At 47.9% G+C, this 68,102-nt stretch overlaps 2 protein-coding genes, 1 long non-coding RNA gene and 1 pseudogene across 11 annotated transcripts; 2 read left to right on the forward strand and 2 right to left on the reverse strand.

Moving 5' to 3' along the window:
* Positions 1-79: 79 nt before the first annotated feature.
* LOC309868385 lies at positions 80-3,649 on the reverse strand. Its single transcript, XR_014313673.1, has 2 exons — positions 3,360-3,649; positions 80-1,032 (listed from the first exon to the last, which is right to left on the reverse strand). It is a non-coding gene; the product is annotated as an uncharacterized lncRNA (long non-coding RNA).
* Positions 3,650-20,493: 16,844 nt separating this feature from the next.
* Positions 20,494-22,273, forward strand: LOC309868386 (large ribosomal subunit protein eL8 pseudogene; annotated as a pseudogene). The gene has a single exon. The product of its transcript is annotated as a large ribosomal subunit protein eL8 pseudogene (transcript).
* A 3,493-nt stretch (positions 22,274-25,766) lies between these two features.
* IL17RA (interleukin 17 receptor A) lies at positions 25,767-49,025 on the forward strand. 8 transcript variants are annotated; one of them, XM_082738154.1, is made up of 13 exons: positions 25,767-25,912; positions 36,196-36,220; positions 36,932-37,078; positions 38,005-38,117; positions 39,417-39,543; positions 41,051-41,098; positions 41,198-41,361; positions 41,992-42,075; positions 42,320-42,544; positions 43,245-43,256; positions 43,513-43,614; positions 45,765-45,806; positions 46,434-49,025. In XM_082738154.1, the coding sequence occupies exons 6-13, from the start codon at positions 41,085-41,087 to the stop codon at positions 47,933-47,935; spliced, it is 2,145 nt and encodes a 714-aa protein (XP_082594280.1). In that variant the 5' UTR covers positions 25,767-25,912; positions 36,196-36,220; positions 36,932-37,078; positions 38,005-38,117; positions 39,417-39,543; positions 41,051-41,084; the 3' UTR covers positions 47,936-49,025. The 8 variants fall into 8 exon arrangements, with proteins under 8 accessions (XP_082594280.1, XP_082594279.1, XP_082594282.1 ...); XM_082738153.1 differs by lacking the exon at positions 25,767-25,912 and adding an exon at positions 26,008-26,394; XM_082738151.1 differs by lacking the exon at positions 25,767-25,912 and adding an exon at positions 26,012-26,394 and having other exon boundaries at positions 36,196-36,411; positions 42,460-42,544.
* Positions 49,026-55,664: 6,639 nt separating this feature from the next.
* On the reverse strand, positions 55,665-59,814 carry TMEM121B (transmembrane protein 121B). Its single transcript, XM_082738157.1, has one exon. The coding sequence runs from the start codon at positions 58,573-58,575 to the stop codon at positions 56,818-56,820; it is 1,758 nt and encodes a 585-aa protein (XP_082594283.1). The 5' UTR covers positions 58,576-59,814; the 3' UTR covers positions 55,665-56,817.
* Positions 59,815-68,102: the final 8,288 nt, after the last annotated feature.

A 68,102-nucleotide genomic window follows, 5' to 3' on the forward strand; every position in this document is an offset into this window, starting at 1 on the left:
AGATAACACATTTGAGAAAACTCTGAAATGTTATCAAGTGTGTACCACCCACTCCACAGTTAGACAATCTGAGCCTGGCTGTAGAAGAAGGAAACAGAACATCCAAGGTTTATTTCATGAAGGACTAAAGCAAAGAAAGTTAGCAGGAGGAAGCCCTGCCCCAGACACAATATTTAAAGGAATACGAAGCTCCTAGTGCAAGGGAGGAAAGACTCACAATAAAACCTTCCAAAATTAGTCAAGCCAAAACTTTGCACTGGCAATGCCTTTTAACAGGTAATGATGGATGCTGTATATGAAGAAACCTGAGCAGAAGAGGATGATCATGAAGGACAAGGTGACGAGGGTGTAGATGGACATTCGCTTCTCCATAGTACCCCTGATCAGGCAGAAATAGGGCCCGGGGCAGCTGTCGGTGCTGCAGTGAATGATGGCTTGACTCACCAAGGGCAGGTGTTGGAACATGAGAAGGAAAGAAAACACGCACTGTGCACCAACCTGCAGGAGGAAATAAAGAAGGTACAAAAGCAAAAGCATCTTCTCCTGGTGGAAGTTCAGGATGGACTTCTTCGGGGAAGGGACATGTTCCTGGATCCCCACCATGGAGCCTTCCTCCATTTCACTTGCCACGGACTCCACTAATTTGACTTTGATCTGCTTGTGCCGAATCTGAGCCAAGAAGAATTCCATGAGGAAGAAAAGGGCCAAAAAAATAAAGAAAAAGAAGTACCAAATTCCCACTACAGGACTTCTAAAACGTTTTTCAAAACACTCAATCAAACAAGGATTGGTGATGTTGCCGTGGCACCAGAAATCTTCATGGACGGAGGCCCACGGCATGCGCACCACGTATACCACCACTCCATAAACCGCAATGAAGCCAAACCACAGCTGCCGCCCAATGTAGTAGCTGGATTTGTCACCAGCCACCGAGTGTAGCACAGGGATCAGTCCAGCTACCGCTGCTGCAGCCATCTCTTCAGACCCTCAACAGATCACGGAATCCGAGACCAGGAGAACTCTCCACGGCACCTCAGGAAAGGCAAAAACAGAAAGAACACAATGTTAGAACGTGGGAGCGGGTGCCAAGAACCCTGAGGACATCCAAGGGACTGATTGGCTCAAGTTCAGATCTGCCACAGCAGTTAGTTTCACATATTTACACATGGGTAGTATTTGTACCCCTATACTGTGGTTATTCCTCTCTCCATGTTTCAGCCTCTGAGAAAGGATGTGCACTCAGGACATGTCCAAATGCACTACAATTACATATCCCATCTCTCCTACTAGACTATCAGCTTCCGGAGGTAAGGAATCAAACTTTATTACATGTACAACAGCCATATCATCCAGTATGAATGATTACATCTAAGGACCTAATTAAACTTGATAAATGAACAAAGGAAGGGTGGAAGGAATTGGTGAATTTAACAATTCAGGTGTGTCTGGTTGTTCTAGAAGCCCTATGGCAATCTCTATACTTTGTATCTTTCCCAGGAGATGCCCTAGGACTACAGAGGAAAAGAATAGTAAGCGCATTTCCTTTCTTTCTTGCCCATGATTCTGTTCCATCCACAACTCTTCAGAGGTGCCTAGCACAATACATTATTTATAATAATTATAATAATAATAAACAATAATGACATAAATAATAAATAATACAAACAATAATAGCAGTAACAATGATTAAAAAAACCACCGGCTACTTATTGACAACCTATATATGGCAAACCCTGTGCCATTGGATTAAATACATTACAGAAGAGTAAAATGTGGTAAATATCGTTATTAGTTTGATTTTGTTAATTGTCAGTGCTTGTCCTCTCTTAAATATGTTCTTGCACATGACAGTGATCAATCATAACTTAAGGTTTAGAGTATGAGTATTTAACAAATTTCTTTGTGTTATTTTTTGTGTGTGATGAAATATACATTAACATAAAATCTACCATTATGACCATTTTTAAGCATAAGCTTCTGTGGCATTAGGCACATGTACACTGCATCCACCCCCAGAACACTTTCATCTTCCTAAATTGAAGCTCTGCCCCAAAACAGTAACTCCCCTTTGCCCCCCACCCTCTCCCACTCCCTGGAAATTACCACTCTACTTTCTGTCCCTATGAGTTTGAATACTCTGGGAACCTCCTCTAAGAGAAACCATACCATATTTATCCTTTGTGTCTGGCTTATTTCACTTAGCATAATTTCTTTGTTTCATCCATGTTGTAGCAAGTGTCAAGTTGTCCTTCCTTTTGATGGCTGAATAATATTCTACCGTATCACTCATTGATAGACATTTGGGTTATTTCCCTTTTTGGCTGTTGTGTATAAAGCGACTAGATGGGTGTACAAATACATTTGAGTTTCTACAATCACTTCTCGCGACTATATAATGAGAAGCGGAATTCCTGGATACCATGGTAAATCTATGTTTAACTTTTCTGAGGAATGACCACGATGCTTATCTCAGCTGTTGTGCCATCTGCATTCCTACCAGCAATACATAAGTGTTCCAGGCTCCCCACATCCTTACCAACACTTATTTTCTGAGGGTTTTTAAAATGCCTTAGGGGGCACATGGGTGATTCAGTCCATTAAGTGTCCAGCTCTTGATTTCTGCTCAGGTCCATGATCTCAGGATCGTGAGATCCAGCAGGGTGTCAGGCTCTGCACTGGGGGCAGAGCCTGCTTGGGATTCTCTCTCTCCCTTTCCTTTTGCCCCTCTCCCACACTCCCTCACTCTCTTCTCTCTCTCAATCAATAAATAAAAAATTTTAAGATGCTTAGGACTTTTATTGAAAAATTGTCACGGTTAGTGCTGAAAAGTCTCCTTCAAAAGTGCCTGAGACTCAGCAAAATTTCTAAATTACTCCCAAGTATCAGGTCACATCATTCATTCAATATCCTTCAAACAGCCCATACACAGGCATCATGAGAGGCAGACTCCAGAGTAAGCTGATGGATGCAGGACTACCTGTTCAGCCTACTAAGGGCAGTGGGTGATCAAGGAAAAGAGCCAAAGGGGTAGACGGGACAATGGGAAAACATACTCTGGGCACTTATTATCTGCTAGACACTCCACTATAAGTAGACAGTTATAAGTAGACAGGTTCATTATCTCATTTATTCTTTAGAACAACTTTATGAGATAAGTATTCTCAGTTTCCAGAGAAGAAAACTGAGATTTAGAATGCTTAAGAAACTCCTCCATGATTATTATACTGCCAAGCACATGGAGCTGCCAGGATTAGAAACCAGGCAGCCTGAACTTTGGACTTCACCTGCTTCACAAGGGCATGGCCCAGAGGTGACAGGGAAGAAAGGAGGAGGGCCACGGTGGGCCCCTGAACTCTCACCTGCCAACTCTTGCGGGAAATAAAGCAGTTGGTGTCCAGGCCCACATATCTTCGCTTTTCTTCCTTCAGAGACAACTTAGTAGCCAAATCCCAGTCAACTCAAATTAAAGCATCAAATCTCCAGTAACGTGTGTTGATTAGGGACTAAACTCGCAGGCAACTGGAAGAGTGGAGCCTGTCTGTCCAGGAGGTTTGTTCCTGCTTCTGCTGCCACAGCTCTGAAGCCCTGTCTCTTCTGTCCTTTCCCATGTAAAACCGGGCGCTCAACGGGTTGAAACCTCTCCTTCCTCCCCAACTGCTCCACTCCTTAGAATCTCCCAGCTAGCTGCCCCATTGGTTCTGCCACCTGCCTATCTTCACAGCCTCGACGAATCATCACTCTCAGAAAAGCAGATGTAGAAGAACCTTCAGATCAAGTCCCCTACCTTGTATAGGGAAGAGTTTGTATGGGGTCAAGAGCCAGGGCCCTGGTGATATTTGTGTCATGATCTGTCCTTTGCCTTCTGTCTGTTCCTGGATTCAGATCCTCAGTAGTCTATCAGCAGATTCAACAAGGAATACCTGATACCTTTCCCACTCTCCTCAAACCCTCAACCCCACTCTCCTAAACTCTCATCTAATTTAAATTGAAAAAAACTTATTTAAATTGAAAAACAAAAAGAAATTGCCATCCAAGAAACGCCCTCATTTTCCACATGAGTCCCAGACCTTCTGAGAGACCCTACCCGTGAGTCAGACCCTGTCTTCCCTGAATCCTCGATTTCTGCCTCTCTACAGAATCTTCCCACCAACATCCCATTTCCCCTACCTAGCTTCAACACTCTCTACTCTTCCTCCCAGCCAAGTTCCTGGGAGGGCTGGCCCTCCTCTACCTATGCTGTCTTCAGCCCCTCCTGGGTAGGGAAGTCAGGATCTCCGTCCCCATTAGAAGAATGATGAGCTTGCTTTAAGTCAAGCAATGAGAATGACTGCTTCACTGTTCTTTTTTTGCCTTGCCTGAAATCTCAGAACTACATGTTCAATTACAGTAATTCTATTTGACTAGGTTCATGGCATATTTATTTTCCTTCCTTGATAATTTTAATTTTATGGTTTGATACTATAGGTCATATTGTAAATTAACACATATTCTTCAAAGCTAAAATTATAAATAGACAAGAAAAGAAACACCTGGATTAATTTGGGTTTGATTTAAAGAGCAATTTCACAGGAATTATTACGTAAATTATTTAAAATATGGAAAAACTAGTATGTAGTCATTTAGCTCTAAATTCTCAGTGGCTGACATAAAGCAGATCTCAGTAAATGCTTGTTGAATATGTGAATGAAAAATGCAATGCTAAGAGAGGGGAAAACTGCAAAATGTTATGTGCTCAATAAACACAACATTGTTTAGCTATGTATGCCTATATTAAACTAATGAACAATGTACAGATAAGTGGAAATAGAGAAAGCATTGGCATGGTGGATTTGTGGGTGGATTTCTTTCTTTTTTATTTATTTTAATATTTTTAACAGTGAATACAAACTGAGTGGAGGTATAGAATGCTCTGTAATACAATTATAGGTTCTCGTTTTTAATTTGGTAGAAGATGGGGTTTGGGTTGTCTCTTGAGACAAATCAAACCATTTCAAAATTCAGTAACCTAAAACAGCAATGGCTTATTTATTTCTAAAAATTCTGGGGTCATATATCTGGGCAGGGCCTGGTTGGCTGGTTCTTCCGTTCCAAAAGTGGTGTCCATGAAGTTGTGGTCTAATGGTGGCAAGCTTGACCTGGAAAGTCCAAGAAGCTTCACTCACCTAACACATGTTCAGCTCCCCAACATGGCCTCTCTCACTGCACATGCTGGCAACCTCATCACTCAGTATTTTATCTCTAGCTTCTTTATTGCATGGCAGTTAGCTCTTCCAGAGAGCAAAAAAGCAGAAACAACACTGCATCTTAGAGGCTAGCCTCAGAACCACACAGTGTCATCTTCTGCCATCTTGGATTCAAGAACACAGAAATAGACGCCCCTCCTGACAAGAAGGTGTCATTGCAGAAAGAATGCAAGATGGGATATACAGTTGTGGTCATCTTTGGAGAACAATCTGCCACTGAGTGCTTGAATAATGTTTTATTCTCAAAGTTGCAAAGAAACATCTTTTAAGGTCCCCTGCCTTGTGGAATAGACTCTAAGGACAGTGGTATATAAAACCTCAAGTGTTCATGTCAATCATCTCAGCTGAAATGAACAAAGAAATGAGCAGCAGCAGTCTTGAGCAGGCCAGAGGGTAACTTGAGGCACATCCAGAGACCATGAGGCTGGCTATGCAAGGACACTTTACGAGGGCTGTAAACCTGGTCTGCCCACTATGGGTTCCTGAATCTTGACCACAGTTCCCCAGCATGAGCCCCTAATTCATTCTCTCTTTCTCACTCTCTCTCCAACATTACCTGGAGGTTTTATTTTTCTCATCTGAAGTTTTATAAAAGTGATTTTTAGCATAGTTTTTTTACTGTAGCAAAATACACATAACATAAAATGTACCATCTTGACCATTTTTAAGCGTGCAGTTTAATGTCATTAAATACATTTACATGCTATTTATAAAACCATCACCACCATCCATCTCCAGAACTTTTTTATCTTCCCAGACTGAAACTCGGTATCCATTTGACACTAACTCCCCTTTCCTCTTCCCCTGAGTCCTTGGCAACTACCATTCTACTTTTTGTCTCTATAAATTTGATGACTCTAGGGACCTCATATAAGAGAATCATACTGTATTTGTCCTTTTGTTCCTGGCTTACTTCACTTAGCATAATGTCCTTAAGGTTCATCCATGTTGTAGTATGTGTCAGAATTTCTTTCTTTTCTTAAGGCTGAATAATATTCCATTGTATGGCTATACACGTTTTACTTATCCATTCAACCGTCAGTGAACAGTGGGGTTGTTCTACCTTTTGGTTTTTGTGAATAATACTGCTATAAACATAGGTATTCAAATATCAAAAATGGTTTTTAAAAGATAATTAGTTAAGTCAACTAGTATTTATTGAGCATCTACTATGTGCCAGATGCTGTGCTAGATGCTGGGACTACAATAATAAATAAGACCATCTAAATGTTCGGCCACCTCCTTGAAGCTTGAAGAGAGAGAGAGATAACTAAGGAGATTTCAACATGGGGAGACAGCTATTAGGACAGAAAGAATGTGAGCCCATGGGCTAGGTACCCCACCTAATCTTCTAATAAAGGCTTTCTGGATGGTATCACTTTGCACTTGAGATCTGAAAAATGGTATAAGGGTGTGGGTAGCAGACAAGTGTGAACAGGCAGAGCAGCTTAGGCAGTAACCCAGAGGCATCTGAGTCAGAGAAGAAGGTAGGGTTGGTAGACAATGGGGCTAGAGAGCCAGGTAAGAGCAGAAGATACAATGAAGGCCCTTGGGAGCCTGGCAAAAGTTTGGATTTATCCTAAAAAGAATAGGAAGTCATTGGGGTGCCTGGGTGGCTCAGTGGGTAAAGCCTCTACCTTCAGCTCAGGTCGTGATCTCAAGGTCCTGGGATCAAGCCCCACGTTGGGCCCTCTGCTCAGCAGGGAGCCAGCTTCCCCCTCTCTGTCTGCCTGCCTCCACTTGTGATCTCTTTCAAATAAAATTTAAATAAAATCTTTAAAAAATATTTTAAAAAGAATAAAATCTTTAAAAAAGAATAATAGAAAGTCATCAAAATATTTTGAGTAGAGAAGTGTCATGATCTACTATTCACTTTACACTAATATCCTATCTGGGTGTGAAAGTGGGTGGTGCAGAATAGCAGCAAAAGAACAGAGGAAGAACACTGTAAGTGGCCAGCAGATCCCATGCAGCAGATATTGGCAGGATTTTGTCTGAAAGACCTGTGGTTCAAGACACAAACAAGGTAAGTTCAAGGTGAGCAAAAGGTCCCACACCATGTTACCTTTTCAGACCCTCAGCTGTGGGCTCTGTAGGGATGTACCACTGTGGGCTGGACTGGACCCCAAGTCTTAGATGGACTGGATTTTCAGGGGCAGGGAGGGGCTGCGGTTCAAGTCAGTCTTTCCTGGGTGCTGCTTGCTGATTCAGAGCAGGAGCAGAGCGAGGTGCAGGGCTCTCAACGTGGGTACTCTTCACATTCGGGGTGAGGCTACCATGAATCGGTCAGTTGGCTAGCATCCCTGGCCCGGGTGAACTAATTGCAAGTAGCACTCTCTGTGCATCGGGACAACCTGCAAGCCCAGGGCTGGGAGCTGAAGGCAGCTTCTGGAGCCCATGGCCTCTCAATTTAAAAGGGATTTTTCCCGTGGAACGGCCCCGCCCTCTCTAAATCCAATCTTTAACCAGATGCCACCTACCTAGCTTTGACACATGAGGGAAGAGGGACAGGTGAGCTTGGAAGGAATTTACGAGGGAAATGCAAGGAATGGGGAGTTTTCAGCCCAACTCTAGCAAAAGGGCCTGTTCAGTAGTGAAACTGATGATGAGCAGGAGGAAATGGAGGCTGAGTCAAACCCAACACCTGCAGCCAATGCAACAACATGTTTTTTATGAAAAAAAGAAAGCTGAGAGGGGTCCCTCTGCAACCCAAGGGCCCCCAACAAGACTAGCAAAAGCACAGAGATGTGTGTGCTGCTAGGGGTAAGGCCCGAGCCCCAGGACAGCCAGGAGATGGGAAGTCCACGTCAAGGTACTCATAAAGTGGGCTGAGTTTGGAAACAATGTCCCCTGAGCTCCATGGATGAGAATTCAGGTGTTCCAGGTGACATCCATCATCTCAGGAACAGGTCTTTGATCAGAGTAAGGACATCAGGACACCCCCTCACTCCCTCCTTTCAGGGTCAGAGTGCATGAGTCTGAGCAAAGCAAGGAGTCACTGCCACAGAAGCAGAGCAGTTGAAAGAGACAGAGCTGAACAGTGTTGGAAACTGAGGGAGGTACAGAGGCCCACCCTGTGTGCGGTGCAGAAACTGCCCTGGAAACCCTTGGTGGCCCCACCCATCAGAAGTGGTTAACACCCTTCAAACCACCTCATCAAAGACAAAAAGGAACAAGAGGTTTGTGACACTGGTTTACATTAGGACTTGGTTCTTTTCTCTGTGGCACCCCTAGGGCCTGAAGGAGCTGAATAAGTAAGTAATTAAGTAATAACCCACTTGGGCGAAGAGAGGTGTTTAAGATGATGTATTCCACACTGCCTTAGCTTGAATTAAATAAAATCATGCCACACATTGCCCCAGAAATAAACGAGGTGATCAAGACCTAGGACTATGATAGGAGTGTGTACTCTCACAAATGGAGAGCCCAGACAATAAGCCCCGTGGTTTCTGAAACAGCAGCCAGGAGGAGGTCATCACCCAAATAGCTACAGAAATTCCAAGGCTGTCACAATGGGGATGCCAGAGTGCTCAGGAGCCAAGAAGACTCATCCCTGAGCTTTTGCAAGTCTTGCAGGGGGCCCTTGGGTTGCAGAGGGACCCCTCTCAGCTTTCTCTTTTTCATAAAAAACATGTTGTTGCAGTGGCTGCAGGTGTTGGGTTTGACCCAGTCTCTATTTCCTCCTGCCCATCATCAGTTTCACTACTGAACAGTCCCTTTTGCTACAGTTGGGCTGAAAACTCCCCATTCCTTGCATTTCCCTCAAGATCATCAAGGGGAATTCCTTGTCTGGTAGGAGCTGTGGGGAAACCAAAGAGCAAACTGATACCTCCTATTTAAGAGCAGGTCTGCATCTGTCTAACAAGGACACCACTGAGCCCCCGAAATATGCAGGCAGATCATATCACCTGGAGAACTTATAGTTCATAAGGCATCTGGACACTGAAGGCATGTTGCCATGCAGCTCTGGGCATGAGATCATGATCCAGCATCGAAAGATGAAGCCGTGACAGCGTGAGGATGCATCTTGACTGCTGTTCTTCTCCTTGTGATGCTCCCTCAAGGTCAGGACCCAAAGAGGTCTTCATCTGACCCATGAATAATGCACCAGTCTGATAGCTACATAGCAGGTGTGAGCCCATCGTACTAGAACGGTGTGGTATATATACAAGCAATGTACCTGAACCAGAAGCGACCATAATCATGGCATGGCATGTTTGAATGGCAACTGCTGCTGCACGATGAGGGTCCTTGCCAACAACCAAGTGCTGGCATATGGGAGAACCGCAGCTATTACTCTGACGAAGGAACTTACGTCACTGCCCTTGGCTTGATGAGTGAGGTTGACACTCCTTCAGGACACAGTCCAGACTTTCTTTCCATCATAGCATCTATAGGAGGCAAGGGAAGTAAATAAAAGATGGCATAGACCGCCAGAGGAGCAAATATACACCACACCCACAATCTAACCAGAGGACATGCTTTCTATCAAAACAGGAACATACAAGAACCATCAACAGGAAGAAGGGAGCATCCTCAACTCAACCTCTGACTCGGAATGGAGGGGTGGGTGCAGGGACGGATGGAGACGCTGCTCCAGCAGCAGTGCCTATGGGATCTGTGAAGCTAGGGTCCAGTGCCCTAAGGGAATGGTGGACTCTGGACAGAATACAAGCATCCCATAATCTCAGAGTCACCTTCCCTGTAGCATGGGTTTGGGCCAGTCTGAACTCCGGCCACACAGCAGCACGTGATAGGAGGAAACTCCTGCAGACAATCAGGAGCAGGTGGGAGGTTTGCTTCACCACTTCCCGCAGCCTTGTCCTATGGAACCAGAGGTCCTGAGAGCCCAGCCCATGTGTGGCAGGTACTGCCGTCCCACTCTTCTCTCATAGGACTAGAATTGTGAGCTGGGTACACAGCTTCCCTTAATAAGACTGCATTTCCCAACCTCTCCTGCTGTCAGAAACACTCCGGTCAACGGGATGTGAGCAGGGGAGGTGGCAACTTCCGGAACCTCCTTCCCTCTCCTTTTCCCCATTCTCACTCGCTGAAATGCTGTCCCCAGATGCAGAGAAGGGCCTTCCCCCAGGAACAGAAGCATAGAAGGAGTCTGGCCTCCTGAAGACTTCCAAAACAGAGTCTCCATACCCGTTTGAACTTCTACAGGCAACAGAAATACAGTGTCTAAGTCAGCATTCTTCTGGATGTCTCTGCCCCAGCCGAACTAACATCCAACTAATATCTGACCCAAGAATAGGTGGAATCAGGTAATTTCAGAGAACCGAGAGAATGTACAACGAGTGGCTGAGAAAGGTCAAGGACAATATGAGGTGGAAAAAAAAAATCATACAATTGCTGCAGGGGGAGCGGTCTGTGAACCCTTAGCGGCCACTACCAACTATGGCTCCAGAAGACCAAATGCTAGGGAGGGAGGTAGAAGATCACGCCCGGGCCTGTGCTGCTCCTGGTGCTCCTGCCAAAGTGTCCTGAGGTGGGCGTCGATTTTCACAGGTGGCTCGGGACCTGTAAGGGCATGCCCTTGGGAGTCCCCCTCCATGAGGGCTGAGGAGGAACACTCCAAGAAATGCACAGAAACAGAAAAAGTCATGCTCAGGTTCCTGCAAGGAAACTGCCAGGCAAACAGCCGTCCCCTGATCAACTGTGGATGGGGCAAAATGCATCTCCGGTTCCCACCTTCTGGAGAGCAGAAGGATGGCTAGGCCATCCCAGCCCCCACACATGAACTCACCTGGGATTTGTACAAAACAGGAGGTTCTGGGTTCTCGGGGTTTGGTAGCCTAAAAACAGTGTAGGAAGCAGGCCTATGTTCCTCCCACCCCTAGCCTGGAAGATTCCTCATTCTCTGTTGACTGCTGAGAATAATGAACTTCAGGTGTGACTCCACCGGGAACAAGGAGGCACCACTTCGCTGGGTCTAATCACACCGACTGTAACCTTGATCTCACACGTGTCCTTGCTGTTTCCTCACGAAAAAAGGAAACAGAAAAAGGAAGAATGGGAGGAAGGGTGGGATGGAGAAACCTTAGCTGGGACCTCGCTTACAGGTTCTTATGCTGTGCACTGCACAACATCAGGGGGTGCCGTTCACCGAGATTCTAGTACTGATAGTGTTTCCTCGAACTGGGCATTGTGCAACCATGACCCCGGGTGAATCCAATGCTCGCTGTCGAGGTCCCCAACCCAGCTCCGTAGAGATGCCTGGCTCAGTGCTCAGAGTCCTAGCGACCGCCTTGGAGTTCAGACTGGGTAGAGAAGGGGAGACCATTGGGCTGGGAGGCTGGGAGACAGGAGGACTCAAGGACTCAAGGCCCCAGGAGGCAGTGAGGCATGGAGAGCATGCTTCAAAACTGATATACTCAATTCATGTGCCCCCCAAAACCCTGCTATGTGACCTTGGGTAGATTAGCAATTTCTCAAGGCACCTGGATGGCTCAGTCGGTGAAGTGTCTGATTCTTGATTTCGGCTCAGCTCATGATCTCAGGGCTGTGAGGTGGAGCCCTAGGTCTGGCTCCTCAGCATGGACCCTGCTTGTGATTCTTTCTCTCTCTATCTCTCTCTCTCCCCCATCTGTCCCTTACCTGACCCCATTCTCATATGCTCTCTCTCTCTTTTAAAAAAGAAAGCAAAAAATTAGTAATCTCTCCCAACTTGTTAGCTCTTCTATGACATGCCCACCTCACAGGGTGCTATAAGGATTATAAGGATTAAATGACACAACTGGGGGAAGCCAGGCCCCGGCCTGGCACTTGGTCTGCACTCGGCAAACTCCATTTACAGTCCCATCTGCTCCTACCCAGCCTTTGGGTTTCCTGAACTTGTCTGTTTGTATAGCTGCTCTATACAAACCTGGAACTACAGTCGATGAGCAGTGGGCCAGAGCGTACAGACACACGGGTCTATGGCAGGTGGAGGAAAGGGGTGGCAGCCACCCCAAGTTCCACTCAGCATGGTACCCCTTCAAGCCACCTCCCAAGTCTTTGCTTTCCTGTGATTTTAAGACCTCGTAAATTAAGTCTGCCCTGTGGGAGCTCCACAGCACCAGCACCCACATTCTTCTTGGGATCTGACTTCTGTCCCCACAACCCACCCCGCGTCTGTATTCTCCAAGGTCACGGGGAACCCCTTGAACTCTCAGTCAGTTGGCCTTCCTGAGTCTAGTGCTCCATGTGGAGTTTGACTCACAGAGCTCAAGAAATCTTTGTAAATTCAGATGTCTCTCTTTCCTGAATATCACCACTTCAACCAGGTGGCCACGCTTAGCATTGGTAATGGGAACAGTTATGCAGCCCTGGGACAACGGAGAAGCACAAACTGTACACTTTAGATAGGGGATTGTACGGTCTGTGAATGCCTTAATAAAGCAATGAAAAAGTAAATAAAAGTCAAAAAATAAAGTAAATAATAGTGGGAACAACCTGACCTTATTGGGTTTCCCAATGCAGTATCATATAAAACATCCAGCCTTGCCTGGGGGTTATTCTGACCAAAAAGATTTAACCTAAATAAAATCAAGCCTTTTGGACTCACTTCCAGTTTACAGGAAGTGTGAGGAATAGAACAAATCATGCAGGGTACCTTGGTGACTGTCTGTTAAGCGTCTGCCTTCAGCTCAGGTCATGATCCCAGGATCCTAGGATTGAGTACCATGTCAGACTCGCTGCCCATCGAAGAGTTTGCTTCTCTCTCCCCCTCTGCCACCCACCACACACCCTTGTGCTCTCTCTCTTTCTCAAATAAATAAATCAAAATAAGTAAATAAATAAATATCATGCTAAGAGACACTACAAGGAAGTTGTAAGACAAATATAAAAATGTGGAATATTCTGCAGCTCCTGCGTGACTCAGCCGGTTAAGCAGTCTGATTTCAGCTCAGGTCATGATCCCAAGGTCCTGGGACTGAGCCCCAGCTTCTTCCTCTGCCTGCCATTCTGCCTGCTTGTGCTCTCTTTCAAATAAATAAATAAAATATTTTTTTTAATGTGGAATATTCAATGTAATCTTTTAAAAGGCAAGGGAAATGTTCCAGATATAAAGAGATCAGCCACATGCAATATGTGACACTTGAATGAACCAAGATTTTGAAAAATCCTCGGTAAAAGCATTTAGCGGCACAACTGGAGAAATTCAACCATGATCTGAATATTAAGGAGTTAGTGTTCACTATCTTAGGTGTCATAAAGACATCTCGTTGATGCAGTGAGCTGTCCTTACTCCGAGGAGGTTTCTGCTGAAAAATTTGGGGTCCAACTATCATGATGTCTCCACCTGCCAAACATCTCTAAACATACATGGAGAGAGGTAAAGCAAATATGACAGAGCGTTAACAAGTATTGAACTGGAGGTGGGGGACAGGCTTAGTAGTACTATGCTTCAACTTTTTCTTAGATTTGAATTTTTGTAATAAAATGCAGAACAGAGTGATTTATTTCATTTTTTTCCTTTCCTTGTTCCCTGCCACCACGTTAGATAGTTCAGCACCTCATAGGTGGACAGGGGTGACATGAACACAGAGCCACCTTCTCTGGGGCACTGGCCCTCATCTCTCCGCACAGCGAGCCATCCACACCTGCATGAACTGGTAGCCTGCAGCCTTCTGAGCACATGGCTGCTGCTAGAGCAGGCACCGCCCTCCTTGCCATCTAGTCATTGTCTGTCTTCCCTACATACCAGGAAGTTCCTAGAGGGCAGAGACTATATCCCTCCACTTGTGGGTCCCCTGAACACAGAGCCTGGCACAGTGTAATGGTCAAGAAATCTCAACTAAGGGGTGTCTGGGTGGCTCAGTCGTTAAATGTCTGCCTTAGGCTCAGGTCATGATCCCGCATTGGGCTCCCTGCTCAGCTAGAAGCCTGCTTCTCCCTTTCCCTCTCCCACTCCCCCTGCCTGTGATCCCTCTCTTGCTGTGTCTTTCTCTGTCAAATAAATAAATAAAATATTTTAAAATTAAAAAAAAGAAATCTCAACTAAATGAAAGATTGGATGGATGCATGGATGCAAGGATGGATGGATGAACAAAAAAGCAGACGAAGGACTGGGCAGGTCTTCTAGCACTCAGGCCCTGCCGCTCCAGCCCACCTTCTATGGCACTGTCAGATGAGTCAGTGGAGCCAAAGTTCAGACAGAGGCACTCCCTGCACAGCACTCCCAATGGCTTCTTGCACTGACTGAAGCAGCCTGACTCTCCCACTATAACCCCTACATGATCCAGTCACATTTGATTGCTTGCACTCCCTGGAAAAACTCTATGCCTTTCCTTTCAGTGTTTCCTGTGCTAAAATGCCCTTCTGTCCTGCCCACTCTCTGACATCTCAAAACTTCCTTAAAAATCTATTTCACATAAAATCTTTAAGATGCCAACAAACAGACAGGACTTTTCACCACTCTGGAAATCAATTTGATTAGGTAATGGTATATTCTCTTAAATTTTTATTCTGCCAGCTAAGGACAGAATTCTTAAAGAGTAATTAAAATCTATGTCTTGGGAAAATATATTCACAAGCTTGGATACCTGGGTTTTCTAGGCATCTTGAACTCCAGCCATGAAAACAGTACCTACGCTCATCAAACCCCTAAAAAAACAGACTTACATTTCTTTCCAACCGAACTATCCAAAGCACTTAAACTCCTTTCCTAGACCTTGGTAAGTCTTAAAGATTCCATAAATCAAATTATCTAAAATCTAAAAACATTACAAAAGTAATCAGACTCTTTTTTTTTCAAGATAGATTTATTTATATTTATTTATTTATTTATTTATTTGAGAGAGAGAGAGATTGTGAGCAAGGAAGAGGGGCAGAGGGAGAGGAAGAGAGAGAGAATCTCAAGCAGACTCCCTGCTCAGTGCAGAGCCTGACCTGGGGCTCCATCTCACGACCCTGAGATCAGGACCTGAGCCAGAACTAAGAGTCAGATGCTTGACTGACTCAGCCACGCAGGCTTCCCTGAAAGCAATCAGATTCTTTTTTTTTTTTTTTAAGATTTTATTTATTTATTTGACAGAGAGATCACTGGTAGGCAGAGAGGCAGGCAGAGAGAGAAGGGGAAGCAGGCTTCCTGCTGAGCAAAGAGCCCGATGCAGGACTCGATCCCAGGACCCTGAGATTATGACCTGAGCTGAAAGCAGAGGCTTAACCCACTGAATCACCCAAGCGCCCCAGCAATCAGATTCTTAAACACATTTCAAATTACCCAAATCTATTATCATTCAACTCTTTACATATTTCAAAATAACTCACAAGTTTGATATCAAATTCTCTTAGAGGTTTTAAATCACTATAGCAAGTATATTACGTCAGACTCTCTAACACGACATTCTCCTACAAATTTCAAATTCCTTAAGAAAGAACACAGACCAAAAAAAAGAAGAAGAAGAAGAAGAAAGAAAGAAAGAAAGAAAGAAAGAAAGAAAGAAAAAGAAAAGAAAAGAAACAATACATACAAATTGCTACAATGATTTCCAAAATATTTTTAAACCTAACCTTGCCAATATTTGGTATTGTTAGTATGCTCAACTTTAGCTGTTCTGGTAGGTATATAGTGGTTTTTCATTGTGGCTTTAATCTGTATTTCCCTAATGAATAAGGATGGTCAGCACTTTCTCATGTGCTTATTGGCTACTCATACATACCTTAGTTTTTGAAGTGTCTATTGAAATGCCTTGCCTATTTTTAAAAATTGAGTTCTTTTTACTATTAAGAAGTTCTTTACATGTTCTGAATATCAATTCTTTGTCAAATGTATGTCTTGCAAAATATATTTCCCTGTTCATGTCATATCTTCTCATTTCCTTAACAGTGTGTTTAATAAATAGAAGTTTTTAATATTCATTATATTTCATTTATCATATATTTTTTGTGGTTATTATTTTCTGCATCCTAAGAAACCTTCATCTATTTCCAAGTCACCAAGACATTCTCTTCTGTTTTTTTTCTAGAGGCAGTACAATTTTCGCTGTTATGTTTAGATCTACAATCCCTCTTGAATTAATTTTTATGTATGGTGTAAGTGGGGTGGGAATACACTCTTTTCTATAGAGATCCCCAGCTGTTTCAGTATCATTCCTTAAAAGACTCCTTTCCCCATTTAATTGCTTTGGCATCTTGTCAAAAATCAAATGGCCATGTAAGTGTGCATGATTTCTGGAATCTCTATGTCCCATTGACTTATTTCTTAGTCCTTATGCCAGCACCAACCAACAGTTTTGATTGCTGTAGCTTTAGAAAATGTCTTGAAGTCCAAGAGTATAAGTTTCCCAAGTTTATTCTTTCCCAAGACTGCTTTGGATATTCTGGGTCCTTGGAGTTTCCATATAAATTTTAATAAATCAACTTGTCAATCCCCATAAAGAAGCCTACGTGGATTCAGAATGAGAAATATTCTGCAAACGTTTTTATATTTTACTTCCTTTACTATGACCACTATTCTCTACCCATGTTATTGACAAGCACTTACACAAAATTCTATACCTCTCATCACATCTTTCTGTCGCTCATAAATGAAAATGACTTCTAAGCCTCTGATTCTTTTGACTCATCTTGTGCAATTTCCCCCAGAATTATTGTTGTTCCATCATTTATATCCCTTCCCTCTCTTTCTTCAAATCTCAATGCTCCCTTTTTAAAATAAAAATTAAACAATTATCCTCAGATGTAATGATTCCCTGCTCTGGCTTCATGTAAGAGAAAGAACCCTCATCGAGGTATTCAGAACTTCTAACTTCTTTACCAAGCTTACCACCTGGTTCCCTCTGTCCTAGGCTCTGTCACAAACTGTGATTTCAGACCAGTGATTCACTTGGTCAGTTTACTTACCGCTAAGGGAAAAGATTATTAGACTAAATCAATGTTGTGGTTTAGTTGTTGTGCTTGTGGTGGTTTTATTTTTGTTTTGTTAATACTAAAATCCCCTTATGGACATTGGGGAGGGTATGTGCTTTGGTGAGTGCTGTGAAGTGTGTAAACCTGGTGATTCACAGACCTGTACCCCTGGGGATAAAAATATATGTTTATTAAAAAAATAAAAAATTAAAATACAAAAAAAATAAATTAAAAAAGAAAGATAGGGGAAAAAAAAGAATCAGATGAAATTCATGAATTCTCTTTCCAGGGAAAGAGACATAAACAAACATTTTGCAAATTATTTCTGAGTGTTTATAAACTTCCTAGAAACTTATCCATGGACTTTAGCTTAGCAATCCCTGGACTGAATGCCTTTAAAAAACAATTTTTTTGTAATAACTCTTTCTTGTTCTAATTTGAATCTGTCTTAGAAATAGAGGAAAAGCAGCAATTTCCATCCTTGCTAAGAACATGTGTCTGAGAAGAATGGTGCTGACATCCTGCAGGTATATTCTGGTGATTGGGATTCTGGGAAGTTCCTCTGCCTAGAAGGTAAGTGATAAAGGCAAGAAATCCCAGTACATCTGTTTCTGCCTCGCAGAAAGCAAAGCTAATAACTTATAGAATTTGATGGAACTCTCTGCTTAAATAGTATTTCTCTATCTTTCAATCTGCTCCATAAAATGTGACCAATATGCTCAACAACTTAGAACTCTTCTGCTAAATTTAGTTGGAAATGCTGTATTGAATTTAAAAATATATGTTGCGAATAAAATATTTTAATGTCATAACAACAGTTAAAGATTAGGTAAAGTGGAAATTGTATTGAAGACATCATTATGAACTCCTACTTTTAAAAAGTATAATAGTCTCCCCCTTATCCACAGGGATATATTCCAAGACCCCCAGTGGATGCCTGAAACCAAGAATAGTACCAAACCCTATGTATCTATTTTTTCCTCTACATACTTATGATAAAGTTTAACTTATAAACTAGTTACAGTAAGAGATTAACAACAATAGCTAAATAAAAATAGAACAATTACAACAATATGATGTAATAAAAGTTTTGAAAATATTTATTGTACTCACTCTTCTTCTTCTTGTGTTGATGTGAGACGATAAAATGCCTGTTTGATGAGATGAAATGAGGGAAATGACACAGGCATTGAGATAAAATGTCGAGCTACTATTGGGCGACTGGTGCCTCAGTCAGTTAAGCATCTGCCGTCAGCTCAGGTCATGATCCTGGGATGGAGTCCCGCATTGCATCAAGGTCCCTTCTCAATGGGGAGTCTGCTTCTCCCTATCCCTCTCTCCCTCCACCCCACCACCACACTCGCACTCTCTCTCTCTCTCTGTCTCAAATAAATAAAATCTTTTTAGAAAAAAATGTCAGGCTACTATGGCCCTTCTGACCAAATTTCAGAAGAAGGATTATCTGTTTCTGGACCACAGTCCCTGAATGGGGTCTCTAATATATCACTGAAACAACCAACGTTTGGTGAAAAGTAGCTGATTCCATCTTTGTGGCCTAAAATGCTTTATTTCCAGGTAATGAGATGCTTCAGACCATTTGGGGCAACACTGAGGAGACGAGAGCAAGTTTAAAGGATCTTTTGTTGGCTGAGATACTACAGTTTGAATAAAAAGGAAATAATCATTACATTTCATTGGAACAAATCTGAGAAAAATCATGAACCTATAATGATACTCCAGAAGGAGAAAAACAGGAAGTGCCCTAGGAGAAAATTTCAACTCATGAAAATGACCTTTATAGTGATGGTTGTGTTATTCTCTTTATTATCACCTTGGCATTAATATTAATTGTATTGCACTGACATTGCTTATTATGTCAAGAAATTGTTAAATGCATTTATTTGTTTAAAAAGATCAAACTTGGGTGCCTGGGTGGCTCAGTCATTAAGTGTCTGCCTTGGGCTCAGGTCATGATCCCAGGGTCCTGGGATGGAGCCCCACATCAGGCTCCTTGCTCAGCAGAAAATCTGCTTCTCCTTCTCCCTCTCCCTCCACCCCTGCTTGTGTTCCCTCTCTCCCTGTCTCTCTCTCTGTCAAATAAATGGATAAAAATCTTTAAAAAAAAATAAAATAAAAATATCAAACTTGGAGTGTCTGGCTGTTTCGGTCAGTGGAGCATACAACTCTTGACTTCAGGGTTGTGAGTTTGAACCCCATGCTGGGTGTAGAGAATACTTAAAAATTTTTTTAATTTAATAAAATTAATAAAAAGCTCAAACTTTATAGTTAGAAGGGTAACTGACCCTAATGATCATAGGAGAGATACCTACAAATGACTTCAAAGTTAGAGTTGATAAAGGAAAGAAATATTAGAAGGGTGTGGAATCCAATCCAGCAGTAGAGTAATTAGCTACAATCTGGATGCAGGGTTCATTACCTCATCAACTCAAATCAGGAGTACAGAAGCTATGAAAGAGATTCTGTCAGAAAGTGAGCACAGTCCCAGTTTCAGTGGGAAAACTCTGGCCTGAAAAGGCCTATTACAAATAAGAAGGATTTCAGTTTAAATATCAGTTTGCTTTTGCAACGCTAAGAAACACCCAAACTTAGTGACTAAAATTATCTCTTATTATTTCTCTTCATTCTGTGGGTCAGTTAAACAGCTCTTCTGGTCCGGTCTGGTTCCAGCTATGCTAATGGTCAGGCTGAATGGTCAAGGTCAGGTGGTTGAAAGGTTACTCCATATGGTCTCTCATCCTCCACTAGATTTGCCTGGACTTCCTTACGTGGGAGTCTAAACTTCCAAACACAGCAGGAGAGAGCAAACCACAGTGTGTTACTTATGCTATTGTCCCATTGATCAAAGCAATTCCAATGACCATGCTCAGAGTAAGAGTGAGAGAGGATTACTCAAGAAGGTATGAAGAAATCAGGATACAAACCATTACTGCAATAACCTCTTGGAGTTTGTTAACAATGAGATTTGCAAGTGTTGCTTAAATGCTTAGAAATGCTTTGTTTGTCAAATTTATAAGTCTACTTAGTTAGCATTAGAAATGTTTAAGAGAAACAGACACATAAAATTTGTAATATGGTTTGAAATATCTAAGGAAATATAATTAATCAACTTTTGAGTACTGTTAAATGTTTAAAGGCAATTTAAGCTTAAATTTATGAGTTAACTGCACATGAATCAAAGAACAAGTAAAAGTGATAGTTCTTATTTTAAAGGAACATTATTAAATTAATACATGTACTAGCAAGATTTCCAAGTTTAATTTAAAAGCTTGAGGAAAAATTGGGACTTAAATTTCATAACTCAGTTTAAGTGAGTAATAATTGAGACACCAATATTATAAATAATTTTCTTGCACACAAAAATCTCTCTCAGACTTATTAAACCTCAGCGAACACATTTATTCAACAGTTCATTCAAAATATATTTGTTGATCATCTGCTCTGAGATAGGTGCTTTCTAGACACAGGCAGAAAATGACTCCCAGGCCCTCCTTCTTTCATTGAGATTATACACTTGCAGAAAATACAGGGAGATAATAGACAAATACCAGTCAATCAGAGACTATTTCCTTATCTTCTGACTCTCTCATCTTCTTCATGGCAAAAACTACTCCCTCCAGTCCATCATCAACCAGTAATAGAAGCAGGGGTGTTTTCTCTCTTCTCCAGCCATCCAAGATGCCAAAAGGAAAGAAGGAGAAGGGGAGGAAGGGAGCCCCAATTCCTGATGTTGTGAAGAAGCAGGGGCCAAGGAGGTAGTCAGTGTCCTGTTTGAGAAAAGACTCAAGAATTTTGGCATCAGACAGGACATGCAGCCCAAAAGGGACCTCACCCACTTTGTCAAATGCCCCCACTACATCCAGCTGCAGCGGCAAAGGGCTATTCTCTATAAACGTCTAAAAGTGCCTCCCAGGATTAACCAGTTCATTCAGGCCTTGGCCTGCCAAACAGCTACTCAGCTGCCTAAGCAGATCCACAGATACCAAAGGCAAAGCAAGAGAAGAAGCAGAGATTGTTGGCCCTAGCTGAGTAGAAAGCTACCAGCAAAGAAGTTGTCCCCCCTAAGAGGCCACCTGTCCTTAAAGCCTTAAAGGGTTACTACTCTCACCACCTTGGTGGAAAACAAGAAGGCTCAGCTGGTAGTGATTGCACATTATGTGAATCCCATTAAGCTGCTTGTCTTCCTGCCTGCCCTGTGTCGTAAGATGGGGCTTCCCTACTGCATTATCAAGGGGAAGGCCAAGCCAGGGCTTCTGTCGACGGGAAGAACTGCACCACTGTCACCTTCACTCAGGTTAACTCAGAAGACAAAGGAGCTCTGGCTAAGCTGGTGGAAGCCATCAGGACCAATTACAATGACAGATTTTATAAGATCTACTGCCACTAGGGAGGCAATGGTCCTATGTCTGAAGCTGATGGCTTGTATCACCAAAAGCTAGGAAATGCAAACGCTAAAGAACTGACCACCAGACTGGGCTGAGTGGACAGTGTTAAATTTTCTGTACATAAAAGTAATAAAAAGTTCTGTTTCAGCCAGTGGAGGGGTGGAGGGGAAGCAGGAGCTTCTTCTCTTTTTCCATAACCAAAGACACCACCAAGTTTTTCAGTTCCTGCCTGACACCCTACCACTCCTTTCACAGTCAATGAATCCACAAATGCCTACTGAGCATCTCCTACTTCCTCAGAAAGAGGCTCTGTCTGGGCAGAGAAGAAGGGAAGAGAGAAAAGTAAGAGCGCAGAGAACAAATAACAGATGAACAAAGCAATCCAGTGATGCACTCAGGAAGTAATTATTTAACACATCACACCCTGAAATGCACTTGAGGGTGAGAGGAACACAGTGGTGAGGAAGCCAGGAGCTTTGCTGGAAGGAGGGCTCAGTCTTGCAGGCAATATTCTATTCAATTGAAGACACCCACTTTTTTTTACATTTTATAAAAACTTTCATATTTATTTATATATGTATTTTATTTAAATAATCTCTATACCCAACGTGGGGCTCAAGCTCATGACCCCAAGAACAAGAGTCCCACAGTCCTCTGACTGAGTCAGCCAGGTCCCCTACATCTTATAATCTTTCAAATTGCACTTTATCTTATGCTGGTGATGCTTTCCCCTGGTTGAAATGCAATAGCAATAGCACAGAGCAGCATCGCATCCTGAGAGCTGTGGCAGAGCCTTGGCCAATCAGAATAGGAGTCAAGTCAGGCTGCAACATTAAGGCTGCCTGGAAACACTAAAAAAAAAAAAAAAAAAGCCTCGATTCCAGCCCAGACCAACTAAATTAGTATTGGAGAGGGTGCAGCCGGACATTGATAGTTTTTAAAGCACCTCATGTAGCAAGGGAAACCAAAGCAAAAGTGAACTATTGGGACTTCATCAAAATAAAAAGCTTCTGCACAGCAAACGAAACAATCAGTGAAACTAAAAGGCAGCCTATGGAATGGGAGAAGATATTCGCAGATGACATATCAGATATTGGGCTAGTACCCAAAATCTATAAAGAACTTATCAAAGTCTACACCCCCAAAATTAAAAATCCAGTCAAGATATGGGCAGAAAATATGAACAGGCATTTCTCCAAAGAAGACATACAGATGGCCAACAGACACATGAAAAAATGCCTAACATCAATCAGCATCAGGAAAATGCAAATCGAAACCACAATGAGATGTCAATTCATGCCAATCAGAATGGCTAAAATTAACAAGTCAGGAAACAACAAATGTTGGCAAGTATGTGAAGGAAGGGGAACCGTCTTGCACTGTTGGTGGGAATGCAAGCTGGTGCAACCACTCTGGAAAACAATATGGAGGTTCCTCAAAAAGTTAAAAATAGAGCTAACCTACAACCCAGCAATTGCACTTCTGGGTATTTACCCAAGGGATACAAACATAGTGATTTGAAGGGGCACATGCATCCCAATTTTTATAGCAGCAATGTCCACAAGAGCCAAAATATGGAAAGAGCCCAGATGTCCATCAGCAGATGAATGAATAAAGATGTGGTTCATATGCACAATGGAATATTACTCAGCCATCAAAAATAGTGAAATCTTGCCATTTGCAACAACATGAATGGAACTAGAGTGTATTATGCTGAGTGAAATCAGTCAGAGAAAGATGAACACTATATGATCTCACTTGTATGGAATTTAAGAAACAAAATTGATGAACAGCAGGGAGGAAAAAATAAAACAAGATGAAAGTTAAGAAGGAGCCAAATCATAAAAGACTCTTAGTCATAGGAGACAAAGAGAGGGTTGCTGGAGGGGCGGTGGGTGAGGGGATGGGGTAACTGGATGATAGGCATTAAGGAAAGCATGTGATGTTGTATACAAGTGATGAATCACTAAATTTTACCCCTGAAACTAACAATACACTCTATGTTAACTAATTTGAATTTAAAGTTAAAGATAAATAAATAAAGCATCTCATGTGATTCTCACATGTAGCCAGTGTTGAAAACCATGGTGGCAAGTTCAAACTAGGCTATATATACACATTTCGAAGGGCATGCCTCTATGGAAGCTTTGGGGCAGTGGTTAGCAAACTAGAGCCTGCAGCCCAAATCTGGCTTGCTTTTTACCACCCCAGGGACTGAGATGAATTTTACATTTTTAAATAATGGGGAAGGAGAGTATCAAAAAAGGAGTAATATTTGGGGACATGTAAAAATTACATGGAATTCAAATATGTGTCCATAAATAATATTTTACTGGAACCAGTGACCCTTAGTTTATATATTGCCTACAGCAGCTTTTGTGCTCCTACGTCAGAGTGAAACAGCTGGACAGAGGCCATATGGCAAAGTCTAAAATATTCATTGTCTGGCCTTTTACAGAAAAGATTTGATGACCCCAGCTTGAAGGAAATGGATTTCTGGAACCTCGACAGCTCTGTGTCCTCTCCCAAGAACTTACCTGCCTAGGAAGATACCAGATGTCAAGGGGTCCTGTATGGGAGGCATCTTTTCCTTTCTCACCTCTTTTTCACATTTGCCCTTCTCCCACTTCTAAAAGAAGACCTCTCCCCAGCCCTAAGAGTGTAAAAACCTCCTAAGCACTAAATTAAAAGAACCTCCCCCAAACACTGGTATGTAATGGGGTTCTAGTGACATTTTGTTTTCAGGTCAGGAGGATTCCAAATATTGCATTACCAAAGCCAAAGGAAGACCCAGTCAAGTTGTTAGCTGCCAAACCACTGAAAATATGTGGTAACAGAAGGCTATGTGATTTTTGGCATGTAACTCAGAAGGGGTCCAAAGAATTAAGTAACATGGTTATGACAAAACTAGTATAATTATTTATGTAAACAAAGTTTTCAAGGCTTACATGTAATTAAAATGCTGAACGCAGTCCCATTCGATGAATAAGCAGTACTAGTCCACAGATACAGGAGGGGAAAAAAAACATTGGTTTCATAAGAAGTGAATTTCAAGTAACAGTTTGTTACTATGTTTAATGATTACTTATCAAAACTTGCATCATGTTTGCATTATTTTTGATCAATTATGTTCTAATACTTGTAATTTTGAAATGAGCACCTCGATTTCTTACTGAGTGTTGAGGCCTTTCTCAGTTCCTTGACTCTGGGCCTCTCCTTAGCGCAGCTCACAGCCGCCCAGAAAGAGGTTGGACAGCAGAAGCCACGGTCTTTTTGCAGCCTACCCCTGTAAGTGACATCCCATCACGTCTTACTCTATTCCTGTTCTATTGCTGGAGTCAGCCCACACTCAAGGGGAGATACAAAAGGATGTATCTCAAGGGATCATGGGAGCCATCTCAGACGTGGCCCACTACAAATGTCAAATTCTGATAACATTTATGTCCTCTACATCTGTTTCAGTTCAGGATGAAAAGTTGTAGGTGTCGTCCTAAAAATGGGTGAGCGGATGCAGAGTTTTCCAGAATTCTATAAATAAATAAAGGTATTCGGAGATCACGACGCCTGAGGCCTTATGGAGCCGGGGCCTGTCAGGTGGCGGGGTCTAGCAAAGGGTCGCCAGGGGGCCTCGGGCAGCGGGAAGGGGAGACAGAAAATCCACCGCTCCAGACCTGGCGGCTCCACCCAGTCCGGGTGAGTGCGAAACACAGGGAAAAGCCAAGCGCGCCTAGACTCCGCGGGTGTCAAAGAGCAGGCGAGGAGATTAGACTTGAAATGCGGGCGACAGAGGCTGTAGGGAAACGGGGACAGGGGATACGAAGCAGTCTGCCGAGGCAAAAGCGGCAAGAGCGGCTGGGGGAAACCTCAAAGCCCTTGAGCCAGGGCTGGGGCCTGCAGTGGGCCGGGAGAGCGGAGACGCGCGCCCGACCTGGGATGAGCGCCCTCGGGGCGTCCGGACGCGAGAGCATGCAGTCGGCGCTCGCTCCAGAGGATCGTCGGCGGTCGGGACCGGAGACCAGGAGCTGGGGCCACGGCGCCGTCCTCCCGCGCACGCGGTGTACGTCTCGGGAAATGGGGCGGCCTGGGGCGCTGTGGGCGCGCAGACTGGTCCCACACCGGGTGCCTGCCCCCCGGGAATTCAGTCTCGCAGCGTGGGCGCCAACTGTGTGGGAAACGACTGCTCCCCGTTCCTCTCCCGGGACCCAACCGGATAATGCGTCGGAGCCCGCAGTCGCTGGCCGGAAGGAAAGCGGGAGACCGCAGAGCCGGACCACGCCGCGGCCAGGGGTGGGGACAGAGACAGAGACGACGGCCACGGAGTCTCGAGCTGGGGCCTGACGTGCAGGGACCGAGAAGACCGAAGTGGGCTGATCAGGGGCGAGGGCAAAGCAGGAAGCAACTGAAGTTGGGCGACGGGGCTCGCGGGTAAGAGAGGGGACGAAACTTGCGAGCGGGCCGAGGGCCGATGGCTAGGCGACTACAGCGGCCCGCGCGGCGGGAAACCCCGGCGCGGACGCGGAGGCGGGGCGGAGGAGGGAGGGGAGGAGCGAGCACCTGCGCGCACCGCCGGAGGAGGGCCCAGCGCGGCGCCGGTCCCCGGCCCAAGCCCTGCCCCTCGGCTGCCCGGCCCCTGAGCGCCTGGAAGCCGGAAGCGGGCGAAGAAGAGCCAGTTCTGAGCTTCTCCGAGGAAGGGGAAGGCTAGGGCCCCCTGCCCCGCAGAGCCCCAACCGCGGGCCGCCAGCGCCCTGCGACAGCGCGGGACCATGGGGACTCCGCGCCGCGGGCCACCCGTCCTCCCGGGGCCCCCGCTGGGGCGGCTACTAGTGCCCCTGCTCCTGAGCGGGCTGTCCCTGGCTCGCGCCTCCCCGCGACTCTTGGACTACCCGGCGCCAGTCTGCTCTCAGGAGGTGAGACCCCGACGCGCTCTGAGGATGCTGCGGGGGCGGGTGAAGTGCCCCAGGCGGGGAAATGCGCGGGGGTTCTCAGAGGGTCCGAGGGTCGGCCACGAAGAGCGGCCACGCTCCCGGGAACTCTTGGAGCGGTGGGAGCTGCGGGGAGGACGGGAGAGCAGAGGGAGTTTTCGGGGAAAAGACCCGACCCAGCGTCCTGGGCAGGAGGCGGGAGGGCCGCCGCCGGGCCCCCCACGGTTCGGGGAAGGAGAGGGAGGTGTAGGGCCCGGCCGGAGAGGCGGGCAGAGTGGGTTAGAAAGGGAGGTGGGGAGGGCCCTTCGGGGGAGCCAGGACTGGCCTGGAGCGGCCTCCTCGCTGTGCACCCTGCGAATCCCCGTGGTGCAGGGGCGGGCCACGGCCGGAGCCCCGGACACCCATCCGGACCTCGAGAGCTTCCCCTCAAAGGAGTCCGGCCAGCTCCGGCATTCGGATTAGGGGGCCGCTGTTCGGAAGTCTGGGGCCGCCTCGGATCTCGGCCCTACTCCGCGGGAGAGACCCCGCGGTCCTAGAGCTCTGCGCGCGAATCCGGACGGCCGGTGCGGGCTAAGGGCCCGGAACGGTGAGACCGGGACACTTGTGAGGAGGGCATACGGCTAACTCCGGGCGACACCTCTCCAGAGGGGCGAAGCCCTGAGGATTAGGCAAAGGATGAAGACACCATCTATCCAGCTCCCACCACCACTCGGGTCCAGTTTGTATCTGTCAAGTAGTACCCGGGCTGTGCCCCCAGGAAGTGACACACCCACCTGTTGGGAAGTGGCCTTTTGTGGAGGACCATCTTCAGGGCAAAAAAACAAACAGCAAATCACCGTGCCCAACTCCACAACTTCTCCCCCCAAAGCTGCCCTCTCTCCTCCACTTGCTCTCTGGTTTCCTCAGCCCACCCCCATCACCACTTTTTTTTTTTTTTAAGATTTTATTTATTTATTTGACAGTGAGAGAGATCACAAGTAGACAGGCAGACAGAGAGAGGGGGTGAAGCAGGCTCCCCACTGAGCAGAGAGCCCAATGTGGGACTTGATCCCAGGACACTGAGATCATGACCTGAGCTGAAGGCAGAGGCTTAACCAACTGAGCCACCCAGGCGCCCCCACCACCACTTCTGACCCAGGATCTGAGTCAGAGGATGTGAAACAACCAAGGAGATACTTCTCCTTATCTAATTTTGTGGAGGATTTGCCAAAAGAGGGTGGAGATGAATGACTAGCAGGATTTTTTTTTTTTTTTTAATGTGAAAGATGTTGGGAAATGGTCTTGAGACTCCCACTTTTAGGCGAAACAGATCCTTCCCACAGAAGTTGGTATAGAACTATTCTACCTAGAGAATTCGGTGTTCATTTTTTAATGGCCATTTGCCAGCTGCCTGCAAAATACAAGGTCCTACTGTTGCTCTGAACTGAAACTATCAAGAAACACCCCTGAGACCCTAATGTCCCGGAACTTAAATCATCTAGGAGGGGAAGAGGCTTGAAGATGCTAAGTATGGTACAGGGCAGCCTGTAGCAAGTGCTCTTTGTGCAACCAGAGAGTGTGCAGAATTCCAAGAAGAAAACTTATTTCAAGCTGGGATGTTCTTCATCGCAGATAAGGCACTTGGGCAGCCCTGCAGTGGGGGAAATTCAGAACCAGAGGTTGTGGAGCAGTCCAGGCAGCAGAAAGGGGTTGAGCCAAGGCCGTTGGATGGACAGGATAAAGTGGGTGGCTGCAGTGGAGGGTGTGTGTGGCAGGGAAGTGAAAGAAGCAGCTAGAAAGGCAGGTAGGGACTCTATGGTGCCATGGTGTGGGGGCTAGACTGTTTGTTTGACTTTAATTGTTCAGTGGGAAGCACTTCTGAAAGTTAGGAGCAGGGGCAGGGCTGGAGAGAGATACTTATCAGCCAGAGTTGTCTTAGATCTCCCACGTTTTTCCCCCTCCCCCACCTTGCCTTTACATTCCCACCTGGCTCACAGCCCCCTTATCTTCATGGACTAGTCCCTTTTTTTTTTTTTTTTTAAGATTTCATTCATTTATTTGAGAGAGTGAGAGAGAGATGAGAGGGGAGAAAGTCAGAGAGAGAAGCAGACTCCCTGCAAAGCTGGGAGTCCAATGCTGGACTCCAGGATCACGACCTGAGCCAAAGCCAGTGGCACAATCAGCTGAGCCACCCAGGCGCCCCTGGACTAGTCCCTTTAAAAGAAAGAAACAAGCACCTTTCAGATTTCTCTGCCTCCTCAGAGCACTGCATTTGCATCCTGACTTCATCACCTAGAATCCCTGCAAGCTTGAGCAGCTCAAGTAGCCTGTGGCTGGGTGTCCTCCATTCCACAAGAAAGGGCTGGGTGAGCCATCACAAAGTTTGTCCGAACCACTTTCCAGAATATAAATGCCTGTCCAAAGCCCAGTTGGATTGAGTGTTCAGTGACTGTCTCCCAAGGCAGAGAGGAGCCTTCTGCACACCTATTCTGTTCCTGGCCGGGTGCTGCACACACAGGGTGTGGGGCTTGATAAATATTTGTGGAATGAGAGTCAAAGGAATGAGTGAATGAATGGATGAATGAAAAGGAGTAATTACCTGAGACCAGGCATAGCACTGTATCTGGCTTCCTGGATTTAATAGCTCAAAACCCAGATGACTCTTGGGTTCCCCACAGAAATCGATATTGGAGTGACCATAAGTAATTGCAATTTCCTGAGCAGTCTCGGGTTGGCCCTTCCCATGGCCCGGGCTTTCCCTCAGGTCCCCCAAGACAGCTAGCCCAGAGAAGCTCAAGGGAAGACAGTGACTTGGATTTGGTCGGTATGAGTGTTAACATACTGTTTTATAGGCAGGATGTGTGTTATCTTACAAATTCTTTTTTCTTTCCTGAGCACTTTGTGGTTTTGACTTGTGGCAGAATGTTTGATTTAAGCCTTCCCTTCCGGTTGCCATGCCACTCTTCTGGTGTAAAAGGCTGTGTTCTGGGGACACTTGTACTTGGTGGAGGCGTTCCAGCAGTCCTGGCTGCCAGCCCAGTTACCAGTTCCCAGGCCATCATGCCCCACTTTGCACCCTGACCGCACCAGGCAGGCCTTCCTTCTAGAGACTGTGACAGCACAGAACCGCTGGAAGGACCCAGCAGGGCTGGGCAGGGGAGACACCACATGGGGTCCAAAGATCTGGGCTCTGGGTTGGGCTTCCCTGCCTACCCGCTCTGTAGCTCTGAGTCAGTCACTCCACGGTAAGGAGCCAGTGTTCTCACCGATAAAAGCAGCTCACCTCACAGGGTTCTGGAGAGAGCAAATACTGTGGAGGTGAGTGAAGGCACCAAACTACATGTGTTGTAGCTTTGGAAGGCTCTAGGGCATTCCATGGACCCGTAGCTCCGGGCCAGGCACTGTACTGGGGCTTCACCTGTGCAGCTTCCCTTCACACTCACAACGGCCCACCAGGCCGCACCACTGCCCCCTCCTAGAGAGGCTGGGTGATTGGCCGAAGGTCGCCCCGCTAGGGAGTGCTGGGCTGAGAAGCCAAGCCGTCTGTGACTTCAGAGCCCACTTTTCTTGACCAGGCACTTGGTCTTGTTCTTTGAATGTACAGAGTGTGACACAGTGAAAAGAAATTCCTTCCTTTTAATCCTCACCACTGTGGAGAGAGACTATTGGCCTACCTGTTGCAAGTGTCCCATTTTTTTTCTTTTCTTTTTTTTTTTTTTTCCTTTTTTTTCATGTAGATGTTATAGCTGTGATTTAGAGCATGGATTCTGGAGTAAAACTGCATGGGTTTGAGGGTCAGCTCTGTGGGACCCTGGGCCACTTAACAGACCTCTCTGTGTCTCAGTTTTTTCATCAGTAAAAATAGGATAATGGGGGTGAGATGCGCCTGGATGGCTCCGTCAGTTGAGCCTCAGACTCTTGATTTTGGCTCAGGCCTTGATCTCATCATTCTGAGATCGGCCCCACTTAGGGCTCTGCACTTAGCACGGAGTCTGCTTGTCCCTCTCCCTCTGCCATACCCCTTATGTGCACCTGCATGCTCTCTCTCAAATAAATAAATAAAATCTTTAAAAAAATAAAATAAAACCCAAACCAACAGACCTCTGTCCCAGTCCTCACTGCTCCCTAAAACGTTCCCAAAGATGATCACCTTCCATTTATTTTAGGGTTTTTTTTTTCCTTCCTGGCATTTGCCTCCACATTTCTAAATGTACTTATATTGTTATTCTTGACTTGTCAGTGTTAGATGTTACCTATTGACTCATAGTAGCTAAAAATTTTAATTTCTTACATTTCTCCTTCCATGGCTTCTCCCAATGTCCCCATTGTAGTTATAACACAATTTTAGTGAAATCCATTATCTGTATTTGTAACAAGTAGGTAACCTTCACTGCTGAGGCCCATAGGTGTACTTAGATTACATTCCTTTTCTGGTGTAATTCCTTTTCCCTTTCCAAGATGATAAGTGCCTTAATTCTTCCATAATCTTCCATGTAACTAGTCAGGTTTTTTTTCTGTCAGATTTGTCAGATGTTGTTTTCTCCAAACATCAGATAATTCCATTGATTCCATTCCCTCTCCCCCCAGAGAACTCCCTCCCAGAATCCTGGCTTCTCTAGGTCCAGCCTCAGTAGATCCCTGGCGAGGCCTGTGGTGTAACTGTCATACTCGCTGTCCTGTCTTGGATCCTCTGTGTGTCTTCCCAGGGCCTCCCTCCCTTATTCTCCTGGAACATATCCTCCTACAGTTTCCTAAGAAAAGGTATAAGGGTGTGAGGGAAATATATACACATATATACCCTCACACTTTTTATTAATTTGGCTGGGCATTAAAATCACAGGTGAAAGATAATTTTTCCTCAGAATTTTGAAGGCCTTGTTCTGTTGCCTTCTAGCAAACAGTGCAGATGCTGAAGAGGCCAGGGCCTTGCTGACTCTCTGTGTGTGGTACCTACTTTTTCTCCCTCTGGAATTATTTAGATCTTTTTATGCCTGGTATTCCAGAAGTTTCATCATGTTGGACCTTGATCTGGGCCTTTTCTCCAGGCCATTCAGTGAAACTTTTTAATTTAGAAGTATGTATCCTTCAGTCTGGAGTGTTTCTTTGCTTTTTAATTTCTTCCCCTCTGTTTTCTGTATATTCTTCCTCTGGAAATCCAGTTAATCATACCTTGATTTCCTGAATTCATTCTCTAAATAGTCATTTATTTTATCTCCTATTTCTGTTTGTGTTTATTCTACTTTCAGAGAAATTTCCTGAATTAAAGCCCAACCCTTCTATGGGTTTTTTTATTTCCAAAGTTCATTTCCAAGGACCCTGCCTTGGAAAGGGAAGTATCCTGACAAGTATCCTGTCCTTGTCAGTGTCGCCTCTTATCTCTTTGAAACTATCATAATTTTGTTTGTTTTAATTTTATTCTGTTCCCAGCATTATTTTTTTTAATATAATTTTTTATTTTTTATAAACATATATTTTTATCCCCAGGGGTACAGGTCTGTGAATCACCAGGTTTACACACTTCACAGCACTCCCCAATGTCCATAATACCACCCCCTTCTCCCAAACCCCCTCCCCCCAGCAACCCTCAGTTTGTTTTGTGAGATTAAGAGTCACTTATGGTTTGTCTCCCTCCCAATCCCATCTTCTTTCATTTATTCTTCTCGTACCCACTTAAGCCCCCATGTTGCATCACCACTTCCTCATATCAGGGAGATCATATGATAGTTGTCTTTCTCCGCTTGACTTATTTCGCTAAGCATGATACGCTCTAGTTCCATCCATGTTGTCCCAAATGGCAAGATTTCATTTCTTTTGATGGCTGCATAGTATTCCATTGTGTATATATACCACATCTTCTTGATCCATTCATCTGTTGATGGACATCTAGGTTCTTTCCATAGTTTGGCTATTGTGGACATCCAGCATTATTTTTTAAAATGTATATGTTTTGATCTATTTTTCATACAGGAAACCCTTCTTAAGTATCTCATACTCTTTGGCTGTCTGAGAAGATTTTTTTTTTTTAAGATTTTGTTTATTTGACAGAGAGAGATCACAAGTAGGCAGAGAAGTAGGCAGAGAGGCAGGCAGAGAGGGGGGGGGGGGAAGCAGGCTGCCCGCTGAGCAGGGAGCCCAATGCAGGGCTAGATCCCAGGACCCTGGGATCATGACCTGAGCCAAAGGCAGAGGCTTTAACCCACTGAACCACCCAGGTGCCCCTGAAAAGATTTTTTTTATGAAGATTTTATTTGTTTATTTGACAGAGAAAGAGTGAGAGCACAGGCAGGGGGAGTGGCAGGCATAGGGAGAAGCAGGCTCCCCACTGAGCAAGGAGCCCCATGTGGGGCTTGATCATGGGATCATGACCCAAACCCAAGGTAGATGGTTAATGAACTGAGCCACCCAGTTGCCCCATCTGAGAGTATTTTAAGAACAAGGTCCTAATCATGATGAGCACTTAGTAATGTATGGAGTGTTGACTCATGATACCTGAAACTAATATATCACTATATGTTCACTATACTGAAATTAAAATGAAAAACTTAATGAAAAAATTTTTTTTTAAAAAATGAGGTCCTAGGGGTGCCTGGGTGGCCCATTTGTTAAGCATCTGCCTTTGGCTCAGCTCTTGATCCCAGGGTCCTGGGATCAAGCCCCACATCAGGCTCCCTGTTCAGGGGGAAGTCTGCTTCTCCTTCTCCCACTCCCCCTGCTTGTGTTCCCTCTCTTGCTGTGTCTCTCTGTCAAATAAATAAATAAATAAAATCTTTTTTAAAAAGAAGAAGAAGAAGAAGAATGAGGTCCTTAAAAGCTGATTAAATACTCTGTGTAGGTAGGGGTTATTGACCGCTGGACTTCAGGGAGTCGGGCTAATAGAGAACATATCCTGTCCATCATCAGTGGACTCTCAAATGTTGGAATCAGGAGGTCTTTTCCAGGGCTTGGCTGCCAGTGTTCTGAGATCAGAGCAAGGAAAAAGGTAATGGTTCCCAACGTTCCCTGTGCAGAACTTCACTGAACCAGACCCCCTTCAGTTCCTTTGTTTATACTACCTTCCCAGACACATGATACCTTTAAAAGACCTGATGCTTTAAAAGGTTCTGTTGGCTTCTCTCTTGTCCTTTTTCCCTTCTATACCACTCAGATCCAAGTTCCTCCACTTGACCTGAGCCATTTGTCTATGCCTCCTTCCACTTGGCCTTTAAAAATTTGTTCTCGGGATGCCTGGGTGGTTCAGTCGGTTAACTGGCTACCTTCAGGTCAGGTCATGATTGCAGGGTGCTGGGATTGGGCTCCTTGCTCAGTGGGGAACCTGCTTCTCCCTCTGCCCACCACACCCACTGCTTATGCTCTCTCTCAAATAGATAAATAAAATCTAAGAAAAATTTTTTTTTTAATTTGTCCACATCTTTTGTCCACTGTGTTTTCTCTTTGTCCATGAAAATTCCTAAAAATGTTCTCTTTCCTAGAACTTTCCTGTGGTTTGGGGAGAGGCAGAAGATAACATATGTCTATGGTCAACATGCCATGACCTCTAATGGAATGTGTTATTCTGTATTTCACTGATATGCATAATTTTCTTTTCTGTTTAAATCTCTTTCCCCTCATCTTCCCTCTCTCCATCTGTTCTGCTTCCATCCCTTTACTCCCAGTAACCCATGTGTTAATGACCTGCTATATATCTGTCCACATATCTTTATATGTTCATACAATGATATTCATCATATGTATCATATATGGGAAGGATTTTCTCATCACTTATTTCCACAGAAAATTGGATCATATGCTAAATAGTCCTTCACTTATGTTTCTTACTCATCAACACATCTTAAGCATCACTCCAGGTCAAAAGATAGCTACGTAACTCATTCTCTTTATCCTTTACGTGATATTTCCTGGTGGACAGCAGTGTCTTGTCCTCTGTGCCCTAGTCCTCGGAGTTTCTGGTGGGAGGAGAAATGAGCATGTGCGTGGAGGTTAATCTCCTTGCCGCCTTGGAAACAGAGTGACCCTAGAGTGAGCAGAAGCAGCGAAGCAGCTAGTGGATTATGTTGAATGTGTGAGGAGTGTATCGCAGAGTTTTGATGGCCCTGGATGAGGGAGAATTCAGCGCCAAGAGCTGGACAGGACCCCAAGGGCTCATGAGCTGGTGTCCCAGAGGGTAGGGTCTGGGTGAAATGTCATGCTTAGAATCAGTCCCAGAGCATGTGCAAGGTTTTCATCCCTGTATCCGCTCTGTGAGTGAACCCTGGTGGCCATCTTCTCCCATCTTTACCCTATCTCTCTACTCCCTTTTGAGAGAGACAGGCAGTTGCTGACCCCAACACCCGGTTTACATGCATACACCAAATCCCTCTCTTGTCCTGAAAATTGTATTCCTGATCTGCTTCAACATCTGTCTTTCTACTCCCGACTGATTGGTCCATTTTGCGCGTGTGGGTAATTCAAAATAGCCGAGCCTGGGTTCCTCCCTTGCTCTACTGCCAAACCTGAATATGTGTAGGTCACCCCTTATAATAAAAGCTTCCATTTACTGAGTGCTTACTAAATGCCAAGCTCTGAGGAAAGGCAGCCAGTAATTAAAGAGCAGCCATTATGTGCCAGACACTGGACAAATATTGTGTCATTGAGCAGGCAGTGACATGGTTCCCTGAACCCTGCAGCCAACAAAATTCTTCATCATGATTTTCTTAGGGCTTCTAGTAAGCGGCCTGTGTAACGGTTCGTGGCGCTATATTATTTTATTTAACTGTATAATCAATAAACAAATACATTTCCGCTGTTTGAAACTTTTTGTAATGCAGATATTAGAAGCGGAAAGTGAAGGGCTCCCTCCCACACTCACACGGCCATCACCACCAGCCCACTCCCTGCCCCAGGATCTTAATGTGTGTCTCATTTAATTCTCAACAATGCTCTGGACGTGGTATTATGATCATTCTGATTTTACAGTTGAAGAAATCAAGGCCTGGCAACATTTTGTGTCTGGCCTAAAGTCACTTAGCTGGTAAGTGGTGGTAAGGTGACTCAGCTCCAAGGATGTGTGTGCATATCTTCCGAAGTAGAGTCATCTGGCCAGACTGAAGTCAGTGATTGCATTTCCTACTGGTTGTAATTAGGGCTTCTAAATTTGGCTCTCCAGAGCTCCTCTGGGTTAGAGAGTTCACACATATTGCCAAAGTGGGAGGCAGCTATGAGGTCACATTTGTGCTTCGCTTTTCTGATCTATAAAACAGGGCTGAAGGTAACGCTTAGTCCTAAATTCATGTGAGGATTTGAGAAATACTCTGTCTCGGTCACCCCGATCAGGGCTCGTAGGGAGGTGGTGAATTTTCTGCAGTTGACCCTGTCGCGGGAGCGGTGATTTCATTCCCTTCTCTCGCAGCACTGTGGTTCAGAAGGGAGGTGCAAGGCCCCAGGGTATTTAGAGGGTTTTCAGCGGGGTGCCCCGAGAGAACCCTCTCAGTGTCTTTTAAAAGGGGGAGGTTCCAGCATCTGGCTAGCTCAGTCGGTAGAGCATGAGACTCTTAAAAAGGGGAGGTTCCCAGCTGTTAACAGTTACTCAGAAAATGCCCTTTCCATTCTGTCATCCACTAGACCCCCTTGCCATCCTGTTTCTCCCTGGGTGGGCAGGATGGGAGAAGCATGAGGAGATGATGATTCCCTGCCCCAGGAGTGGCTCCCAAGAGCAGGGGGGATGCTGTGGACATCTTAGTCTTAAGAATGAGCCTAGAGAAGCATGGGGAGTCTGACTGATGCATGACCATTCTTTCCCCGCTGTAATTACCTCCTTCCTTTCTTCCACAGGGACTAAACTGCGCAGTCAAGAATAGTAAGTCATCTGTTTGGGTTCATCCTACTAATATTAAGGGCTAACCTCGTGCAGCTGTCTGACAGGAGCACTGTCCCTCCCCCTAGGCTCAGGGTGAGGGTGACAGCCTTTGGCAGGAGGGATCCCTGAGATTCCAGGCTGTGTGCACCTGCGCCTCCTATTGAGAATAGCCGTGATGCGAAAGTCAGGAAGTAAGACATGGGATTGTCACTTAGGTTTTGAACACATTGTCTGGGGTGCCACCCCGGTGTGTCTTCCATATGACTTGATTTGCCAGATCTTGTCACTAGAATGTGAGAGACACCTGTGAGGTTGATCCTGTTTTATATTTCAATTCAAGCAGGAGACACATACTTCAAGCATCTGTGCTAATTAGGGATGAGCCCTGGTATAAAACATATATCACCTTTTATTACTACCCCCATCCTTCCCATGCCCCATTTCACTGCTTTATCGCAAAACCAAGTTTCATGCTTTGTCTCCTGTCCTAAAATGTCCTTTAGACTTCAGAGCTTTGCAGGGGCTCAGACAAGCTGGAGAAGAGAGAGGCGGGGTGGCAGAGCTGGCCGGGGTCCCAGGCCCTGTGTGTGCATGATCAAGCTCTCTGGAGCCACTCCTGGGGGATCTTGCTTGCATGCCTCCTTCTCCAGCAGCTTCTTCAGGTTCTCGCAGAGCGTGGCGTTCTCTGATTCCTGCACTTTCCGGCTCCAGGTACCTGCCTGGATGACAGCTGGATCCACCCTCGAAACCTGACCCCCTCATCCCCCAAAGATGTCCAGGTCCACCTGGACTTTGCCCACAACCAGCATGGAGACCTCCTACCTGTGGCTCGCATCAGATGGACCCTGCAGACAGATGGTGAGCGGGCGTGGGGGGAGGGGGACGGTGCTGGAGTGTCTACCCTCCTCCAGGGGAGCCTGTACGTCAGACCTGCTGCCTCTCCCACCAGATTCAGAATGGAGTCCCAGACCCGTGCTCAGACATGAGGGCCTAGATTTCATGCTGAAAGCCTCCATCATTTCATGCAGTCAATGAGTCCTTCTTTAGTGTTTTAGATATTAACCCATGATGCTGTCTTCTCAACCCACCATCCTTCCTTGGGCCTAAAATCCTTATCACCCTGGAAAAAAAAGTCAAGTGGTTCATTCTCTGACTGTGATACCAAATGGTAATACATTGGCCAGTGTGCTTTTTCCTTTAATTTAGAGGCAGGAACTTTTTTGCTTTTTTAAGTCCTCTCCACACCTAACATGGGGCTCAAACTTATAACCCTGAGATCCTACTAAGCCAGACAAGCATCCCTAGGGGCTAGCATGTTTTTAAAACAACACTTCCCCCACCAAAATCTCTTCAGGGATAGAGAGCTATAGACAGAATCAGGAAGATTGGGGTAAACAAGAGCCAGCCCCACATTTGTGACCGGGGCCCTGGGGAGCTCATCGTCCTTATAGTCCCTGGTGCCTACCCCAGCTTCTCCAAGGGTGGGGACAGCCAGGTTGGGACACCCAGGCCACATTGCCAACACCCTAGCCACAAATCTGTACAGCCTTTACCTCTGGCCCAGCATCAAGTTTCAAGTGTCCTTGCCTGGCTGGGAAGTAACGCCTGCAAGGCTGTCAGCTCCCCCCAGCCCAGGAGTGAGCTGGAGGGAACAGGAAGTGGAGGGTTGGGTACAGCGAACAGATTTTCTTTAAGAGTGAGTTAGCATAACAGGCAGGGAAGTGCCACACCCAGCGGTTTGTCTCTGTTGACCGGCCTGTGTTTGTCTCTTCCCCATCCTGCAGCAAGCATTCTCTTCCTGGAGGGTGCTGAGCTATCTGTCCTGCAGCTGAACACCAATGAACGCTTGTGCATCAAGTTTGAGTTTCTGTCCAGACTGCAGCATCATCGCCAGCGGGTAAGCAGCTGGCCCCAGAGTGGACTGTGTTCCTCTCATGATAGCGAGGGGCAGAATGTGGTTTTTGAAACATCCCAGACACGCCCACCCCTGTTTTTGCTCCCAGAGTTCCCTAGTTGTTCAGCATAAAGTTGAGGAGAAGGCCTTGCACAGCCCCACTCCTGTTCTCTTCCTGTGTAACCGAGGTTTACGGGTTGCGGGGGGGGCGGTGGGCTGCCTCCAGCAAAGAGCAGCTCTGCCCAGATCTGGGAACTGCTGTGGCTGGGGGCACAAGCGAGGGAGTTCTGCAGAACTCTCCATGTATTTTGCTGTTCGCTGCCCGATGGTAAAAGGTTGATTCATATTTGGCGGGTTTAAAGTATCAGTTCACAGAGTGTGGTCCCAGGACGGGCAGTATCAGCACGCCCTGTGAACCAGTTAGAAATGCTCGGGCCCCACCCCCGACTTCTAGAATCTGAAACACTGAGTCGGGGCCCAGCCTTTGGTGCTGAACCAGCCTTCCAGGTGATTCCAGGGCAAGCTCCTGTCTGAACACTGCCAGTCAAAATCTACCAAAGGACCTTTTTGCGGATCTTCCGCAAACCCAAGCAGCCAAGAACAGTTCCCTTCCCCTTTATTTAATGAGAACCCCCAAACTTGACTGCTGGCTGGTTGCTGAAGCCCAGGTGCCTAGATGGATTTAGAAGCAAAGGACCACACACCCTCCGTCCACACCCAGACTAATTAGGATGTGAGTTTAAATCGGTATGTGTTATCTGCACCGTCCAGAAAATATCCTCACACCTTCTCTTATCTCTGCAATGAAGGCACCTTCAGGCACAGGCTGAGTGGGGGTCTATAGCCCTCCCTCTGCACTTTTGTATTCCAGAATATTCTCAAGAAATCCAGGCTCTCCCATTTAAGGAGGAAGAGTCACTTAACAAATGGTTTTTAGCTGCTGCTTGTGTGCTAGCCCCGAGTCCTCTGGCTTAGCTCCCTCACCCCCCCATTCTGGAGTCTGTGGGCTGACGAGGGAGAAGGACTGTGTTAGCTTTCCCCAGATTTTCTGGCGTATGACACTACTGTCTACTGATGAGCCCAAATCTAGGTTTTTTAAGTAGGCACCAAAGACCAGAGGAAGCAAAGAGCAGAGACGCGTCTCCCTCTGATTTTGGATCTTGCCGTGGTGGTTGTTCTCTTCCCATTTCACGGACCTTTCAGGGGGCAGGTGGAGGTGGAGTTCTCTGGGCACACACTGCTGGGGGAGAGGTGTGTGTCTGTGTGTGACCCGTCCAACCTTGCCTTCCTCCCTCTCTTCAGTGGCATTTTACCTTCAGCCACTTTGTGGTAGAACCTGGCCAGGAGTATGAGGTGACCGTTCACAACCTGCCCAAACCTATCCCTGATGGGGACCCAAACCACCAGTCCAGGAACTTCCCCGTGCCTGGTAAGAGCGCCCTTCCAAGCCATTCCTTTCATCACTTGGCTCTTCCTCTTGGAGAAGAAATCGGCAGGTGGCTCAGATAGCAGCCTTCCCGCTCAGCTGGGCCATGGCTGCCATTGTCAGCACAAGGTACCTACAGAATGAGCAGACACTGTGCTTGGGGAGTTCCTTGCCCAGGATGCATCAGGAAGACAAGCCACTCGGGAGAGCTTTGACCCCTGCTTCGAGCCTCATCCCAGCTCTCATCACCTTGCTCTGCACTTTTGTCTTTTTTATTCCCCACTTGCCCTGCCTGGTTCTTCACTTTTTACCCACATTTATCTATCGCTGTCCCGTGTGTGACATCATCTCCTCTTCCCCCTCAGACCTGTTGTGCCTAGGAAGACCGCTGGGCTTACCTTCTAAAACGTCATTTGATGTCTGTGCACCTTCTAGGTCCCTTTCCTGCCAGCATCTCAGCCACAGCCTACATTGCTCATTGTTCAAAGCCAAGTACACGTGGAGCCCCAGCCCCCCCGAGGACAGGGTCTGGGGCTTAGACCCATCCGTGCACGCTCTTGAGCCCACCATTGCCTTGTGTGTAGGCAGTGCAGGAAATGCCTTCTTAAATTCCTGGAGTGCCACACACACACACAGTCTGCTTACCCTGCTTTTATTTCTCTTCATGTTAACCATTGCTCCCTGACACATTGATATTTTCGTGATGTTACATTATGCTGTTTTTTATTTGGTCTCTTCTACTGGAACGTGCTCTCCAGAGGGCAGGGGCTCTCCCTTACTCAGCACTGTATCTCTAGTGCCTAAACCAGTGCCCAGCACAGGTCGGGTGTTCGTAAGTGCTTGTCAGAAGAGTGAATCTCCCAAGGCCCTCCCTTGTTCCTATAATAGACTGACCCTATCACAGCAGTTCATACCTGTCAAATGTCTTCTTAAACCAAAGTGAAAATGATACAGTCAAGGCCATTATGGAAGGGAAGTCAGGAAGAGGTCTTTGGAGCTGTGGTCCTCAAGGCAGTCCGTAAGTCAGTGGCATCATTGAATCACCTGGGAGCCTGTCAGAAATGCAGATTTTCAGGGACACTCCCCAGACCAACTGCATCAGACACTACCCAGGGTGATGCACAGGAAAGTTCGAGAAACACTGCTGTGAAGGAACAAAGTACTTCTGCCCCTGTCAAGAGTCAGAGGCAACTTCAACAAAAGCTTGGGGCGGGCGGAGTGGGTGGGGGAGGAACTGGAGTGGGCGGAGACTCTCAGAGCAAGCTGAGGAATACAGCTGAGTCTGGAAGGTTCTCTGAGAGAGGAGGGAATGATACAACCAGGTCAGCCCCCAGTTCTGTGGAGCCCCTGGCGCGTGGCAGCAGTTCACTCCTGGAGCTTGCTTTGACGGGGCTGTCTTTGAACAGACTCCCCAGAAGGAAAGAGATGGTTATCCCTGGTGTCAGGAGTCTAGAAAAGCCAACTTTCTAAGGCTGAAGCTTAGTGGTTCCCTTTCTCTCCGGGTTGGCAGGCTGCGAGGACCCCAGGATGAGGATGACCACACCATGTGTGAGCTCAGGTAATGGCGGGCAGCGGCATTGCTAGGAGAGCTTCCCGGAGTGCATACGCGCGCGCGCACACACCCCCCTCACTCCCAACCCATGTCTGCCCTGGGCAGGCAGCCTGTGGGACCCCAACATCACGGCAGAGACCCTAGAGGCCCAGCAGCTGCGGCTGAGCTTCACCCTGTGGAACGAGTCTACCCCTTACCAGATCCTGCTGACCAGCTTTCCACACACGAAGAACCAGAGCTGCTTCCATCATGGCCTCATGGTGTCCACGGTAAGGCGTCACCGTCCTGAGCGCGAATGCCACGGCATCAAGCCTCCCAGTACTGTGGTTGATCCCAGGTCTGCACCACTCGGCTCTTATCTTTCCTTCTGACATGTGGTCAGGGTAGAGTCAGGTCTGTGGTGGCTCTTTCCTTGGGCTCCATTGTGTAGTTGATCTCTGCCCTGCTCGCCTCCCCCATCCTCTCAGTTTCTCCTTCCTCAGGCCCTCTGGTTCTCTTTGCCTTTTATTCCACCTGTTCTGAAAAGGACCTGAAGAGTTTTAAAACGTGGGTATCGAAACAAAAGGGAAATAAAGATGAGGAAACGAGATGAAGCGAGGGTGGAGTTTCTATGGAAAATGTGTGTCAGGCAGTCGGCTGTGAGCACAGGCTTGTCCTCACGATCCCCAGCAGCCCAAGCAAAGAGAGAAACGCTGGTCACTAGATGTGTTCCTGTGTCAATGAGCCGGTTGCTGTAGGGAAATGGAGTTTCTCCCGGAACGGAAACCTGGAGAGCCGTTCTCCGCACGGCATTCCTCCAGGACCCACTGGACAGCGATGGCCACGTTCTCAGCAGCTGCGTTAGCGCTGCGGCAAGCTCGTGCCAGTCCAGCCTGATGCCCCCTCTCCTCTCCCTGCAGCCCACACTCGAGGAGTTCCACCAGCGGGCCAATGTCACGCTCACCCTGTCAGACCAGACTTGGTGCTGCCGCCACCGAGTGCAGGTGGGTGTGTGTGGTGCGGACAGGTGTGGGAGCACATGCACAGGAGGGCACTCTACCTAGAGGGGCTGAGTAGGGAAGGAAGGCAGCTCAAGGACTCCTGCTCTCTCTAGGGACCTGGCTCCCCGACCCCGTGGGGATCACTGCCTAGAGAGGCATCCTGTCTGCCTTCCCTAGCCCCATACTCCTCGCCTCCCCGGGCAAGGCTTCTTGGCACCCAGTAGCCAATGGCCGATCTGCCTCTCAGGCCCGTGGGGATCCTGGAGTGGCCGGCCAGTTCTGCTCCCCGCAGCAGCCTCTGTTGGCAAGGAAGCCTTCGTGGAAGGCCTGAGCCCCCCACCCAGCATCTCAGCGGCCTGCTCTTCCCCACTTTCTCTGCTCCCCCAGATCCAGCCCTTCTTCAGTAGCTGTCTCAACGACTGTCTCAGACACTCCGTAACCCTTCCCTGCCCAGAAATTCCAGATGCTCCAGGTAGGAGGTGTATGGCTGCTCTGGGGCATTTTGGGGGATTGAAAGTGAAGGAAGGTCAGCACCTTGAGCTGAGCCCTGACCTGGTGCTAAGGATGGGGGTGGACTTTAATTTTACTTGGAGTTATTCAGGCTTGCAATGCAGAGCTGTAGAGACACTGCCTCTCATTAGCTGTGCAGCCGCAGGCAAGACACTTAACTTTTCTGATCCTCAACTTCTGTGACTGAAGAACTGGGGATCGTTCGTGTCCGAGAGTTCTGGTATGGACCACAAAGTGCTTTACCACATCCGCTTTTAATCCCCATGGATTATGACTCCTCAGGCCATGAAGTAGAGCGTGCCTCCTGTAGTACGTAGATGAGGAAGCAGAGGCACAGAGATGTTCAGTAACTTGTCCAAGAGCACTCAGCAGGGAAGTGGCAGAGCTGCGCATCCCCTTTTCTGGCACCGTGGCCCACCCCCCACTCAGAAGTCTAGCCCCGAATGGCTGGAATGAGGATCTGGCCCCCAGGTGGGAGTTGGGGCACCTCTTAGCAGGCCAGCAGCTCGCATGTGTCCTGTAGACATTGTCATTAAGCAGAACAGGTCTCTGGAACGCCCAGGGTAGGGCTGAGGTCACCAGAGGCCCCTGGTGGACATCAGCGGTGGATTCTGTGATTACTGCTAATAATGAATACTATTTTCCCTTTGTTCTCATTGCAGTCCCGATTGCAGGTAAGGCCAGCTGTCCTTCCCATCCACTGCAGGAGTCCCTGAGGCCCTTCGTCAGGGGCCACATGACAAGTCCCTCACTGAGCCTCATCTGGAACTACACAGAGAAGGAGGCCAGCCCGGGGGTGGAGGTCGTCAGCATGTCATGGCACAGGCCGGAAAGGACTGCCCAGCGGCTGGGCAGCGGGGCTGGGAGAGCTCAGGGCCAGCAGGGCAGGCCTTCTCTGCCGTGTCACTCATGTCGTTCTGCTTCCCACAGACTACATACCCCTGTGGGTGTACGGGTTCATCACGGGCATCTCCATCCTGCTGGTGGGTTCTGTCATCCTGCTGATCATCTGCATGACCTGGAGGCTGCCCGGTAAGTATCGTCACAGCATTTGCCCCTCTGTTCCCCTCTGTCTCCCTAGGCCCTCCTCCTCCCACTCCAGTCTCTGAGAGGCCATACTGGGGGGGCACCCTGTAGTCCCAGCCCTTCCATCTCAACTGAAGTACCAACATTGTGTCTCTTGGGCCACAGCAAGCTTAACTGTCAGGAGCTTAGCCTGCAGAAGGCTGACAATAGCTCGGATCCCAGCCCCACCACTTACGCCCCAGGCCGATTACTTCAGTCCCTGAGCCTTGGGTTCCTCTTTTATAAAATAGAAATTAGAAAGATACCCACATCATAAAACGAATGGAAGGATTACATGAAATAACGTATATGACTTCTTAGACTAGAGCCTGGCACTATTTGCTCGACAGATGTTAGCCATAATTTCGTTTATTGTTACCAAAATTAATATTTTTAAAACGAACTGGATTGGAAGAGTAAGGATAGAGTTTCCCTGCCTCAGACATGATCAGCCAGGCAGGTGGGAGAACCTGAACGAGCCCATCCTGCACCCCCCAGACGCGTACATCTGTCGGGGAGAACAGCAAGAGATAGCATAATGTGACAGAGAAGGCTCTGGATGGGCCAAGAACACATGGATGTGGCCCCCAGCTCTGCCTCCCTGCAGCTTACTGAATAAACCCTAGATCTGGTTTTGCCTTCTGGAAAATGGGATAATAACCCCTCCTTCTCAAGGTTGGGGTGTGGATTGGATGGCCCAGCGTGGAAGGTCCTGGCCAGTGGGTGCTGGGAAATAGCAGCCCTGTCTGGCCAAGTTCTGAGCAGAAAGCACCTGGGGCCTTCTGGTGAAGGGCTGGGCTTTCCCCTGCCCCTCCATGGCCCCGCACCCTTCCTTCACTGGCCTGAGAGCCGTTCCCACACTTACAAGAACTTACAAGGTTCATCAAGGTTAAGTATCAGTCATTATTAATTGTTGTGTGATGGGCTCTGGAAGACCCACCGCGAGGGCCCTTCTCCACAGGACCATTAGCAGGGTCAAATAAGTTAACATCTCTGTGAGTGCTTTAAAGATTGATTGATTGATTGATTTGGGGGATGGCAGGAGAAAGAGAAGGCATCTCAAGCAGACTCTCCGCTGACCCCCGAGCCCCCACGAGACCCCATCTCATGAGCTGAGCCGAAACCAAGAGTCGGACGCTTACCTGACTGAGCCAGCCCCTCCCCATCCCCAACCCCACCCACACCTCCGCCCCCTGCCGTGAGTGCTTCCTAAACTGTAAAGCCCCCCATAGATGCCAGGGAGGCTTTTTCTTCATTTCTGTAGTTGCACTCTGACCTCCGGTTGAAGAGTCCCCTATACCATGGGATGAAGGAAAGGACACTTGTTTGACTGCCTTTGGTAGTTCTGGGAAGAGGCCCAAGAGGTGGGAATTGAAATTCAGGTTCGAAAAGTCTTCCTTGGCCACCCGTGGGTTCTGGGCATCCTGCCACATCACCGAGGAACTGACTCCCGCACCACGGTTTCCTTCTTTGCGTCTCTGGGGGAACCGTTGCTTCAGAATGTCGTTTCCTTTCCTCACTTCAGAAATACCCGGAGGAAGTGTTGTAAACGGGCCTGGTGGGGGCTGCTTCTGGAGATGTGTCGTAAGCCTCTTACAAGGACAATTCTGGGGGAGAGGCTTTCCCTGCACTGGGGGGGGTTTCCTCAGGGCTGGCTAGACCGTGGGGAGGAGAGGAACCATTGCTAGAACGAGGGACCATGCGGGGGATCCCCTAGTCACCATGCCGGGGGTCCTGGCTAGGTCAGTGCTACAGAATATTCCTGACCCCAGCTGACTATGTACAATGTGCCAGACATTTCACAGATACAATCTCTTTTCATCTCCACCACACAGACGCCCTTTACAGAGGAAGAAACTGAGTTCCAGAGCCCTCAGTAACTTTCCCACATCTCCCAGCTGTTGATGGCAAACCTGGGAGTCACACCTGAGCAGCTCCTCACAGCACGGGGTCCTGCAAAGGCCCCAAAGCACCTACCAACTGTTGTTTCTGAACGCCCTCGCTAGTTGTCTGCCCTGGGTCAGGGCTGGGCCAGCGCTCCATCAGACGGCCCCCGGGAACTGATCCCTGTTGCTCCTCCAAAAGAGCCGCTCCAGCGTATTTTTTTTTTCTTTCAGGGTCTCATCGTGAAAAATATGGTAATGACAGCAAATGCACAGGTCAGTGTTTCCTGGTGTGGGTGGGTTGGGTTTGGTGAGTGTTGCTGTCAAAGGCATGCTCGAGGGTTCTCTTGAGACACAGGGGTGGGTTGCCTTCTGCAGTTTAACTCCTGACTTCCTTCAGAAGTCCTCAGCATGGAGGACCCACCTTCTAGGACCCCCACACAAAGGGGACCACAAATGGCCAGGCTGGGATACATTTTTGAAATCACTTGGGCAAGGGAAGGAAGAGTAGGGTACCATCTTTGATGAAGAGAGTTATAGGTCCTGCCTGTAACAGATTATAGAATATATAGAATACTATAACAGTGTTCTGTAGGCAGATCTTTGTGCCTTTTCTTCTTTTTAATTACAATAATTAAAGTGTAGGCTCAAGGCCAGATGGGAATCTTGAGAAAGAAATTCACTCTCCCAGAAGGCACCGCACTGATTCTTTCCAGGCAGCCAGAACGGGCCTTATTGCAAGGCGTCGGCTGCATCACTGAGAATGGGGAGCCCGTGTCTGCTGGTCCAGTTGCCCCCAGGCTGACCAGTGGGGACCGCTGCCCTGGGCCTGTGGCTTGAGGGTCGGCGCAGGTGCACAACCAAACCCAAACCCAGGGGCCTGGCTTTCCTTGTTTCCCTCAGATGTCCTTCCAGAGACCAGCCTGACCCCACCACCCCTGAAGCCCAGGAAGGTCTGGATTATCTACTCCGCTGACCACCCCCTCTATGTGGATGTGGTCCTGAAGTTCGCCCAGTTCCTGCTCACTGTCTGTGGCACAGAAGTGGCCCTTGACCTGCTAGAGGAGCAGGTCATCTCAGAGGTGGGGGTCATGACCTGGGTGGGCCGCCAGAAGCAGGAGATGGTAGAGACCAACTCCAAGATCATCATCCTGTGCTCCCGAGGCACCCGGGCCAAGTGGCAGGCCATCCTCGGCTGGGAGGAGCCGGCCGTGCAACTCCGGTGTGACCGCTGGAAGCCAGCGGGGGACCTCTTCACCGCGGCCATGAACATGATCCTACCAGACTTCAAGAAGCCAGCCTGCTTTGGCACCTACATCGTCTGCTACTTCCGTGACATCAGCAGTGAGAGTGACATCCCCGACCTCTTCAACATCACTTCCAGGTACCCGCTCATGGACAGATTTGAGGAAGTGTACTTCCGGATCCAGGACCTGGAGATGTTTGAACCCGGCCGGATGCACCGTGTCGGGGAGCTCACAGGGGAGAACTATCTGCAGAACCCGAGCGGCTGGCAGCTCAAGGAGGCAGTGGAGCGGTTCCGGCAGTGGCAGGTCCAGTGCCCAGACTGGTTTGAGCATGAGAACCTTTGCTCAGCGGATGACCAGGACCTCCCGTCGCTGGACGAAGAGGTGTTCAAGGAGCCCCTACTGCCGCCAGGAAGAGGGATCATCAAGCAGAAACCCCTGATACAGGAACCCGCCTCCGAGGGTGCCCTGGTGGGAGAGCTGCTCATCAGTGAGGAAGGAAGAGGACTGTCAAGGCTGGACCCTCAACTCCTGCCCCAAGGAGAACTGGCAACCCAGGCTCTCCACACCACGGTGCTCCCAGTGGAGGAGGTCCCTCCGGCTCAGGCCGTGGAACCCGTTCCTCTGGCCACCGAGAGTAACACAGCAGGCCGGTTGGCTGTCGGGGAGGCAGATGAGGCCTGCCCACTGTTGGAGGGCTACGGCCCACAGCGGAACAGCGTCCTCTGCCTCCCCGTAGACTCAGAGGCCCCACCTCTCTGCAGCACCCCAATGGGATCGCCCAGCTGCCTCCCGGAAGACATCAGGGAGCAGCTCGAAGGCTTGATGTTCTCCCTCTTCCAGCAGAGTCTGAACTGCCAGGCCCTGGAGGGCTGGGACAGAGCCCCGGTGGCTCTCAGAGACCTCTGCACACCCTCAGAGGAGGAGCAACGGCAGTCGGTGCAGTCTGACCAGGGTTATATCTCCAGGAGCTCCCCACAGCCCCCGGAAGGACTCATGGAGATGGAGGAAGAGGAGGAAGAGCAGGACCTGGGGACATTGGCCAAGCAGCTCTCTCCCGAGGACCTAGAGAACCTGAGAAGCCTCCAGAGAAGGCTCTTCTTCCAAGAGCTTCAGAAGAGCTCTGGCTGGGACAGTGTGGAGCCGGAGGAGCCCTAGGGCCTCCCCGCGCGCAGGGTGTTGAGAGAAGGGAGTGTGTGTGTCCACAAGGGTTCATGCGAGTGTCTGTATATATGTATAGATTCCTGTATGAAGTGTTTGCCTTTAGATGTGGACCTCTCGAGCCCTAGGTCTGCCCCTGAATTTTCTTCCTCTGACCTTCTGGTCATGTTCTGTCCCGGCAAGAATCCACAGCCTGTCCCTGCTCTGAGCCAGCGATACAGTGTCATTGAGCCACCGTCGTGCCATTTTCAGTCATGCAACATTTATTTTGCACCTCTTGTTGCCAAGCGTGTGAGAGTAAAGGTAAATCTTACAAGGTAGTGGCCCTGGTCACTAAGGGGTGAGAGTGACAGATTAGCAAACAGGATGGTCCTGTGTGTTGGAAAGGCTTGGTAGAGGTCTGCCTACAGCTATAAAAGCACACAGAAGGAGCAGCTGGGCCCAGAGACTATGGCTGGAGTGGGCAGCGCCTGGGGTGGGGCTGGAACCAGGGGAGTGGGAGGACAGGACAGCCGGAGCCCAGGCTGGAGAGGGGCTTGTGGGAGGCTAGGGGGGTTGGGACATCAGCCCAGTGGCCTGGCATTCCTTTGATAGGGTTACCTGCTGCCCTGCAGAGGAAGGACCTGAGGACCAAAAATACCCGAAAGCCCCTGGGCAGCAGCACCCCCCAAGCTCGAGAGGTCCCAGAGCTGGGCACCCAAGCCTGGGTATGAGATATGGAGGCTCCGGCAGGGTGGGTGCAGGGGAGCAGGCCTCTGAGGGGGAGGGAAATGGGCCTCTCTGTACTTAAAAGTCTGAGGCTCAAAGGCAGTATTCGAGGAGAGATGCTAAAGTTTAGTGAATAAAGAAGCTGTTCTTCAGGTGCCTTCTTGGGAGGAGCTGAGGGCTTCTGTCTGTCTGGGTCCCGGCCCGGGAGGCCGTGTGCCCCTGCACTTGGGTGAGCTCCTCGCCTGTACCCTCGCCCTCAGCTGGAGCTCCGAGCTTCAGGGACAGAGTGATGGGAAACCATCCCAGGGTGTGTGTGTGTGTGTGTGACACAGACATGTGCACACAAGGGAGATAATCAATAAAAGAAGGAATAAATGTGTCTACTCTGGTGAGAACCCCACTTTGTTCCGTGGAGTCACATGTTACCATAGGACAATTTCCCAGCTGTCCGGTCCTTAAAGTTGTGTGATTTCCCGGCACAACCTGGGGAATGGCAGGTCAGAGGCCCAGACTGCGTACAGCCTGTACACAGCCCAACGGCCACGAAGGACCACGGGAGGCAGGGCTGCACACAGGGTGTCTGTGTCCCCCAAAATACCTCAGTGTGACAGTAGCAGAGGGACAGGTGATTAGGTTGGGAGGAGGGAGCCCCAGAGAGCTCCATACACCCGTGAGGGCGCAGTGAGATGGTGTCCCGTGACCCGGGCAGCAAGCTCCCACCACATATCCAGTATCCAGTCCGCCAGCTCCTTGGTCTGGGACTCGCCAGCCCCCAGAACCATGAGCTACTTGTGTACTTGCAATCTGCCCCATGTTCGGTGTTCTGTTCTGAGCCCTTCCAGACTGAGCAAGATTGGGAGCCACATTCTCCCAGCTGCTGGCCTCGCAGGCTCTGTCTTCCCTCCAGTAAGCTGCCTGTGGGCCTCGCTGGGGCCACATGCCTACCAAGCTTTTGATGGTGTCGCCCCAGCTTCCACAAAGTGCTTACTCCATGTCCAGAGTATGGAACAGTATGGTGGACTGGACACGCCATCGGTGTGCCCCAACCAGTGTGGCCTTGGTGCCCAGAAGCATACTTGTCATTTGCATTACATTCCCCACAAGCCTTGACGTTTAGCTCTGCTGGCCTTGGAGGCCACGTGTCCTCCGTTAGCACTGTTCACTGCGTCCCCCTCTCTCTAGGGCGGCTGCTTGTTTTCCTAACAACTTTATAGAGATACGGTGCACATCCATGTCATCCACTCAGCAACCATCGGCATCATCAATTTCAGAACATTTTTCTTAGCCCCAGAAAGAAATCCAGCACCCCTTCATCCTCACCACCCACCCCTCTCAACTCCCCATCCCTCTATGGATTTGCCTGTTGTGGACATAACCAGTACAAATGGAATCGTGAAGTTCCCCAGGGCTTCTGGACCCTTCCTTGAACGTCATGCCCTGGTTCCTCCCACGTTCCCTCCCTTTCCCTGGAGCCCCCAGGCTCACACTGGCCTTTGCTCACCACACATGCCGGAAAGTTCTGTCAGCCTGTGGTGTCTGCTGTCAGCCCAATGCCAAGACCATGAAGAGCGTGTGTAAATAAAGCCTTGCCTTGCTTTTCGTATTCTTCTGAAATATGGCTAATAAAATCCTGCTTCACCCAGAAACACCATTCTAAGAACACATGTCCCACAAGCTGGGGTTTTCCTACCACTCAAGAGTACCTGGGTGGCTCAGTGGGTTAAGCCTCTGCCTTCGGCTCAGGTCATGATCTCAGGGTCCTGGGATCAAGCTCTGCATCTGGGGGGGGGGGGGTCCTCTGTTCACTGGGGAGCCTGCTTCCTCCTCTCTCTCTGCCTGCCTCTCTGCCTGCTTGTGGTCTCTGTCAAATAAATAAATAAAATCTTAAGAAAAAAAAAAAAAAAAGACCCTCTCCTAAGTAGAGTAGAGCAGAAGTAGCCCAAGGAGGTGGAAGGATCCACTTACATGTTTGGGTCAACATGTAACCCAAACCTACAGTGGAGCGACCACCTGGGCCTGGCGTCCAGCTTCTGGTTCCTGGGTGGGTTTGTGTGACCACCTGCCTGCCATCTTTGATCCTAGTTGAAGTGGTGGGGGGTCGGGCACTGATTAGATGGTGATGTAGACATGCTTTCCAACTTTGCTTCTACCCTGGTTTCTCTTTTCTGCTTAGGAAGGACCTCAGAGGGGTTCAGCAGTTTGAGCTGGAATTTCTGAATGCCAACGTGTGATGGATTTTACTTTGCTTCTGCTTGTCTTTAAAGATTAAATAAGGCATAAAGGAGAGGAAGATGTACTTACAATGCAATGGGAAGTTTTAATCCTTTAGGCTCTGTGGTTGATGTCCTCCCTTCCCAAATAAATAAGGGCAGTGCTAGGCCCGCTTCTGCTCCAGCGCTTCCAGAAAAGACCCGCCAGTTCAGGGCCAGGAGACACCAGCTGCTCCAGGCTATGCAAGAAAGTAAGAGCCCAAGTATGCCTGAGTTTGGAATAAAAGCAGAGCTGGTATTCCAGCCCTGCCTTGGGTTTCTCCAGTCTCCTTGGGTGGTTGGAGAGAGAGGTTCTTAATTTTTTTTTTAAGATTTTATTTATTTTTGAAGATTTTATTTATTCAGGATGCCTGGATGGCTCAGTTGGTTAAGCGTCTGCCTTAGGCTCAGGTCATGATCCCAGGGTCCTGGGATCAAACCCCGCATCAGGCTCCCAGCTCAGTGGGAGGCCTGCTTCTCCCTCTCCCACTCCCCCTGCTTCCCTCTCTCGCGTCTCTCTGTCAAATAAATAATTTTTATTTTTTAATAAAAATAAAATTTTATTTTTTATTTTTAAAAAAATATTTATTCATTTGAGAGAGTGAGAGAGAGAGAGAGAGCATGAATAAGCAGGGGGAGCAGCAGGCAGAGGGAGAAGCAAGCTTTCTCCTGAGCAAGGAGCCCGATGCAGGGCTTGATCCCAGGCCCCTGAGATGAAGGCAGACGCTTAACCAAATGAGCCATCCAGGCATCCAGAGGGAGGTTCTTTAAAAAGAGTCTGGCAGCAGTTAACCCAAGGCTGGGGCCCTGGCTCTGCTGCTTGCCAGCCTTGAGATTGATCCGGTAGTCTTCCTGAGCTCTCAGGTTGCAGGAGGCTCAGCGGGGGCTCCGCCCTCATAGAGGTCTCTGAGGAGTGGACAGAACCTCCATGTGAGGCGCTGGGGTGGGGTCCCACACATGGGAGCACTCAGCACACGGTCGCCCTCGTTCCATCCAGGTGTTGCCACCCATACCTGCTGCTGCCCTTGTGAGGCCTCAGGGGCTCCCTGAGGTCTCATCGCCTCTCAGCCAGGAGCACGGACCAGCTTCCTTAGCTTGAGGAACATGGGGCAGTTTAGCCTTCCTCCCATCGTTAGGACTTTCTTGTTCTGGTGTTCACTTTTTCAGATTACAAAAGCAATATATGATCCAATATTCTATATTATGGGAGAATATGAAATAAAGTGACTGCCCCCAGCCCCTGGGTACAGGCTGTGAAGTTGGGGTGCTCACTCACAGCCTCCCACATCACTGCTAAATGGCTTCACTGTCCATCTTCTTGCTTTCTGTCCGTCCCCTGCCCTCCATGCCCTGCCAGCTCTCCCAGATCTTGGTGCTGGGTGCACATTCGTATCCTGTCCGCTAGAGTTGGTTGAGGCAGGTGAAGTGCCCTGGAGACTCAGCCTTGTCCGTCAGAGGAACATGGAGTCCCCCCTTTCATGATTTCAAGGATACCGGGAGGTCTTGTCCAACACACCTCCCCAGACCCCAGTCCCTGGATTCCCTTCCTAGGAGGAGTAGTTCTCTAGGCTATTAGTTCCGTGGATCCTTCCTTTCTGATCAGAGAGAAAGAAGGTACAACAGTGACCTGAGAGGAGAGAGAGCAGAAAGACGTTACGCCCGATTGGTGTCCCCTGACTTTCACTCAGTGCCACTTCCTTGGGACTCACACAGAATAGGAAAACCAGCCCTGCTTTTTTAGCTAGACCATTCAGCTTTAATAAGGAGAAGTTGAACTCTGTCAACAGCTAAGTCTGAACGCTGCCTGGGGTGGTGCAAATTTTGGAGACAGGCCTGGGTTCAAATCTGAATCCCTTTCCTGACTTCAGCATGGAATTCAGCAAGCTACTCTATCTTTCTGGACCTCAGGAAGATGGAACTCAAGCTCCCTTGCCCATGGCTGTGAGGATGAAATGAGCAGCTCTGCATTGGGGGCCTCCACAGGCAAGCACAGAATGTGTCCCCGGAGCCTCCCAAGGGCCAGAACCCGGGGACAGATTCAAACCCTCGGCAAGGCCCACATGGGGCCTCCGCACTGCCCTCGCGAATACACCCCCATCCACGTGCCATTTCTTCGTCTTCCACATGGTGCTTTCATGCACGGTTCTACTGAGCACGGAGGGACAACTAGCTTGCTTACCTGTGAGAAACATGTCAACATAACATGCTTAGTCAAATTCATTATCTTATTTAAAGGAAGATGTGGTCTTGTGTTTTTCTGTCATTGTTTCTTCACATGTGAATTTTATCCTCGGTTATGATTATCAATGTCTTGAGGAAAAGGACCATCCTTCCATACACCCCCTCATTTAATTATTCACACAGCCTTGTGAGGTAATAGTGCTCCTGGGTGATAAGTGATGAAGACACCCCAGGAGTGGAGGTCAGTGCCCACAGCCTCAGTGGGTAGGAGGCAGAGCAAGCCCAGGACTGGGGTTCCCGTGCTCTCAGTTTGCCTCTTTTGCCTTCTGGGTCCAACCGCTGTGTGGCCCTTGGAATGGCCACGAGCATCACAGGGCAGCAGCACAGAGTGGTTCAATAATGCTGGCTGTTTCTGTGCTAAAAGAAAAAAAAAAAACAATCTTTTTTTTGGTGAAGACTCAATATTCTGTCAGACTTCACAGTCCCCTTTGTGTTGTGGTGGTGGTGGTGGTGTTTAAAGAAAGATCTTGCTTGTCTCATTCATACATAATTCATGTCTCTGGCTGGGGCAAGAGTCAGAGAGGAGGGCAAAGAATTTGAATATAAGTCTCTCAAACTCTTTTCTTTGGGAACTTAACTGTTAGAAAGAAATGGGAGTGAAAGCCCCAAGTGTCTGGGGAAATGTCTCTCAGGTCAAGAGCCCACGTGAGTTAGCTCTGCCTATAGGAAGTCTGCCTAGACACCCCCCAGGTCAAGGCCAGAGCTACCCCACCTCCCTGACTAGTGCCAACCACCTAGAAGGAAATGGCCAAGTGTACCCACAATGTTAACACAAGCCTATAAAATGATGACAAATGTCACAGTGACATTTAAGAATTTAGTAAGGAAACCAGGACAGGAAAGATCTTAAAACAAACCACACAGGAAGCTTGTCACAAGTCTCAAGTTTTTTATTTTCAGAACAGAAGCTGGTTTTATTTTTAAAAAGAAAAAGGGGGGAGGGGGGAACGTGCTCAACGCTAGTGAGGTGCAACTTCCCTTCTTCCAGGCTCTAACTTCCAGCCAGCTCTCTTCCTCCAAAAATACATGGACTCAGAACCAGGCCAGGTTATATCAGAACAGCCTTTAGAGAGAGGCCGGTCCAGCACCCTTTTACAATCTGTAGAGTCAGAGACTCAGGTCAAGAGCGCACCTTACTGGCACACACATTAGAGGCAGACAGTCTGAATTCTTTACCCGGAGTACTATCCTGTGAACCATACTGCTGGCATGAGCCTCAGGAGACAGTGCACCTCCCTGGGGAAACATCTCCAGTTTGACCCCCACTACAGATGCCCCTAGAAAGCAAGGAAAAATCGGGGTCATGTCTCATTGTGAGTAGGGCAAGGAAAGAAAGTAAAAGCACTCATGAAAAACACCGGAAGGAAGGGATTGACCCCTGAGCGCAAAGTGCTCGCACCAGATGTTTGAAAGAGAATGTCCAAGGGTGAGTGGGGGGCCGGCAGACAGAGCCTGAGCAGGCCCAGCCTCTGCCAGAGCTGGCCAGGTTGCCATCAGTCTCTCAGCGTAGCTAGGGAAGTGGTAGCTCATTGGAACCTATCACAGCCTCCCACCAGAAAACTCAACAGCACTCAGATTTTATAGTCAGTCACTCAGCAGGGGAGACCAATATCCAAACAGGAGAAAGGGGGTGGGGCAGGGGCCAGCCAGGGGCTGGCCATGCCTCAGACACAAAGTCCATTCACAACCACTGAGATTAGATAGCAGAGAGAGCAAAGCTGGAGAGAGGAGATGGAGACCCAGGGAATGGTCTGGGACCAGGACTTTGAGCACACAGAATTCAAATGGAAAGGATATGGTGGGGGGAGAAGGGGGAGTGGGGAGACAGAAAAAAAAGACTAGTTGCAAAATCCAACCCACTAATAATATTGAACCTAGGAGGGCAAGGGGCTGGGAGCATAGATTAATACATTGAGTGTAAACATGTTTCCTCCATCATTCCCCACTGTGACAGTAGGGTAGGCTCAGAAGGACTCTAGTCAAGACATCAGTCCCTCTGTGTCTCCATCTCCATGGAAGTCTTCTGTCAACAAACCCCCAAGAAGTTGGGAGAGAAGAGCTCCAAGTAAAACACCAAGACTCAGAAAGCAAAAGCAATGTGCCATCAAAGCGAGTGAGGGACAGTCAAAACTACAATCATGACTTCTGGTCCTTTGCCCAGGGTGTATTACACCACACAAAGCATACGAGGGGGTGGGGGAGGGGAAACCAAAATTCTTTCAGTTTTGCCCCACCCCATCCTATTCTGGGGTGGAGGACAGTGAGTATTTCCTGGCCTTGCTGCCAACAGTCCTCCTGCACTCTTACCTCCCCAAAAAATACTTATCCACCCTCAAAAATTCCAAGAGAGATGTCCCACATCGAGACCATAAGTGGGCAACCGCTGGGTGTCCCTTGTCATTAATCTCAACAAGAATGCCAGAAAGGCAGGGCAGGGGGAGGATTTACCCAGACTACCTCTGCAGACTGCCTTCTCCTTAGAAATTCTCTTTACCAGAGCAGAGGACAAAGGTCATCACCACTTTTTCTGAACCACACCAGGCTTCCCAGAGGAAGGACAGATGTGGAATTGGATTTCCTTGAACCAATGGGAGCCCCAGCTTCACATCATTTCAGGACCCCCATCAAGGCTGTTGTTCTAAGCCAAGAACCGCTTAGCAACAAACGTCAGGAAGGATAAGAGTTCTGGGTGCAGAGGGAAAGAGAGTGGGAGGGCAAGCCAATGGCTGATACTCCACAGACCCTGTAATAAGACTGGCACCAAACCCCAGCTGGATCCAGTGGCCATGTTAAATGCAACTTCTGAATATTTTGCCTTTATTTTTTTGCAAGCAGCATCAGTGCATGATGCAACAAAAGTTGAAAGCACAGAGGTAGAAATGCTCACTCACCCAAGAAAGGGTGCAGTTTTGTCCTTAGGGTATGGACCCTCTCCTCCCCCAAGCTGAGAAGAGAGGAGTAGAATTGAGGAAGATCCTGGGTGAGCGTTTCCCTTGGAGAAGAGCAACTGGGAAGCTCCCAGGAGCCCAGCTCTTTCTGGGAATTCACGGCCACAAATTCAGGTAGGAATGAGGAGGGTGGTTGTATGTGAGGTGGGAAGGACAGGGCCTCCCCAGATCTCCTACTGATTGCAAGGGGCCACAGTGTGGAAACAAGAAAACTATACTATACACACAGACAAACACAGACTTGGCAACTACCATCTGGAAAAAAAATCCAATAGACACATCAGGGGAACAGTGGATTCTGGCTCAGTTTCAAGGCATGGGACAATGATCACCAACCACAGCCTATAAGAATCTGGCACTTCCAAGCCAGGGGGAAGGCTTCAGGCCCAGCACCCCTGTCTGGGCACGCCCTTTCACCATTCTCCCCGACAATGGACAAGAATTAGGATGGCGCTGGGAAAAGCAAGAAGCAGAGGTATCTGGCCCCTGGAGGCTAGATTAGGGTAGGGCATGGAGAAGGGGAAATAGAGTAGTAGGTGGACCTTCTTCCTTCACCATTAGCTGCTGGTCTCCCTCCAAGCAGTCTTGATCTAAGGGGTGCAGAAGGACACACTGGCCCTTAGCCCTATTAACAGTTCCGTCTTCCAAATAGACCCTGATCAAATCTGGGTGAGAGACGATCAAAGGACAAGGTCTCTCAACCCCAAAGCAAGCCCCTCTCCCTTATCCCTCCTCAATTCTGGGAGGCCACGGCCAGGGTATTGACATAGCCATGGGCACCCCCCTCGTTCTCCGAGATGCAGTGGCCCAGCTGGGAGGCTCCCTGAGGTGGTGGTGGCGGCGGTGGCGGTGGCGGGGCGGAGGGCGGAGCGCCGTAGCCCCCTCTCCCCCGAGTCGGGGAGGCCCGACTCCCCCGGTCCCAACAGCCCTCTAGGGCTTCCAGGCCACGGCAGCCGAGGAAGAAGAGGTTCTTGAGCATGAAGATGGAGAGGGGCTGCTGGTAGCTCACCACCAGGAGGCAGCGCAGCGCCAGCAAGGGCACGTCCACCAGGCAACCGCCCAGCAGGCGCAGAAGGCGGCTACAGCTGCCCGGCCCGGAAGCCTGGCCCCAGGATGAGGCTGTCGCTGCGGCGTTGAGCTCATAGAGCCAGAGCACCGGCGAGGAGAGGGTGAGGAAGTAGACAGCGATGAGCAGGTAGCGCAGGTGCGCAGGTAGCGGCACGCGGCCTTCCAGCATCAGCTCCACCAAGGTGAAGCTGTCGAGCAGGTCCAGACACGTGCCCAGGAAGCAGCCGGCGGCTCGGTGCTGCTGGGGCTGCAGAAGCAGGGGTCCCGCCGAGCCAGGGGGGGCGCCCGCCTCGCTGATGGCCCGCACCAGGCTGTAGAGCAGGGGCACGGACAGCGCCATGGTGAGGCGGAAGCCCGTGGTGCCGAAAGGCGCGCGCAGCTCGATGAGGTCCAGAATGGACGTGCCCAGGATAAGCACCACCTTGGGCGTAAAGGCGATGGAGTAGATGAGCCAGGCCAGGTAGGCAAAGGCGAACTCGCCCGCGGCCCCGGCAGCGCCCGGGCCGGCTCCCGGGCCACCTGCGCCCCCGCGGGCGCCACGCGCCTTGGCCCCTGCGGCAGCCCCGGTGGAGGCGGCCGAAGCGGCGGGTAGATGTAGAGGCGGCGCGGCGTGGTGGTGGTGCTGGTGGTGGTTGTGCGCGCCGCTGGCCGCGCCGCCCCGACGGCCCCGGCTGTTCTTGGCGAAGAAAATAGCCCAGCCCACCACCACCACCAGGTCGGTGGCGATCCAGGAGCACCAGTACAGGTCGGTGACGGCGATGAGGTACAGGTCCAGCAGACCACCCTGTGCCAGCAGCAGCACCACGGACAGCGCCTGGTAGCCCCAGCGGCACCCCGGACTGGGGGCGCAGCCTCGGCGCCGACCCCTGCGACCGGAGCGGGCCGGGCGGCCGCAGCAGCAACAACATGAACAACAGGAGGTGCCGCTGCCGGTCCCCGTGCCGCCCGCGCCCCCGGCCGAGCGACTCCCGGGGCCCCCGACGGCCCCGGCCGCAGCGCCCCCGCCGAAGTCCACGGCTGTCATGCTGCAGGAGGAGGTGGGCGTGGAGGTGGAGGAGGAGGTGGCGGCCGAGGAGGAGAAGGCGGCGGGCGCGGGGTCGGCGGCTGGGGCGCCCCCCTGAGCCGGGGGTCCCGGGAGGCCGGCTGGCACCAGCGGCTTGCTGATGCTGATGCTCTCGTCGTCGTCCTCTCTCTCGGCGCCGGTGCTGCTACTGGGGGAGCCGCCGCCGCCGCCCCCGCCGCGTCTGCCGCCGCCTCCCCCCCGGCTGGTGCTGGTGCTGGTGCTGCTGTCGCCCGAGCCTCTCCGGCCGCGGGAGGAAGCCCCCCGGAGGAAGAGGGGCTGCAGCCGGGCAGCGGCGGGGGGTGGTGGGAAGGAGCCGGACGAGGACGAGACCGAGCGGGGGTTGCCGAGCGCTGGGTGCATTGTCCTCCGAGGGGCTCCGGGGGGCTGCCCTGCTGCTCCCTCCCCGCCAACCCCGGGCTGGCAAGGCGGCCGAGGGGAGCCGGGGCCAGCCGCCGCCTCCTCCCCAGCGGCTGGTACTCGTACCCGGGTCGGGCAGCAGCGAGATCCGGACTGGAGCCACCGGACTGGGCGAGCCAAGCCCCGGGTGGCTGGGAGCGGGGTAAGCAAGGAGCAGAACCCTCCGCTGTGACGACGGGCGCGGCGGGGGCGGGGAGCTAGCCTAGTCGGAAAGAAAGGGGAGGCTGGCGGCGGGGAAACCAGGACTGGATTCAAGGGGGAGAGGAGTAAGAAAGACCAGAGAAGGAGAAAGCCTGGCTCGCTGGATCAACAGGAACAAAAAGGGGAAGGGGTTGCTGAGGCGCGAGAGTTGGGGTGGGGAGCCATGTGGGGGGCCTAGAGAGTGAGAGGGGAGGAGGGAGAAACGCGGGAGCCGGGCGGAGTTGGCACTGGGAGGACCTAACCGGCGCGGACGATTCCTAGGGAAGTCGTTCAGCGATCCCACCAGCCAAACTGCTTTAGCGTTAGTAACCGGATGGCCTTGGTCTCCGTGTAGATCAGGCCTCTGAGCACCAGGCCCAGGCGACAGGTTCCGGCCTCTGCGCCTGGTCAGCACAACTTCTGCGGACAGTAGGGGCAGCTGGGGCCTCTACACCGGGGCCAGCGCCCTTTCACCTGGGCAGCCTGCCTCTCCTTCAGGCACTTGAAAACTAGTGGAGGAATCTGGCCATGCTGATTAAAAGGACCGGGAACAGCAGCCCAGATATGAATTTCTACATATTCCTGTGTCCTGCCCTGGGTTCAGTGATGGACCCTCAGGGAGGTCCCATTTTCCAGTGACTGGAGTGGTTCTTTGAATATAACCGCTTGGGAAGAGAGCACAGGTAAAAGAATTATTCATGTGACCCCAGCCAAGTGGGGCTTTGGGTATTCTCAGAAGTCTTTAAAGTGAGAATTAGAAACGATAAAGATATATCTAGCAGAGAGGAAGAAAAGGGGACCTGTAGAGCGGGTACCCTGGTAAAAACAAAGGCTCAGAGAGGGTGCTGGTGAATATTAAGATCTGCCACTGTGGCCTGGCCCTGCAGCTATGAGCTTCGAGCACACTCTGACTCACCCCCTGGGATCTATTCCATGACTAGGGCTGGAGACCCATCAGCAACTCAGGAAGGCAGCAGGCAGAGTCTCGGCTTCAGAGGTTTAGGGGAGAAAACAATGACTAGAGCATTTGGGGCACGCGTGTCTGCAAACACACACACACAAACACACACACACACACACACACACACACACACACATCTGAAGCTTATGTAAAACACAAATATCCCAGCCACATCAGAGCAAGGCAAGAAGCTTGTCTGCCCCGTCCTCCTTCTCCACATACTTCAGCCTGCAAATTTAAGGCTTCATTGCTCTTAAAGCTTGTGCTGCTGGGGCTCACACCGCACAGTGCCAGAGAGAAGGATGCGGTAGCACCCTGGGGGCTGCTTGCCCACCCCTCGCCCCGAAATCTGCCTCCTGAAGAAGGGTCAGTTTGGGTGAAATCTGCTTTTTCCAGTCTCTTGGAGGTCCATCTCTACAACTAATCCATGGTAGATAGGGGACTTAGAGCCACCAACCTGCACAATTTCCCCCTGCCTCTGGGACACATAAGCTTTAAGAAGTTCTGTGCCCAGTCATGCCAGACAGGAGATACTAGGTGGTGAGAATGTAAGCTCTGAGGTCAGTGGTCTCAGCTCAGCTAGTGTGATTTTGAACTGGTCATTTCCCCTCTCTGGCCTCATAGTATCAAACTGTAAAAAGGGCCAATATCTATCCCAATAGGCTGTTATTAAAAGAGGTCCTGAGTTCAAAGGGTTTAGCTTAGTGCCTGGCACAGAGTATGTACCCAACTAAAGGTAGCTGGTGTTATCATAATTCCACTTAGCTCTTATCTTAACCTCCCAGGGAACATTTCCTCATGGCACAAGCCACTAATGATGTTTTCTGGACTGGACTCTTTCCTGAGGCCACATTCAGAGCTCTGTTCCCCACAGCTCTGCAGTTCAATAAGTGCCAGGGAGCAAAGCTGCTCTCATTAGGACAGTGGTTCTTGGAGCTGGTCTTCACAGACAGGTGCAAGGCCCACCCACAGGGGGCAAGGTGGGGAATAAACAGTGGTACAGCCCACACTCATGTGTGAACATCACAGCAGGTCCAGCAGATGTCAGGGCTGAGACAGTCCAGGTTAAAAAGCAGATTGGGGAGCTGCCAACTGCTAATGGGAGTGATTCTAGCCAGTCTCCCAGCTTTCCCCAGGGAAAACACCAGCCAACAACTAACCTGAAAGCTGACCCAAGACTTCTGCCCAAGTTAATGAAGCATTTGAAGGAGGAAAAGCAGCTGATGAAGGCAAAGAACTAGGCTCCTGGGAGAACACTGACAGATCTGTCCCCTCTCCCCATATCTCCCAGCTCCCCTCACCCACTCATCCCCTCCTGCTCTTACCAGGTAGGCCCAGCCCCTCCTCCCACAGGTGCCTCCAGGACAGGGATCCTCCTGGGTAATTTGAATGGTTAACAGCCCTTTGAAGCTATCTTTTGTATTTCTGGGGAGTATACTGTCCATCAGTTAGGCTAACTGTATGATATCAGTTAGTCCATTTTTTTCCAATTTAAGGCCCTGAATAAAAGACCACATATAATAAGGGTGAGAAATCAGAGTACATGAAAGCATAAGTTGGCGGTCTGGGTATTGGAGGGATTGATTTTTTCTAATCTTCTGTGTGTACACACACACATAGCCTTTGCTTCGGAAAGGAAAGAGCTTGACAAAGATGGGACAAGAAGAAAGAAGCCAAAAAGCTTTCTTATATATAAAGTGAGAGCAAATATCCCATAAGGATATAGAGAAGGGAAGACACAGTCACCAAGAACCTCATAAGCACTGAGGGTTTAGCTAGATATCTTACACACAATACCTGGAAACTGAGACACAGAGAGGTTAAGCAACTTACTCCACATCACACAGCTAGTTAAGGGCAGAGTTAAGGTTATATCTAGACTTCTCTCTCAGCCCAGCGCTCTCACCACCCACAACTCTCCAGGATGGCAGCAGCTCATAGGCATCTTGGGGGACAGGGACAAACTAAGCAGGTTTTAATCCAAAAAATATTTCCCTAAGAACCTGCTAAACACTGGACACTGGGTAAGGTTCCTTTGGAGGCCTAATATTCTTGCCCTCCTGGAATGGAAAGGCCAAGGGCTCACTGCCTTCCAGGAGCAGCAGTGGATGGACTAGGAGTAAGGGAACAATATCCCCAGCCAGCTCAGCAGCTTAAGAAAGCTCAGTGAGGCAAGGCCAGCCCTTCCACATACTGAACCAAGGCCCTACTCTTTCCTGATCCATTCTCTGCTCACTATCAGTGCCCTCTCTCACCTTCACAGCAAAAATAAAGAACAGGTCCAAAGAGAACTGTGAGAGGGGTGTATGGAGCCCTACAGGTGCTCGGTGAAAAGACACAAGCAAGGCCTGGTTCTCAACTACACAGTCACCATACTGACTCTCAGAAAACGAAAGGGAAGCTGGCAGGGAACGGGGACTAAAGTAGGATGGAGTCTGTGAACCTTGGGCTTAGGAACTTGAAGCCTCAAAACGACTTCTGGAGCTCTCTAAAGATAGACACTACTACCACTGCCCCAATTCAGACCTCCTCTAACACCTAGAGCAAGCCTGTGCCTTGAGCCGCCCCACGGATGTCTCACAGAGACGCCACTACCTTCTTGGATAAAGAAGTCCCAGCATCAGCACCTCCATGTGTCAGTCCGTGGGCTAGGTGTTGGGGTTCCAAAAACTAAAACAAAGCAAGTCTTTTCCTAGGCATCCACCCTGGGTGGAAAAGGCAGAGAAGTGATCAAATGCTAGACAAGGTCCAGAAGAGGTACAAATAGGAGTCAGTAAAGCCTTAGAGAGGTTATGCACAAGCTGCTATAAAAGGTGGGGAGATGATGGTTGGCAGATGGGGGCGATGGGGATGGGCTGGGAGAGCATTCCGGGTAGAAGGAGCAAGATGAACAACGTACCTACGGTATGAAATAGGAGGACACATGTAAGGAATTGCAAGTATTTGACATTGCTTGAATATGACGTACAAGAAGGAACAAGAAAAGGTGAGGCTGAGGGAGGAGGCAGGGGTCAGGTTACAGCGGACCTTAGATGCCATACTGAGCTTGGGCTGCATTCTGAGAGAATGGAGAAATCTTGAAAGCAGAAATGTAGCAAGAACAGATTTGCATTTTAGAAAAGTTGTTTTGCAGTAAAGATGATGGATTGGAGGGAAGGGAAAATGAAAGCAGAGACTATGTTCCACTTCTGGCAATACTGTGAACTAAATAATATAAAACCTCTCCAGCTCACAAAAAAAAAAAAAAAAAAAAAAACACAAGATAAAATTGAATATCCTTTTAAATGCCCAGTTAAAAGAGTAAGATAAATTCTTGGAGCCATAAATAAAGAGCAAACTGAAAACCAGAATGATAAGTGAAGTAAATGATGCTGTGAGTGCCTTCACATATGTAGTCTGTCTCAAAAGGGAATGTTGTCTAAGATGGTAGGGACAAGCCATAAATAGCAATCTAATTTAAACTTACTTAAATTAATATTAATAGAAATAAATTGAAACTTTAAAAATTCAATTTCTCTGTTTCGCTAGCAACAGTTCATAACTGCTCAAAAGCCCCATGTGACTAGTGGCTACCATATGGGACACCAGATATAAAACAACTCCATCACTGTGGCAAGTTCTATTGGACCACACAGATGGGAACTTGCATTTAATAGCCAAACAGAGACAGGAAACCTGGCATTCAACCCAAATGAGGCAAGAAGGCAGAGCTGACCTTCCTACATAAAACCAGAACCCTCAATGAAAGGATGGACTAGAAAAACAAATCTACCACTCAAACAGGGAGACTGCATGGAAATGAATGAGCATGGTCCTAGGCTGGAAGTGATATAAAAATCTTTACTGGAAATTCATTACCATGGGTTTATACCACATATAGATTTGGAATTTTAATGATCTCATGCTGAAAAAGTAACATTAATATTAGTTGCAGGCTGACAATAACCATGGATGCCTATCAGAAGCAAATATAAAACAGTTCTGAAGGGCCACACCTTCAACCCAGGCCTTAAAAAAAAGTCCCACAGATAAAATCCCAGTAAAAGTGAGCTTACAGTCCCAAATTAAAAAACACATAAGGAAGTAACCCATCATGAATGAAAGCCAGCAGATTAATATACAGCAAGATCAGACCCCCCACCACCAAGAACTTCAAATGATGAAGGGTATACCACCAATAGGTTTACAATGATTAAAAATATAAGAAAGGAATATAATGTTACAAAAGAGAATGATATAGAAAAAGAAAAGAATAAGGCAGGGAAAAGTACGTCCAAGAATGGCAGTGTATAGATGTCCATGAATTTTCTCCCCAGTGAGACAACCATAAAAACAACCATTTAAAATTTCTGAAAATCATCTTAGGGCACCCAGTAAATGGAAAAATGTTTATTCAAGAAAGCATACTAAATCTCTTTAAGAGTAGCAAGAGTCTGTGCCATTTAAGCCACAACTTGCTCCCTTCCCTCCCCCAGCTGAGTGTGAGAGAAACTCTACTTCAGATGAGTACAGCCAAGAAGAAAGGGCCCCCCATCTCCCAGTCTAGAATAATAGTTTCTCCCTAAGGGATTTCTAATCCCACTCCCAACACCCACTCCCATCCCTGCTTCCTGTGTGGAAATTCTGTTCCAGAAAAGCACAGAGGTTTGAGATTCCCTACTTCCACCCAGTCCCTTCTTGTAGAGTGAAAGTTGAAAGTTCTAATCTAGATGTGACAGCCAAAAATACTGGGCCAAATCACCCTGTCCCAGCTCATTTGTAGCCTAGGGGTTTAGTCAGGGAGAGGCAAGCTGAGAAGACAAGTGGCTATTACCACCTCCTCTCATCCCCTTCCAATTCATAGAAAAGGTGTTTCACTCCAAGAGAAGTGTGTTGCTGAGCAGCAGCACAAAGGCTCTGCCTTAGATGTAGAAACAAAAAACTCTAGCTCAACCTAAAGACACTGACTTTATTTGGAACAGAGTGTGGGGAAGCTCAAGTCTAAGGGCACTGTCAAAGACAATGATCTTAGTGGTGAGTAATGTAAAGGAGGCCAATAGTTCCATGATGGAATAAGTGAAACAGTAAACCAGCTAAAATTTTAACAGAGAGAACCAGGGAAGGAGCTAAAAAGAGCCCACCTACAGACAGAGTAAGCCTCAAAAAGTGGTCTCAAGAACTATCCCTGCAAAGGCACCCTACTCCAAATGGATCAGATGTGGAGCAATTGATGCCCCATGACATTGTCAAAAATAACAGGACAATCTGCTGCCAGTTAGTGAAGATTAACAGATGGGTGTGATACCAATAGAAGCTGACCAGCCAGAAGCATAACTGGGAGATCAGGGTAAAAGACCGTCAATGAGAACCCAGCTAAAACAAGAGGGAAGGGAGACTGGGTACATGTCCAAGGCTATTGAAGAGACATCAGAGGCTTCCCACTACAAGGAAAATAGACTTCACTAAATTTGTTCAGCCACGGACATCCATGACATCCATGATGTCCATGACAAAAAAGTCCTGAGGTGGAGATGAGAGATCTTGGCCAGTTTCCCAGATTGTTACAAGACATTATCTTAAATGTCCTGTTGTAAAACATTATGAAACAGAGGAAAGTGTAACTCATACAAAGGGAAAGAAAGCCAGACAACAGAAACTGCCACTGAGGGGCCTAGACATTGGAGTTAGGAAGCAAATGCTTCAAAGCAGCTACTATAAATTGTTCAAAGAACCAAAGGAAACCATGCTTAAAGAATTATAGGAAAGTATGATGACAATGTCTAATCAAATAGAGAATCTGAAGAGATAGAAGAAAATAATAATATAATAAATAATATAATATATAATAATATAATTACGATTATGATTATATAATATATTATACTATATTTTCTATATGATATAATATAATTATAATACTATAATAATATAATATAATGTAATATAATAATAATAATACAAGATGGAAACTTCAGAGTTGAAAAATTCAATAACTAAAATGAAAATATTCATTAGAGGAATTCATTCAACAGTTCATTTGAGCTGGCAGGAAGAAAGATTCAGCAAATTAAAAGATACATTAATGGAGATTAAACACTCTGAAAAACAGAGAGAAAAAAGAATAAGGAAAAAAATGAGCAGAACCTCAGAGAGATATGAGACACCATTAATCATATCAACATACACATAATGAGAGTACCTGAAGGAGAGGAGAGAAAGAAAAAAAAAGCAGAAAAAATATTAAAAGAAATAATTTCTTGAAAACCTCCCAAATTTGATGAGAACTACTAATCCACACATCCAAGAAGTTCAACAAACTCCAAGTAGGATAAACACAGAGATCCAGATACATCATAGTCAAAACATTAAAAGCAAAAGACAAAAAGAAATCTTGAAAACAGCAAGGAAAAAACTATGTCATACACAAGGCAATCCCAGTAAGATAAACAGTTAACTTCTCATCAGAAAGAGTAAAGGGGTGCCTGGCTGGCTCAATCGGTGGAGCATGCAATTCCTAATCTCAGGGTCCTGAGTTCAAGCCCCACCATTGGGTATGGAGCCTACAGGAAGGAGGGAAGGAAGGGAGGGAGGGAGGGATAAAAAATAAAGAAAAGAAAAGAAAGAGTAAAGGCCAGTGGCAGTGGGATGACATAAGCAAAGTGCTGAAAGAAAAAAGTGAAACAGCAGTGCTGGGGGTAGCCCAATCCATTAAGCAGGAGACCCCTGGTTTTGGCTCAAGTTGTGATCTCATGGTTCATGGGATCAAGCCCCACATTGGGCTCCACACTCAGCAGGGAGTCTGCTTGAGATTCTCTTTCTCCCTCTTGCTTCACCCCTCCCCCTACTCACATGCTCTCTCTCTCTCTCTCAAATAAATCTTTAAAAAAAGAAAAAGTGAAGAAAGATTCTTATATCCAGCAAAACTATCTTTCAAAAATGAAGAGGAAATAAAGACATTTCTAGACAAACAAAATTCCTAGACAAACAAATTACTAAGTAAAAATCTGAGAAACCTATTGCTAGCACAGCTACTTTATTTTTAAAATGTTATACTGAAGGACATTCTTCAAACTGAAAACAATAATTCAAATTCACACACAAAAAAAAACAGAGTGCCAGTAAAGGTCATTATGTAGGTAATTATAAAAAATAATGTAATTGCATACTTTTACTCCTTTCTCCTAAATTATGTATAAAGCAATTGAAATAGAGGTTCTAATGTAGGTAATTATAAAAGATAATACAACTGTACATTTCTTCTTTCTTCCAACTCCTTTAAAAAGAAATTGCATCTTTTTATCAAATGGTACTGGAACAATTGGACAGCCACATGAAAAAAAAGAAGAAAAAATCTTATACCCTTCACAAAATTAACTCAAAATGGATCAGAGACCTAAATGTAAGACACATAAAACTTCTAGAAGATAACAGGAGAAACTCTAGAATGACCCTGGATTTGGTATTGACATTTTAGATATAAACACCAAAGTCATGATCCATGAAAGAAAGAATTGAAAAAATGGACTTCATTAAAATTAAAAATTTCTGCTCTGCAAAAGACACCATTGACAGAATGAAAACACAAGCCACAGACTAGGAGAAAATATTTGTAAAAGACATATTTGATAAAGGCCTATTATCCAGTGGCACCTGGGTGACTCAGTCTTTAAGTGTCTGCCTTCAGCTCAGCTCATGATCCCAGGGTCCCGGGTTCCCTGCTCAGCGGAAAGCCTGCTTCTCCCTCTCCCACTCCCCCTACTTGTGTTCCCTCTCTCGCTGTGTCTTTGCCAAATAAATAAATAAAATCTTTTTTTTATAGGACTATTATCCAAAATACACCCAGAACTTTTAAAATTCAGCAATAAGAAGACTAACAACCCAATTAAAAAAGTGGGCCAAAGACCTTAACAGACATCTCACCAAAGAAGATAAACAAAGGGCAAATTAAGCACATGGAAAGATGCTAAACATTATATATCATCAGGGAAATGCAAATTAAAACAACAATGAGATACCACTACACATCTATTAGAATGGCCAAAATCCAGAACACTGACAAGTGCTAATGAGAATGTGGAGATACATGAACTCTTATTCAATGCTGGTAGAAATGCAAAATGAAACAGCCACTCTGGAACACACTTTGGTATTTCTAACTAAATATACTCTTACCATATGTATGATCCAGCAATTGCACTCCTTGGTATTTACCAAAGGAATTAAAACATATCCACACAAAAACCTGCACATGGGTGTTTATAGCAGTTTTATTCTTGACTACCAAAACTTAGAAGGAACCAAGATGCCCTTTGATATGTGAATAAACCATACAAACATGAAATATTATTCA

Source organism: Mustela nivalis (genome assembly GCF_964662115.1).
Source record: "Mustela nivalis genome assembly, chromosome: 7".
NCBI lineage: Eukaryota > Metazoa > Chordata > Mammalia > Carnivora > Mustelidae > Mustela > Mustela nivalis.

Bases quoted from the DNA above. Each gene is read 5' to 3' on its own strand.
- IL17RA (XM_082738149.1), top strand. From the start codon at position 26,251: ATGGGGACTCCGCGCCGCGGGCCACCCGTCCTCCCGGGGCCCCCGCTG. The intron at 26,395-36,195 runs GTGAGACCCCGA...TTTCTTCCACAG, and splicing joins CGCCAGTCTGCTCTCAGGAG to GGACTAAACTGCGCAGTCAA. The intron at 45,807-46,433 runs GTCAGTGTTTCC...TGTTTCCCTCAG, and splicing joins TAATGACAGCAAATGCACAG to ATGTCCTTCCAGAGACCAGC.
- TMEM121B (XM_082738157.1), bottom strand. From the start codon at position 58,575: ATGCACCCAGCGCTCGGCAACCCCCGCTCGGTCTCGTCCTCGTCCGGC.